Source organism: Silene latifolia, chromosome 4, assembly GCF_048544455.1.
Source record: "Silene latifolia isolate original U9 population chromosome 4, ASM4854445v1, whole genome shotgun sequence".
Classification (NCBI taxonomy): Eukaryota; Viridiplantae; Streptophyta; class Magnoliopsida; order Caryophyllales; family Caryophyllaceae; genus Silene; species Silene latifolia.
The window spans coordinates 93,341,648-93,413,736 of NC_133529.1; the positions used below are offsets into that span (position 1 = coordinate 93,341,648).

At 36.7% G+C, this 72,089-nt stretch overlaps 2 protein-coding genes across 2 annotated transcripts; one reads left to right on the forward strand and one right to left on the reverse strand.

Annotated features, from left to right (window-relative positions):
- Positions 1 to 20,900: 20,900 nt before the first annotated feature.
- Positions 20,901 to 21,765, reverse strand: LOC141652339 (serine/threonine-protein kinase VIK-like). The gene is made up of 4 exons (XM_074459826.1): positions 21,691 to 21,765; positions 21,530 to 21,615; positions 21,336 to 21,451; positions 20,901 to 21,064 (listed from the first exon to the last, which is right to left on the reverse strand). Exons 1-4 carry the CDS (start codon positions 21,710 to 21,712, stop codon positions 20,938 to 20,940), a joined length of 351 nt encoding a protein of 116 aa, XP_074315927.1. The 5' UTR covers positions 21,713 to 21,765; the 3' UTR covers positions 20,901 to 20,937.
- A 7,165-nt stretch (positions 21,766 to 28,930) lies between these two features.
- LOC141651787 (uncharacterized) lies at positions 28,931 to 29,386 on the forward strand. Its single transcript, XM_074459485.1, has one exon. The coding sequence runs from the start codon at positions 28,931 to 28,933 to the stop codon at positions 29,384 to 29,386; it is 456 nt and encodes a 151-aa protein (XP_074315586.1).
- The last annotated feature ends 42,703 nt before the right edge of the window (positions 29,387 to 72,089 follow it).

The window sequence follows — 72,089 nt, forward strand, 5'->3', positions numbered from 1 at the left end:
ATTAATTAAATAAACTCGAACTAACTTCAATAAACTCGAACTAACTTTAAATAAACTTATTAATGATTATTAAAATTAACGTATCGAATTATGATGAAATTAATTAATTAGCTAAGCATATATATATAAATCGTTAAATGATGTAATTAAATTCAAAATAGCAATTAAAAGAATTTTATCCAACTTAATAAAATACGGGGTGTTACAAAAGGGCTATCTACTACCTTAGTAAGAAGTTCCTGGAGTACGAGTGCAAATATTCACAACTCGAAAAGACATGCCTCGCTCTTGTGTGGGCAACGAAGAAGCTACGCCATTACATGCTTAGCTACTCCGTCAAAATATACTCCAAAATGGATCCAGTCAAATACCTCTTCGAGAAACCCGTCCTCAACGGACGGCTAGCAAGATGGACCCTGATGCTCTCAGAATTCGACCTCAAATACGTGCCACTGAAAGTTATTAAAGGGCGCGCCGTCGCCGAGTTCTTCGCAGAAAATCCCATCAATGACGCACAAACGATAGACACTTGGTCATTTCCAGACGAGGATATACTCCAAACTGATGTAGACTCCTGGGACCTTTACTTTGATGGAGCATCAAACTTGAGAGGATTTGGAATAGGAGTGTTGCTCATTTCTCCTGAAGGCGAGCATACGCCAATTGCTGTCAAACTCGACTTCGAGGTGACAAACAACGCTGCAGAATACGAAGCTTGTCTCATTGGACTACAAGCGGCAGTGAGCTTAGGCATTAAAAACCTCCGAGTACATGGGGATTCATCACTGATCATCAACCAAGTCACAGGATCTTGGAAAATCCGAAGCGAAAGCCTCGCACCTTATCAAGCCAGAATAGACCAAGTTGCCCAATCCTTTGATCACGTAACCTACCTACACCTACCTCGGGAAGAAAATCAATTTGCAGACGCTCTTGCGAAACTTGCATCTTTGATTAATATGCCAGATCACATGGTGGAAATGCCTTTGTGCATCGAACGACGGTCAGAGCCGGCTTATGTCCACCAAATCACCGATGAAGAAGAGATCGCGCAGGAACCCTGGTTCCAAGCAATCCTGAATTTTAAGCTCAATGGTACCTATCCACCCGATATGGACAAGAGGGGACAACGTGCTATACGCCTACTCGCTTCCCAATACGTTCTCATGCAAGGAGAATTATACAAAAAAACACCTCTTGGTGTAATCCTACGTTGCCTTGATCATTCACAGGCGCGAAAGGTGATGGAAGAAGTCCACGACGGAGAATGCGGTCCTCACATGAGTGGGCCCATGACGGCAAAGAAAATCACACGTTTGGGGTATTATTGGACCACGATAGAATCCGATTGCATCAAATACGTAAGGCATTGCCACAATTGCCAAATCTTCGGGAATGTACAACATCTCCCTCCTTCATTGCTCTATACAATGACGTCTCCCTGGCCATTTTCTGCATGGGGAATTGACATAATCGGGAAGATAATCCCAGCCGGAACAGGAGGTCATTGTTTCATTCTAGTAGCAATTGACTATTTCACCAAATGGGTAGAAGCGGCTTCCTACACTAGTCTTACAGCTAAAAATGTGGCAAAGTTCATACAAAACAACATCATCTGTCGATATGGTTGCCCACATGAGATCATTAGCGATAACGGATCACATTTCCAAGCTGAGACCGAGCAATTGCTAGCCAAATACAAGATTAGGCATCACCACTCTTCGCCCTATAGACCACAGACTAACGGCGCGGTAGAGGCGGCAAACAAGAATGTTGTCACGATTCTCAAGAAAATGATTGACAACTATAGAGATTGGCCGAGCAAGATACCCTTCGCCTTGTGGGGATATCGTACATCTGTTAGGACGCCCACCGGGGCTACTCCTTTCTATTTGACCTACGGCATGGAAGCTGTACAACCAGTCGAGCTAGAAATACCATCCTTGCGTATTTTACTCGAAAGTCAAATCCCGGAAGCCGATTGGAAGAGGGATAGATATGAAGAACTCATCCTCCTGGATGAATGTAGGCTACGCGCCTTGCATAATGTCCAAACATATAAAGCACGTATCAAACGAGCTTTCAACAAAAGGGTTAGGCCAAGAAACATCGAAGAAGGAGACTTAGTGCTCAAATCGGTTAGAGCTCTTCTACCTGTTGACCCACGGGGAAAATTCAAACCTAATTGGGCCGGACCATTTCTAGTCAAATCCATACTCCCAGGGGGTGCGGTTAGAATCACAGACCTAGATGGGAATGAGTTTTCGAACCCAACAAACCTTGACCAACTAAAACGGTACTATGCCTAGAATAGGAACAAAAACAAGCCTCGCGTAACCCCACGTGTCGCTCTTGTGGCACTAAATAAACGGCCTCTGGCCAAGCTGAAATAAGCTAATGTCACTGTGCTCTTGCATTTTGACAAATTTGTCATCCTCGTATCATCAAATAAACTAAATTTGCACCTTCAGAGTAAGCAAAAGCTCATGCTTATTTTCTAAGTTCATTACAAGCTCTTGCTTAGAACAATTATTCTTTTACATTTACTCGAACTACGCGCAAGGGTTTGATTTCATTTTTTTAAGTGAATACGTAGGCAATCCTTCACAGGATTCAACCCAGTATATCTAAAATGTAAATAGAAGGACATTTGCATTGCATTTGGAATTCGACAAGAATAATAAATAGAAAATCACAACGGTTTCATAACCATTTAACCTTTTTTATTCCATTTTCTAATAATAATAGTAAGCCACATAATAAAAATAGAATCGGCTAGGATTCTAAAAACCCCACCTTTTATTACAACAATAAATAATAATAATAATCAAATAATAAATAAAGACTCGGGCTATTCCTCCATCTTCCCCTTGCCCTTGTCATTCTTGTCATATTTCTTGTCACGACCTCGAGCCGGACGCTCTTGCGCCACTTCAGACCTAATCACCAACGGTCTTTCTCGAGGCCTAGCTTTTCCATTCTTGCCAGTCACCATTTCCGCGACACGAGTAGTCTTTGGTTTCTTCGAAGGATGAACAACTTGAAACCCGACTTCTTCTTCTCCTTCTGTCAGATGCTTCTCTTTCTCTTTCTCTACCTCGCGCACCTTGTAGTCAACGGGCTCGCGTTTCCTCAATCTCTCGCGTTCTTCAGGAGTAGTAGCTTTTCTCCATCGCAGATAAGAATCCGACACCCACAAGGCATTGGCGGAGAAATTCAAGAACCACATGTTTCTTTGGGCCCATTTAATGGCCCACTCTCTTCGGCTCTCTGTAGTAAGCGCCATAGCAGTCTGCGAGACGGTATCAAGCTTCGGGATCGTCTATTTCAGCCCAACTTGTCTCATCAGCCTTTCCGGGAAGATGCACACCATAAACTCCAATCCAGGAATGCGCACGGACCTAGTGGGATCCAAAGAAGACACTCCGGTGACGGATTTGAGGTGCCACCACGGTACGACCCACCTAATCAAGGGACCATCCTCACTCTTCAGCTTATTCTTCCAGTAATCACAGACCCGAGTGAAGTCCACCATATACAACCTCGTCCTCATCGCAATCGAGCGGGCATGATAAGAAAGAATATGAACTGGGGGCTCGATCAATCGGAGCCGTTCCATAAGCCAAACCTACCAAGAGCGGGTATTAGACATCAAAAAAAAAAACGAAAAAAAAAAAAAAAAAAAAAAAAAAAAAAAAAAAAAAAAAAAAAAAAAAAAAAAAAAAAAAAAAAAAAAAAAATGTCTTTTACCTGCAGAATGACGGGGCTTCCCAAATACGGTAAATCACGGTTGGATTTCCTATTATCCAAGCCCAAAAGAATCTCTCCTAAGCATAAGCAAGCTGGGTTCCTGCGCAGCTCCATTTGCTCAACAAGGCCCAGAAGACGGGGACCATCTCTCAAGTCTTCATCAACATGCCCTTGGAAGACATACACATGCAACAAGCAAAAGCCAAATGCCCTCCGCCTAGCAACATGAGAAACGGTGGGGTCGGCCCTGTTGATAAATCGATCAATGAAGTCCAGCATTCTCACGCCTTTCGAGGTAACTAGACGGTCCACCTCAAGTCTAGTCAACCCAAGCAAGTCTCTAAATTTGCTCTTGTACCCTTGCGAAGTAGAAGGAATGGCAGGCAAGTGTTCGGGATCCCACCCACCAATAGCGGCAATTTCTTCAGGAAATGGGCAAATATCACCTCCAGGGAACGCAAAAACATGGTAATTCGGGTCCCAAGAATCAAGACAAGCATCCAAGAACGGTTTAACAACCTTGATGAGTTTTAAACTCAACAATGATCCAAAATTATAAGAACCCATATCATGTTTCTCCATGTTCGAAAATTCGTTGGTCCATTCCTTCAAACGATTCTCCAAAGTATTCATGATGAAAAAAATTATTTTGAGAATTTTATGTAATTAGACGAAGCAGAGACGGAAGATTTGTGTGAATAAAAGCTTCATCGACGTTTCTATTTATACTAATTTCTGTTTCCAAAAATCCGTCAGAACAGAACACCTTGGGAACAGGCGCAGCACCTGCTGCGCCTCTTCAAAGAGACGCAACTCATGCTACGCCTCTTCCTCAGCTTCACTTCTGTGATTTTCCGCGTTGGATCTTTCCTAATTCCATGACGAATAATTTCCTATTCCTACGGGTTATTATTTTGGTAAATACGTGAAGATTACCATGTTTCAGGTTTCCTAATTTCGCGGGCACGCATTTCGAGGCGACATCGACATTTTCGCCATTTTACCACACTTGTATATTTTCATTTTAGGAAATAATTTTCATTTTAATTCATCGTTTTAGGAAATAATTTTCGTTTTAATTCATTTTAATTTTACATTTCTCATTTAATTCATTTATTTTAGAAAATAATTTTCAATTTACCGAATTTCAACATTTATATATTAATTTCAATTTCTTAGTTTCATTTCTACATTTCTAACTTATAGGTTTCTATTTTTTTTCTTTTTTAGGGGTAACCCTCCCTACCGTCCGGTCATTTCGGGCAAATTTTTTGCATTTTTTTTTTTGCATTTTTGCATCTTTCGAGTCATTCGTTTTGCGCTAATTAAGGCCATATGTATATACAAATGTATGTTTTGCGTGATTTTCTATGTAAATTTCGGCAGCATGACGGCGTAAACCGTCATCTACCAAACCTGTTCAAAGCTAACCTGCAGATACAAGCAACACAACCCAGCAGCAAAGGCTCTCAAGCCATCTTATATACACCAAACAAGGGAAATGTACAACAAACTGGGGGCTCTCGCCCCAAACAAAGTCCAAAATCAATGTCCAAATGTGCAAGTCTACAAAAGCTACACAAAACTACTGCTGGTCGACCTCCAACTCTGCAACTCTTGCCGCAAGAACGGCAATCTCAGCGTCCCGAACCTCGAGCTCCCTCAACAAGCGAGCTGCCTCCTCCCGAGACTGGGTCAACTCTCGCTCCAGCTCGCGGTCACCCTGTAAACAACAATAAAATGGCTCATGTCAATCGTTTCAAGCAAAGTCGGAAAATTAAAAATCAAAAATAAAACAGGCACAGGGTTCATACCTGACGGCCTCGACCGCCGACAAGTGCCTCGACGGCAGTAGCTCGCAGCCGGTTGGCCACCCTCCACAACGCCACAAACCGAGACAGCGCAACCTGCATTTTCAAAAAGAAGTTCTCAACAATCAAACAAACTCAATCAAATGTGTTCTTACGCCAAAAGCTATGCAAAGTTAGAGGCTCACCCTCCGAATCAGATGCTGCCAGTCGTCCAGACCAGCATCCGTCACAGCTACGTCAAAGTCACGCAGCTCGGAGATCGTCGTCCTCCCGGTCGCGTCAGTGTACTCGAGGGTCTCGGGGTACTCTGGGGGCTCGATGCCCGCCGCCTCGACCTCCTGCAAAGTCAAATATTTCTCATTAACCGATGATCTTTCATCGTAGTTTTGAAAATCAAGAGGAAGAGTAAAAGATGCTCACCACTACCGGCCAGTACGCCAACCTCCCGTAAAGGAACGCCGAGTAGTCCTCACCAGGAAGAAGGAAGGCGTCACCACTAGCGCCAGCCAGGTCCGCCTCCCTCTCTACCTCAGAAGGCTCCCTAAACATCGTCCTGGGAGGATCGACGGGAACCGTCAACACGTCCCGAGAGCACTGACGAGCCAAGCGCTCGCCCAAGTACCACACAGGACCCATCGACGTCCTCAACAGCAGTCGGCTCGAGCTCCTGGGTCGAAGGACCTCAGCCACAAAAGGAGGCTCTCCAGCGTACTCCGCCCAAGGTCTGGGCACCCACTGTGACAAGATAAACAAGGATCATTCCTATGATCAATTAAAAGACAATATAGAAGCAAATGTTTATAAGTAAGATACTTACGCTGTCCAGCTGAAGAGCGTTCACATCCCGCCGGTAGACACCGTGAGAAGAACGCTTGCTCTTCGTCCTGCACATCACCCAATCCCTCACCACGGGATAGGCCTTCTCCAGCGGCTCCGTCCTCTTGGGCGCGAGGCCCGGGAAGTAGGAGTACACCCACGCCTGTAAAGCAAGATAGTCAATGACGATTATTCGTGGTTTGATAAAGAGAGGAATTGATTTCGGTCTAAAGGAAGGTTCATACCTCCAGCAGTAGTCCAGGCCCGACAGCACCAGGAGAAGTCCCCTTCTCCATCAACTCCGGACGAACCATGGCCCTCATGAAGCGGATGAGGACCGCTAAACCAAGAGCGATGACCGGCCCCAACGCCCTAGGGAACTCGGGTCGAAAGGAAGGGAAGAAGCTTCGTCGTGACCTCCTCTCGCCCTTGTCTCCGAGGTAAATCGAAGACGAAACCACGAGCCACAAACGAGGCCCTCTGCTCGGTGACGGGGAGGAGGAGCCGTCTCCCTCCGTCAATCGTCACAAGCGCCGGGATCTTTCCGCAAAGTAGTCTCGAACGTAGGTGTTGGGCACCAAACCCAAGATCGCGTGACACCTTCGGCGACAAGTTCCAGCCGATCAACCTCCTCGCCTCGGCCGAGTCCATCCTCATAGCAATCTCCAGCCACTCCACCTCCTCGGACCCACACGGCAGACCAGAAATCATGCCGTAGTCCTCCAGAGTGACTCCCACCTCACCAAAAGGCATGTGAAACGTGGAAGTCGTATCCCAGAATCGGTCCAAGAAAGCGCAGACCAGGCTAAGGTTAGCCCGCAGCTTCCTCTTCGCGATATCCCTCCAGGCCTGCACCAAAGGACCGAACGCTCCACGCTCGATCATGGCCCGCTCCTCCGCCGACAACCGCTCGTAGTGCTCCATCGCTGTCGTGTAACCCGAGAACGACCTGATGTTCCCGGCCTCCTATTACGATTTGAAACAAAAGCTATCTTTAGTTTTGAATGAAAATTGAAAGAGATGTGAACAAATGAATGAAAGAAGAATGAGTAATGAGTAGTGAATTCCTATTTACCAAGCTCTTCACCGTCCTGTAGGACAGGTGACCCTCTGCAGCCCACAGCAGGTGCCTACTCTCCCAAGTCTCAGCCCACGCAGGAGCTCCTCTCAGCTGACGACCTCCTCGCCCAACGTTGGCCCGTCTCGGGGCCTCCTCCTCCTCGACAGCCTCCTCCTCGTGGACCTCGTCCCCAGCAGCCATCACCGCGGCGGTGAAGGCCTGCTCTAAAGCCTCCTCGACAGTAGCAACGTCTATCTCCATGGGAGCCCTCCCAGAAGTAGAAGCCACGTCACCTGCAACATTAAAGCAAATTTAGGCCGCGTCACGTGACGACAAGCCTTGGTTAAGGGATTTTCGAGCCTTCGAAGCCCTGAAATCGCTCTTTTCTCGCCATATTTGGCCACATTCTCGCAAACCCGATCACTCATGTGGTAATTTGGGTCAAGTCAAGCCTAATTTGAAGCCTAGTTCCGGGTTCAAGCCGAAATTTCGGCAGCATTTCCTTATAACGGCGATTATGCCCTAGGAAAGTGTCCTGAAAAAGCCGTCACAAACCAAAATTCCGAGATGGTAGAAAGTTTACCCATCATTCAAGGATCCCAAATATCAAGTTTCATCGCAAATGGGCAATCCTAAGGCTATTTTCGAAGCAATTTACGGTTTAGATGTGAAACCGTCTCAAATTTCACTCAAAGGCTCAAAACTCAACGAAAACTCAAGACAAATACATGGTTATGTTCCTAATATTACCAATTATCCATTTCTAATGTCAATTTGACAAGGCAAATGCATTTGGGGGAAAAGCCCCAAATTTTCGATCAATTGGGTCATAAACCCTAATTTTTCGATCCAAAATTCGACAAATATAGACGATTAATGCAAGAATGAGACACATACCTCGATTAGTCATGATTAATGCAAGCTTTTGGATCAAACCTTGGCGGAAATGATTGATTTTTGAGAGAGAAATTGTAGGATTTGTATTTCGAAATAATGAAATGAACTTCTGATTATCGCGTTTTTACGCAGAAAATACACTTTGGGGAATAGACGCAGCAGGCGCTGCGCCTCTTCCAAGAGATGCAGCTCTTGTTGCGCCTCTTCCTTGTGTTCCCTCCATACGGGTTTTCAAAAATTCGTTATGAGTTCGTTAGTTGTGGGCCCATCTTTGGTGCGCCTCTTCCCTGATGCTATTTTATCCTTTTGGTCCGTTTGACGATTTTCTTTCATTCCGGCCCGCATTTCCAAGCCAGCAGCAGACTGTTGCATATTATTTATTCCTTTCGAGACCTTTGCTTGTCGCAACGAGCATTTATTCCCTCACAGAGTTCGACACGCCTTCATTATTAGGAGAGTAAGCGGATACACTTTCCCTCTCACGACATGGAGATTAATTCCCAATCATGTCCCCAGCGAGAGTAAGCGGACGTACTGTCCCTCTCAAGACATGAGGATTAACTTCTACCTAAGCAGATTTCTCCTCAGCAGTTCCCGACTGTGTCCTGCTATTTATAATGCTTCTCGAAGACTACCTAAGCAGTCTTCTCCTCAGCAGTTCCCGCCTGTGTCCTGCTATTCGCGATTATTTCTCGAAGTCTACCCAAGCAGCCTTCTTTCAGCAGTTCCCGCCTGTGTCCTGCTACTCACCTTATTCAGTCCTTACGCCTGATCTTCGCTCAATAGCTCCCATGTACCTCCGGAAGCGTCTCGAGAAGAAGTCTCAGGTATGGCCTCTTCTTATGGCTGGCGAGCCTCCTTACGTAGTCTAATGGACTTTAAACGACCCTCCCCGATAGTCGACAGACTCTAAAATATTCCCGACGACAGGTCCTTGGCTCAGACCCCTTGAGCCGCCTCGCGTCGCCATAGTCGTCAGGTTGTAATCTTCGATTGACCTGATGGATATACTTTGACTTTCGCCTTGTCCAAGCCTCAGTCAAAGTGGGGGCTCAGAGATACCTCATTTTCGCACCTCTCGCAAACCACCCGGTGATGATTGGGCCGCATGTTTGCTACGCGGAACGATTTGTGACAGTTCGTAAGTTTATCGTCAAGTGATTGCTCAAATATTAATGTCTACCTCTTAGTTGTCATCTACGTGCCGATACGGTCGTTTTGACAGTAATTAGAGTACATTTGGAGTCCGGGCCTAAAACCGTCTTCATTTTCTGATAACCGTTAAATCCCGAGTCAGAATGTTCTGGAATATTCCGGATATTTCTATTCCATATTTCATAATTTTTATCTTTTGGTAAACAATTTCCCGTAATATTCGCATAAGATATTAAGGAAAACCGAATTATTTCCGTCCTACCATAACTTAAACACGGAAATCTTTCTTCCGCAGGAGGAAACCACTTGGGAACAGACGCAGCAGGTGCTGCGCCTCTTCCAAGAGACGCAGTGCCTGCTGCGCCTCTTCCCAGGTCCGTTTTTGCGTATTTTTCGTATCTTTTTCATATCTTTCCGAGATTCACTTCCAAAGAGTCTCCGAAACCCTAATTCCTTCATGTGATTAGTATAAATAGGAGCCTTCGCTCCTCATATTTCTCACGCGAGTGTCCGCCCTTCTCTTCTCCCTTTGCATTTTAGACTTTTGTTCTTACTTTTTGGCGTCTACGTGCTTGAACATTCGACCACGTAAGCTCGGATCCTTCTGAGTACCAGCCTCGTTTGCATGACCGACCAATTTGACCAACTCCACATCAATCAACTTAATCAATTTGTTTTAATTCCTCTTACGAGGGCACTTTCGTTACATTCGCGTCGAGCATCACTAATCGATATCTTAGTCCTTCTCGTTTCGTCAACATGTAAGTCTGAGGGTGTATAATCTCTTTTATTTATTGTATTTTAATTATTGTATCAAAATTGTAAGGTTTATGTCGAAAATACCAATTAAAACCGATTTCTAAAACCGTGTTCAAAACCTCTTTTTTTACGGATTTCCAGAAGATAACCGTCGAGAAAGGATGCAGCAACTGCTGCGCCTCTTCGAAGGAGCGCAGTACCTGCTGCGCCTCTTCGTTAGGCTGCCGCAGTTCCTGCTTCCTTTCTTCTTCGTTCGTCCTCTGTAATTCGTCATGTTTATTTGTTTTCGTTTGTTTGTTAATTCTTTGACATAATAGCTTATCATCTCACATGTATATCATTAATCGTCATCATTAACATGTTTAATTCATCATTAAATTCGACTTAAATCCCAAGTAATCAATATTTGCGGGTTTTCGTCATTAAACTCAATTCGGGTTTTAGAGATTCAATTCATCAATATTGAGCTTCAAGAATTCATCATTGACATATTTACATCTGTTATTTGTCATATCTATCATACATTCGTCATTAATCCGTTGTATTTAACCTAATTAATTTAGTTAGTTTCTTAATTTGTTAATTTGTTATCATTTAATCATGTAAATTAATCCGTCTTAAATCCGTCTCATCCATGTTTTATTGTTTTATGACCATTAATCATATGTAAATAACCTATTAATCACTTTCATCCGAGTAAATAATTTAATCAATCATTAAATTTACCGACGATATTAACAACACGCAATTCCGCTTCACAAACCGAATTCAAAGTCAGAACAGACGCAGCGTCTGCGCGCTTTATTCAAAGGACGCAGCTCTGCGCTTTGTTCGGTTGAATTTCGTCCCACGAACTCTGTTCTTTGCTTGACCTAGTTTAATTAGTTTACGTATAATTAACTATTAATCGTATTATCACCTTTAATTCCTGTTCATTAATTATTCTTTCTTTTATTCGTTTTCTCAAATTATCCGTTTTAAATGTATTTTCGACATAAATCGCCTAATCCGTTGTAATTATTGTAGTTTTCTTTATTGTAATTATATTTATCGTATTCATCATATTTTCTTGTATCATTTGTATGTCTTCACATGTAATTGAGCATTAAATCCTACTTCGACTTAATTGTATGCTAAATTACGTGTCAACCGACTTAGTTAATTTCTCACATGTTAGGATTAAAACTTGGATGTTGCATTGCATGCATATAATCGACGATATATCAAGTACGAATAACTTCCCTAATCATTAGTAGAGGCCTCTATCGAGGCGGGTGGGATTAGGTGTTCGATCAAAAGAGCTTCCTAATACGTACCCTCACCCCTTACCCCAGATATCTGTGAACACCCATGTTCATTGGCATCCACGAGCGTCATTCTAGACATAGAATGCTAAGGGTAACGATTGCTTAGTGTTCATGTCACTACTTTGTGTCTTGACATGACACGAGGTATTCGAACGGTTCCAATTTCCCATAAAAATTGGTGGCGACTGCATACAAAAATGCAAACGCTTGTTTCTCTTCTCTCCCAAGCGCCCCCGTGGGCCCCCGCTGTCCACACCTCATTTTCCACTTGTTCTTATATTATTTCTCTCATTTTCCTCGTACTCCTCCTCCATATCTTCACTTCTCCTCCCTATTTCGATATCCTCTTATCGTTGGCATCCCCTCTCTCTCTCTCTCTCTCTCTCTCTCTCTCTCTCTCTCTCTCTCTCTCTCTCTCTCTCTCTCTCTCTCTCTCTCTCTCTCTCTCTCCCTCTAACGTTGTCGTCTCCTTATGTTCCTCCATCTTATCATCCTCCTTCTCCTATTACTTATTCGTCTTCTCCCTTATACTTTTGTGGCTCCTTACCTTCTACTGTGACTCCTCCATCAATTACCTCATACTTCTTCTAAGATAATGACATTTTTATTAAGATTGTCTCTATTAACAGACACATTAATGCAAAAAGAAACATGATAAGGTTAATAATTTTTTTAGTCGATTCTATTTAGTTTCATTTTTCATTTTAATCGTTTCTCTTCCTATTACTACTCCAACCTCTTTCTCTAAATTCTCTTTCTCCTTATACTACTCGCCCTTCCCTCCTTACCCCTTCCTACTTCCTTCTTTCCCTAATTTCTTCCACTCTCAGCGTTTTTACTTTTTCCCTTCACCATTGTATCTTCAACATTCTCGCGTCCTCATACACCTAAGCTTCTCCTCCCTTTTCTACTCATACTATTCGCCATTCTCCCTTTACTCTTTATATTTCTCTTTCTCCTCTTTCCCTGCCTTCATCTCCCTCACTCTCTCCTTCTTCCTCGCGCTTCTATTTCTCTGTCCCTTTCTCTTTAGCGTTGTCGCATCCTAAACCACATCTCTCCTTTCATCCTCGTGTTATCCTCCTTAACTTTCCCCTTCCTCCTCCCATATTCCTTCCATGTCCCTCATCATCCTCTTATATATCCTTCGTCTCCTCTCTTCTTCCACTTGTTCTTATATTTCACCTCGTGCCAATTTTCCTCGTATTATCCTTCATATCTTCCCATTTATCCTCCCCACCTTCCTCATCCCCCACCATCTTATTGTTAGCATCTTTCCATTTACGGAAAAAACTTTTTTACAAATCTCCATCAAGTAACGTGAATGTGTCTTGCTCGACATCGGTTAGCACAGGATTCCTTGAGGATTTTGGAGCCGGGAGGCAATCCCAGAAAAGCAAGCGTTAAGCAAGTCGCTGGAGTTTTGTTTAAAATGGTTTCTCAACAACCAAGTATTATATAGTTTTGACTACTTAGTTCATTTGTACCAGCATTTTGATCTCATTTTAAGCTTGTTTTGGCTAAACGTTGCACACGGTACCCCAAGATAGTTTTGCATGTAAAATATATTCGACTTGATAAATATTTTTTAAAAAATATTTTTTAATTTGGATGGACAGGGGACATTCTCAGTTTCGTTTGACTTTGTATACCCTTTTAAGACCGATTGTTTTATAATATATTTATTTCATTATAATTACTCTTCCTCCTCCTCCCTTTCCTCATATTAATAGCTCTTCTCCTCCTCCTCCCTTTCATTATAATTACTCTTTACTCATACTCTTCTCCATCTTCCTCACTCTCTACCTCGTCCTTCTGTTTCTCTCCCTATATTCTCTCTAACGCCGCCTCATCCTAAACCACTTCCTCCTCTTCAAAACTCGTGGTCCTCCTTCTTCCTCCTCTATAACTTTTGCGTTTCCCTATTTTCTTCTTATATATCCTCTATTTCCCCTCATTTTCCACTTGTTCTTATACTACTTCTTCCATTTGCATCGTACTCCTCCTCCATATCTTCACTTCTCCTCCCTCTTTCCATATCCTCTTACAGTTCACATCCTTTCATTTCCCTTTCTCTTACCTTCTTTTCTTTCCCATTACTCACTTTCTGGATCTCCACCCCTTTCTCCTTCCCCGGATCCGTATTATCCTCTTTTCTTTTCTCCTCATACTACTTGTCCTCCTCCATTTACCCTATTCCTCATTCGCTCCCTTATCTTCTCCCCAACGTCCTCTCTCTCTCTCTCTCTCTCTCTCTCTCTCTCTAACGTTGTTGCCTCCTTATGTTCCTCCATCTTATCATCCACCTTCTCCCATTTCCTATATTTCTGCTTCCCTATATTTTCGTTGCACCATGCACGGTGCGCACTGTCCCCGAAGATATTTTAATCTCTTATCTTTTTGGTGTATGTGATATCTTTTTTTGTCCAATTGTACGTATTTTTTGGGTGGCGGTGACAATCAAACTATTGATGTTTCATGGTTTTCATGGTTTTCATGGTTGAGTCGATTACATTAAAAATTATTTATCTTTGTTGTAAGCGTGAATATCCGAAAAAAAATACGCCTTTTATCCTACTACTTGTCCTCCTCCATTTACCCTATTTCCCATTTTCTCCCTTATCTTCTCTCTCTCGTCCTTATCCGCCCCCCTCTCTCCCTCTTTCTCTCTCTCCCTCTCTCTCTCTCTAACTAACGTTATCGTCGCCTTATGTTCCTCCATCTTATCATCCTCCTTCCCTCATTTCCTAGTCGTCTTCTCCCCTATATTTTCGTGGCTATTTATATTTCTTTTGAGAAATTGTCATTTTTATTAGGATTGTCTTATAAAGTACATGTATGCAAGGGTAACAGTCGAGTATATTTCACAGCTGTGATTTGTGAACATTTCGGCTTCTTTTCATTTTGTTATAGCCATGCCCTGGACAAGCTAATTAATATCGATCTCGTATTTGAGGATAAACTATAATTCATGTTGGTACAACTTAGATCATATTGGCTTTGTTATTGCTGGAGTGTAATTTCCCAAAAACAGCTATAGTAAAATTGACCCCAAATATAAATATAATAATTTTTTAAGTTGCGTTTTTTTCTATTTATTTTAATCGTTTCTCTTCTTATTACTACTCCTACCTCTTTCTCTAAATTTTCTTTCTCCTTATACTACTCGCACTTCCCTCTTTACCCCTTTCTATTCCCCTCTTTCCCTAATTCCTCCCCCTCTCATCGTTCATACTTTTTCTCGTTACCATTTTATCTTCAACGTTCTCGCGTCCTCATACACATACGCTCCTCCTCCCTTTTCTACTCAGACTATTCGGCATTCTCCCTTTACCCTTTATATTTATCTTTATTCCGTTTTCCCGCCTTTATCTCCCTCGCTCTTTTCCTCTTCCTCGCGCTTCTATTTCTCTCTCTCTTTCTCTTTAAAGTTGTCGCATCCTTAACCAACTCTCTCCTTTTTTCCTCGTGTTCTCCTCCTTAACTTTCCAATTCCTCCTACCATATTCCTTCTATGTCCCACATCATCCTCTTATATATCCTTCGTTTCCCTTCTTAAATATATTTGACTTAAATAAATTGTTTAGGGAAGATATTCCGGTTGTATATTTACACGGACATTGTGGTATATTTGTTCCCTTTGCATGATTCCTACGGAATACCCCAAGATTTTTTAATTGTTAAATGCGTATCCTATCATATTTCTTTTTCACATTGATTGTTGTTAAACTTAAACTATTGTTATGGTACTTTATTAATAGTTAAATCGTTTTTAAACCAAATTACTGTATTATCTTGATTGTTGATGTTTCATGCGTGAACTAACATTGGATTTCTATGGCAAAGCTAGGTTTTTCTTTGGCAATCAGATTAAAGAACTTGATAAGAATAAGAGTAGGTCAAATGAACATTGATTAACGAAAACACAACACACCTAGTAATGTGAAGTCTCACGCTAAGCTGGCACACCTCTGAAACAGTTTATGAATATTTTTTTTTCGAGATTGTTTTAGATTTTTTATTTTATTATAATTACGATTCCTCCTCCTCCCTTTCCTCATACTAATAGCTCTTCTCCTCATAAACCTTTTTACTCCTCCTCCTTCTTTTTCTCCACCTTCCCACTCTCTACCTCGTCCTCATGTTTCTCTCCTTATATTTTCTTTAAAGGCGCTGCATCCTAAACCACCTCTTTCTCTTCAAAACTCGTGGTTCTCCTTCTTCCTCCCCTATAACTTTTGTGTTCCCCAATTTTCTTCTTATACATCCTCTATTTTCCCTTCTTTTCCACTTGCTCTCATACTACTTCTACCATTTCCCTCGTACTCCTCCCTATTTCCATATCCTCTTATCGTTCACATCCTTTCATTTCTCTTTCTCTTACACGCTCTTCTTTCTCATTACTTTCTTTCTGAATCTCCACCCATTTCTCCTTCCCCGCATCCGCGTTATCCTCCTTCCTTTTCTGCTTCTACTACTTATCCTCCATTATTTACCCTATTTCCCATTTTCTACTCTATCTTGTCTCTCTCGTCCTCACCCCCCCTCCTCTCTCTCTCTCTCTCTCTCTCTATTTAACGTTGTCGACTCTGGCTCTTTATATTTCTTCCGAGAAAATGACATTTTTATCAGAATTGTCTTATAAAGTACATGTATGCAAGGGTAATAGTCGAGTATATTTCATTGCTGTGATTTGTGAGCATTTAGGCTTCTTTTCATTTTGTCATAGTCATGCCCTGGGCGAGCTAATTAACATCGATCTCATATTTGAGAATAAACTATAATTCATGTTGGTACAACTTAGATCATATCGGCTTTGTTATTGTTGGAGTGAAATTTCCCAAAAACAGCTATAGTCAAATTGCCCCCAAATGTAAAGTTAATAATTTTTTAAGTCGAGTTTTTTTCTATTTATTTTAATTGTTCTCTTCCTATTACTACTCCTACCTCTTTCTCTAAATTTTCTTTCTCCTTATACCACTCGCACTTCCCTCTTTACCCTTTCCAACTCCCTTCTTTCCCTAATTCCTCCCTCTTTCATCGTTCATACTTTTTCTTGTTACCATTTTATCTTCAACGTTCTCTCGTCCTCATACACATACGTTACTCCTCCCTTTTCTACTCATACTATTCGGCATTCTCCCTTTACCTTTTATATTTATCTTTATCCTCTTTCCCCGCCTTTATCTCCCTCGCTCTCTCTTCCTTGCGCTTCTATTTCTCTCTCCCTTGCTCTTTAAAGTTGTTGCATCCTAAACCAACTCTCTTCTTTCATCCTTGTGTTCTCCTCCTTAACTTTCCCATTCCTCTTTTCATATTCCTTCCATGTCCCACATCATCCTCTTATATATCCTTCGTTTTCCTTCTTCTTCCACTTGCTCTTATGACTCTTCTTTCTCATTATACTCTTTCTTCCCTTCTTACCCTTTCTTACTCCTCTTTCTCCAATTCTTGTCGCTCTCATTATTCAGTATTTTTCTCTCTTCAACTTTTATACGCCCCCAGACACCTCATCTCCTCCTCCATCGTGATAAAAAAAAATTCTCAATGAACTTATACATTAACGAAAAGGAAGTTCGATAAGGTTAATAAATTATAATTTTTCAATCCGAGCTTTCTTAATTTGGTTTTTGAATTTTTCGTCATAACAACTTCTCATCCTATGACTACAACTCCTCCTCGTTTTCATCATATACTTGCCCCTTTTCCCCTTACCCCTTCCTACTCCTAATCATCCTCCTCTTTCCCATGTAACTTCATTTCTCCCTTGTTATCCTTTTTACTCCAACGTCCTCTCGTCCTCAACCACTTGATTAATTATGGGATAAGATGATGGTAAATAGACTTAAATGGTTTAGCCATGTGAGAAGGAAACCTATGGACGTAACAGTTAGAAGACTGGAGACATGGGGAACACAAAAGGTTGCTAGGGATAGAGAGAGACCAAAATAGACACGGCTAAGAGTTATAGAACATGATATGAGATTTCTCGGGCATAAAAAAGGAATGGTGACGGAGAGGGCACAGTGGAGGAAAACGAGACATGTGAATTTTTAGTATATGCTCTTGCTTGAAATATTTAGTGTTTTAATTTTAATTTTTAAAAAATCTTTTGTTCTTTTAAAATTTATTACACATTTTAAAAAAAAAAAGCTATACTAAGAGAATATCGAGGGATATTAAGGATTATATAGTAGTCGGTAGAGTTTACTTTAAATAGTTAGCGGCTAGTCTTTAGTAGGATGGAGCAGGCGTCTGTGTTAAACGTATTTCCCGTCTTAAATCAGAACTTGCCAAATAGTTAATATACCCGACTCGACTCTTTTTTTTTTTAAAGTAGTTTCCACGTCCCAATATATTTTACTCGTACTTAATTTTGAATGCCTCTAAAATTTAACTAAATGTTATGAGAGTAGACTATTGAAAATATTTGTAATTGATTATACGGTATTTTCTGACAATTTTAAATGAAGCTAATATATAGATCCACCATTGCTACTTCTAATTACACCATTACTCTTGCTACATTACAAGGTCTTTCCTAAATATATTAGTTATCATATTTCCTAATTCTATAATGTCGTTTAGGTTACTTTCCTAATTCTAGAATTTTGTCCAAATCATTCGGGACAACCCGACATCCTCCGTTATCATCTTTGCTGGGGCATAAACCCTTACAATCAACCGAACCTTGAGATGAGGCCTCATCTGAAGGACTATCTGGGCTACTGAAAATGCGAGCCCTTGCCTTGTCATACTCCTTTCTCTCTTCCACGGTTCATATCAGCTTCTTCCGCTCCATATCAGCTGCATCACCAGAGGACGTCCTACCAGGCCTAGTCTTGATAGCAACTTTCACTTGTTCGAGCTTGTTGTTATCCGACTGTTTAGGAGATGGATATTTGCTCTCGGCAATTTTGCTGAACATAATTTTAGAACAGATGCAATCAGTAAAGACCCTTGTACAGCTGCCATCGATCTTTTGAATCTCTACAACGATACATCAGGACCAACAAAAAAGTCATAATTAAAAATTGCTCACAGTTATGCAACTTTGTGTCAAGCTGACCCGAGTTAGACTAAACAAAATAGCCAAATATGACAGGAAATTTGTGTATCTTTTTGGATTATATCTGATCTCAAATGACTCATGGCTTCACCATGTTGCTTTAAATGACTGGTTGGAAATTGCATTGACCTATTTCTAGATAAGTCTAACAAAACTCGTAATAATTAAATCTGCTCACAGTACATTTAGTTAGGATTACCTTTCACATCTAACTGGCCGATACAGACCAATAAAAATAAACAGAAAACTACCAGATGCCAAAACACAAGCATTAAAAGCCGATAAACTTAAATTGAAGGATAAAGACTATCCAAAAAGGAAAAAGACATAATTTAGGTACACTATCTAGATGTAAGCCATAATATATTGAGAGCAACCTCGCTAATTGAAGGACATATATAGACACAAAAGGAACAAATCCTATTAATGGAAGAACATCAGCAAAGATGTAAACCATTATTTACACACAATCTCAATGGCATAACATTACTTGATTGATCACACATTCATACAAATAGAATGCTGACTATATTCTAATTCTGAATCCTAAAACATCCCATAGAAGGCAAACATTCACCTATTATAAGCTCAAAAATCGGCATTACATAAATTACTTCGTTTCTATGAACCGAACTCCTATTAAGTCACTCTTTACAAAATATAACCGATTTCTTTATACAGACAACAAATTGCTGCTTCAGGTATACATCATTTCTAACCTACATGACTTCATCTCGAGCAACCTTGCTCACACATTCTTACAAACACTACTTCTTTCCTTCCATGCAATCGATTGATTTTAATTCAATGTGCCAACCATCTCACAACAAACAAACCCACAAACTAATTTAGGCCCCGTTAAACCCAAAAGAATACTCATTTGCCCACTCAAACATCAAAATCTAGCTACTCATTACATTGTCGGGCCTCTTGATAATCTCATTATGAGACCGTCACATAACAGAATTTGTTAATAACAAAATGCTTACACTAACTCAGAACAAACGAAAACGACAGAGATGCATTCACTGATATCTCTCTTAATCTTCAAAATTAAAACCAACAACTTGCTTCAATCAGCACAAAGCTTACAAAATTATCAACTACATTCCGCTACTCATCCAACAAAACCCTAATAATCCCAAACTACTCTCACAATTTCCCCAAAATTCATGAAAATTATTTAATTAAACAACACTCACAATCACTTGCAAGGTTTCTCATTGCTTCAAAAAGTTTGGTAATTGCAGCATTCTTTATAATTTGTGCATCTTCGGACAACCTGCAGAGAAGCTCTAGTTCTTGGAACATCAAAAAGGGCTCTCAAGCTCTCAAGGTCATAAAGATGAAAACTTACTCGGTACCAATCATTTAATTACTTTTTATTCTTTGTGAAAGGTATCAAAGGTAAACAAATGAATGAGACGGGTGGACTAATTAACTAAGAACACATTAAAATTACCAAGAGCAACAACAAACAACGTCTAAATAGTTATTTACAGCAGCAGATAGCACAACAACCGCATCAAAACCCAACAGAGATTCAGCAAACACCGGACCGCAAGGGTTTTAACAATCATCAGCAGCAAATTCAACAATATTCGAACAACTCTTTAGCATAACGCCATAAAAATTCCAGAAATCACAGAGAAAATTAAGTAACTGGGACCCGTTTAAGAACAATAACCTCAATCAGCAAACATTGGTCATAAATCAACTATATTAACTTGAAATTAGCAGTAATAAAATGAGCAAAATTGTACCAGCAATTTTTTGAAGCTCAGCGGCCGCGAAGGAGATGATAAACCCGATGAAAGTTTCAAAATTTCCCTTAAAATCAAGTAAAGAAGTCCAAAATCAACCTTGAGATGTCGAAATTTGAAAATATGCAAACCCTAGAATTTGAAAGCGGGGGTTTAGAGCCAAAGCCTTCTCCAACAACTACAAATTAAGCACACACAAAGTCAAAGTAAACTAACATACAACTACAATTCGCATGAGCACGATACATTTGATGAATATATAACGTAAGCATTGCACAGAAAGTCTGCGTTGTGTACCAAATGCGAAAAAATCATTTCCTAAATGTGTGAAATAGCTATAAATAATTAAAAACTGAAATAAAAATTGAACATGGCATCATACCTGTGAAGTCGAATGATGAAATTGTTCTTGCTAAGCTGATTGCAATTCAAGCAATCTACCATATGCAATCACCTGTTTCTAAATGTACCTGCATGCAGAATCCAGAAATCAGAAACGTTGTCATTTATTTACCGTGTTTTGCAAATATCTGCGCAACTGATGCACATTTCATCCAGACAAGAAGTGCCAGTGATTATCTGTTGGAAGATGTTCCTTAATTTTCTCAAGTCTTTTTAGTATGTCTAAGAATGAAGGCCTCTGGTTCATGTCAGCAGCCCAGCACTGCTCAACTAACCTATATAGAAGAAAAAACTACAAATCAGACTCGATAAACCGCAACTCAAACAGTTACATGATGCAATGTGAAATCTTGAATGGCTTTGTTTAGTGGTTAGTTTTCTAGTCGAGTAATACGGAATTTGTAACAACATTCCAAGACTGAAGGCCTCTTCTTGTAGTATTGGCTCAAAGGCATGTAATACGGAATTTCGCTTTCTTAAGCACTACATGTAAGAGTGAGGAGTATCAAATATCTACTTGTATAAAATAGTGAACATTCAACTTACTCTCTGAGTTCAGGGATAAATCCCTTGGTCCTAAAATTAGGACGATGACCTTCTGCTACATATTTTGCTGCCTCGTAAGGTTCATAACTTGACATTGGGGGGTCTCCCTCAAGCATCTGAGAAATTACAAAACGATGAGGAATAGAATTGAACGGGACTCAGTTACCACTCCAAAATCATGAATATGAGCTTACCTCGTATAATATCATGGCAAAAGAGAAAATATCAACTTTTTTGTCATATTTCCGATGCTTAAATACTTCAGGAGCCATATAACGATCTGTAATCACAAACAATAGTGAGTACAGGTCAAGAATACAGTCCCATTCAGTTCAGAAGTAAGATAACCACTTACAGCTTCCTGTTTCGCCAGTCATTTTGTAAACATCATGAGCATGTTGAACCCTGATGAGTTTGCTCAGTCCAAAGTCATAAAGATGAAAACTTACTCGGTACCAATCATTTGCTTACTTTTTATTCTTTGTGAAAGTTATCAAAGGTAAACAAATGAATGAGACGGGTGGACTAACTAACTAAGAACACATTAAAATTACCAAGAGCAACAACAAACAATAATGTCTAAATAGTTATTCACAGCAGCAGATAGCACAACAACCGCATCAAAACCCAACAGAGACTCAGCAAACACCGGACCGCAAGGGTTTTAACAATCATCAGCAGCAAACTCAACAATATTCGAACAACTCGTTCTCATAAATGCATCATATGCAACAATATCTAAATTGGATCCTCAACTTACAACTCATTAAAAATCCTTTTCTTGATCTTTAATCAATGAAAAAAGCAAAAAAATATCACTTCCAATCCAATTCACCCTACCACAAACATTGCATCTTAGAAATAACCCTAGAATTTTTTCTATCATGAACCAAAACACCAACATCCTATGGTTGGACAATCGATTTGATTCGATCACTAATCCACTCATGTCAAACCTCAAATTTTCTCACAAACAATAACAATAGTTCCATAAAATCAACAAACAAACACATTCAACCCCTCAACCCTCAAACAGCAAGACAAAATCAGGTCAACCCTCCAAAAATTTGTTACAATACACTAACAATCAACCTAAAAACAACACTACATGTAAAAAGTTCACATCTTTAGCACAATGGGAAGATTATCATACTACCAACATAACAAAATTCAACAAACAACTTCAAATAATACAAACCCAAATCAAATATCCTAAATTTATCCAAAATCTATTAAAAAGCCGCAAACTTTATCAAAAAAATAAACCACACATCAATGTACGCGGGTATCAAACGACCCACAAACAAAAATTCAAAAAAAAAAGATCAGCTGAATACCAGACGACATTTTAAAATGATAAGAATGGTGAAGCTGGTGAGGTGAATTAACCCGCTCCATTTGAGTCCACTGATGCTGCTATACCTGAAAAAATTGGTCGGCAATTAACACATAAATCAGCGATTAATAAAAATTAGTTAGCTACATTATGAATAGCATCAATTTAATCAGAGAATCAAAGAGATGAAAGTGGATTGAAGGAAAATGAAGCAATCAAACACATCTGACAAAAAATCATACATACAGACCCGAATCATAAACTAATTGTTTTTCCCAAATCAATCTGTCACTCCCTCTGTTTGCGCCTAAACTGCAAAGAAACTACAAAAACGGAGCTCGCAGAGCCCCAACATCAATATCGTACCGCCTAACAATAATAATAACGAAATTAAAAAACAGAAAATGGGATTAGGATTTAAAAGTAAATACTGCTAGGTTTTGCCGAGGGAGTTGTATTGAGGACTGAGAACTGACAAGCAGAAGATGGGAGGAGAAGGCGAGAATGAGTGGAGTGGAATAGAGCGTTACAAACAATTGGAAAAGACGCGGGGGAAAGGAGTGATGGAGAGGAAAAGACGGAGAATGAGTGGTATGGAGGAAACGTTGGAGGAGGAAACTTGGAAAAAAAATAGGCCCAAAAGGAAGCAATGTGAGTATTGGACTGAACCCGAGATTTTTTATGAAAGAATTGAGCCCAGCACACAGACCCGCCTACCCAAGCTCCAAACCCGCCCATGTAGAGTTCAACTATTCATTGTGGCATCTACTATTCATTAGCAATTTACTATTCATTGGTGAATAGTAGCTACGCATCTACTATTCATTAGCAATTTACTATTCATTGGTGAATAGTAGCTACTCATCCTCACTTTTAGTTAAGGGGTGGATATGAGACTATAATATTCCGTATCTTATTATTTCCGATTAAAGATTTATCAGGCTGAGTTTAAATTAAATATAAGGGTTTTTTTTGTCAGGGAGTACTTAACATTTAGCCTCATTAGCACCAAGGGTATCTAACTTTTTATTTTTTTTTTCCCAAATGTACCTAAAATTTATATTTTGTTTGTTAACAAATACTAATTGAAGAATTCTGTTAAATATAGTCAAGATTCCGCTAAAATTAACATAAAAACATAAATAAAAATTGTTTAAAACTTATAAATACCATTGTTAATTCACTAACTCACTCCTCAACCTTTCTTCCTCCTCCAAATCTCCCTCCCATTACCCAACCCCATAACCACCCTCCTTACTCACCTATTTTTCCCCAACACCATCTATCTCTCAATTATCACCACAAAACTCGTAATCGTAATCGTAATCTACTTCTTCCTCTTCAAGAACTATAGCACGATTTGCAACTCATACATATAATTATTATCAATCTCCATTGTTGTTCTTCATCATCTTCTTTGTTACTCATCTTCACCGTTCTACTTTCAACTCTAATCATCTTCTCTATTATCATTTATCTTTATCTTGCATCCTTTTGAAACTCCCTTACTTCTCTCTTCTTAAACCCCTAGATATTATGGGTATTGTACTTGTTAGTTATAAGGTATTTTTTTAAGGATTATTTCATGAGAATAATCCATTATATGGGTGCCCTGCAAATAACACCCCATCCTATCAATAATTTCAATTAAATCCATCCTATCCACCATTCTTCCCATAACAAACTCACGCAAAATTATGACCGGTTACTTAAGGTAACATTCTTTCTCCTTTATTTAAGTATTTTCGACTAATTTCCTTCATTTTTGTACATCTCTATATTTCTTCAACTTTTGTGTTCTCCTTTTGTTCTCTTGCTTCTCCTTCTCCCTTGTTCTTCTGTAATTTTAAGTGAGTTGAAGTCAGACATCTCTTAATACCATGGCCCCTAATTTTGCACCTTCTTCCTTTGTTTATAACACACAGCACACAGAAACTTTTTCCCTTCATTATCATATTTATCTAAAAAAACTAAAAAATCTCTCAACTTTCATACTTTCCAACATACCCATCTCGTTTTTCACACTTATTCTCACATATCTGCACCTGGATTCATCCCAAAATTTTGATTTACAGTGTTTTGAGTTAAACTTTTGTGGAGTTTTGGTTATGTATACCAGGTGTTTGTTTAAATACCTCAGTGAAGAAAATTCAATTAAATTGTGTCTTTGTTGTTGGGTTGGTGAATTTAAAGGAAAATGGAAGGTGCGTGGGTTGGTTCAACATAAGATTGTTGGGCTTTTCTTCTCTTCTTTATTGGCTTATCAAACTTCCACCTCTGGAAAGCGCCTACACCTAATGGTTTAAGCTACGGTTTCCCCAACTCTAAAGCAAAAGACAATTCCTCAAACAACGAAATTGCTTGCCCTTGCCCGAACGGTTGTTGTTATTGCTTCGTTTGCCCCATTTTGCCTGCTCCTACCGAGGACGAAGAACGGACATTTGATAGATTGAAACTGGAAGTTCAAGAACAGGCGGCTGGGCCAAATTCTTGTTTTAAATTCAAATGTTAATACGAGTAGTAGAGTTACTAAGAAGAAAAAAGTTGTTAGGAGAAAATCATTGGTGTTATCATCTTCGTCGTTGAATAATGCAAGGAAATCAGTATCATGTGATGGAAAAAAAGGTGCGAGAGAAGGGTGCTTGGTGTATTTAAAGTGTGTCGAACACACTTCAACGCTTATAACCTAAAAATAACAAGGGTGACCTGTTGTTTAGGTTGCCGGTCTCCTGAGAGTATTATGGGAAGAATACTGAATAGGATGGATTTAATTGGAATTATGAATAGGATGAAGTGTTATTTGCGGAGTACCCATATGATGGATTATTGCCATGAAATAATCCTTTTTTTAATTTTTCTTGTTTAATTAATCTATGGTGGAGGAAATTGAATTAGATGGGGAAATGAAGAGGGTGGTTAATTAGGATTGGTTAGAGGAAATGAAGAAAGGGTTAATTTAATAAAAAATTATTTTTAGGTAAAAGATTAAAGAGAAAAAGTAAGGTCTTCATTACGTTTTCCGTTAGTTTTGACGAAAATCTGACTTTTTTTAACGACAATTAGCATTTGGTACTTCTCACAAGTTAACATAAAATTTTAGGTACCTTTGAGCAAAAAAAAAGTTAGATACCTTGGTGTCACAAAAGCCTCATCTCACTTCTCTCTACAAAAAAAACAAAAAACCCTAACTCCTTTGTGCCGCCGCCTCCACTGACCACACACCCTCCTTCTTCCTCTACCGATCGCCGGTGTTGGGTCCTTCCCATGGCCGTTCACCGGCGATCCTTCACATCTCCCCACTTTTGATTCATCATTTTGATCTCATTTTTCTTGGTTCGTCGGCTTCTTGGCGGTACTCGTTTTCAAATCCGTCTGCTTTTGGGCTCTTTGGTGGTTGTCGCTGCTTCCATGGGGCTTCTGACCCTTCGAATCCTTGTCCTGTCACCGATCTTTTTGCATGTTGCCCAGGGGTGATCCCCCTATCTCCCCCACCCCTGGTTTGTCAAGTGTCTTTCCGGCCATTTGCCGGTTGTTTATGGTTCTTCGTTTTCTGGTTTTTTAACTGGATTTGCGTTGTCGGTCGTTTGTGGTTGTTCGGTCTTGGTTTGGGCCGTTGTTGTTGAACTGGTTTTTGTTGTGTTACGGGTCGGTTAGGGATCGACTGGTGATCCCCCCATTTCCCCCACCTATCGGTCCTTAATCTTTGTTGTTTTTGTCATAGCTCATCGAGTCAGTTTGGGACTGATTGGTGATCCCCCCATTTCCCCCACCTTTCGGTCTTTTGTCCTGTGTCTCGTATGTGGTTGTGGTGGTTTGTTTGTGCATGCTTGTCGGTGGTCCTGGGAGGATTAGTTTGGTGAAATGGGTGGCCTTTGCTTGGATTTTGGTGCGACTTTCTATTTTGATGTCTGTGGAGTCCGTCTCTTTTTTTGGTTGGTGTGAGGTCTTAATGGATGGGTCTTCCTTTGTGAGATGTGACTGGTAGGGGATGAATCGGGTTGTTGGTTGTGTTGTTGGTCATGTTGGACGCGGTGGTTGTTGCTTCTAGTTGATGTTGGTCTTCGTTTCACTTTTAATGATGCTGTGGTTTTTTCCTTTCTTTATGTTAATAAAAACCTCCCTTGGGTTATGGGTGTCCTGTCCCTTAATCTTTGGGGTGGCTTGTAGTGTCGTGTCTCTAAACCATCTTAGGGTTATGGCTATTCCGCATCTGACTATGGGCATGGGTGCTCCGTCCCCGTGGCTTAGTGTTCGTGGTGGTCATCGCATGTCAGATTACCTGGTCTGTTGGTCCTATGATCAAAGAGTACGATTTCTAAGGTGTAGGAGGTTTTTCTCCATCGGTGGCGGACTTCGCCGTCTTGCTTACCACTTTGTCTTTCTACGCTCTTTTCGCAAGAGTGTAAGTATACCTCGTTATTGTCACTCTGCGGCTCGTATGTATCGATGGAATTCGGTGGTCTTCCATGTGTATGAAGTTTGTTCCATGGCCAGCGGTTTGTTATCCTGCATTCACCATCACGCCCTTAAGGCTCTTGTCCGTCTTGTGGCAGCTGTAATTTTTACTTATGTGTTTCTTATCGTTTAGGAATGACTTGGTAGCACTAGAGATGATAGTCAGTTTTCGGGTGCTACTTAGTCGAATAGCTTACTTTGTAACATTCGAAATAATGTAAGTTATTCATCGCTTGTTGTCAAAAAAAAAAAAAGAGCTTAAATGTTAGGTACTCCCTCACTAAAAACCCTAAATATAATAATATATCAAACATATATACCCTTAATCAATTTAGACTACTTTTGTGTTAATTCAATCGTCTTTAGGCCATGTTGGACCAATATTGCAAACGTCATGTGGTTATGCATACGATAAATATAAGTCATTATGAATCCTGAATTTCCGATGTATCGAATTTAAGTAACCTAAAGTCTAAACCGAATCCGATCTCTAAAATAAAAGGAAAGACTAACTTGTACTCCCCGAGTTTTTCGATTTTATGTTGTACCTTTACATTTTCAAATTCTATGGTGTGTCGAATTGTCCATAAACTCGGTACATTATTCTATATCATGACCTTATTGATTGTCTTTGCTAAATTAGTTTGTTAGTTTATCCATTAGGCCACCTCTTTACCAATTCAATTACTCGTTAACCTACTTATTCACCTATTAGTTTGCCCAATTACCCGTTCTATCGATAGTATATGAATCTAATAACAATTCTTTAAACCTCAATTAACATTTAAAGTTACTCCCTATGTCCCTTTCATTTGTTTACTTTTACTTTTTGCACAAAACCAAGAAGGAAGGATAAGTGGAAATAGTACCATTGGATGATCAAGTTATCCATTAAAAACATTCCTTACTCCCTCCGATCCACACCAAAGGCGACATGGGGAAAAATGAAGTATTTAAGAAAATGTGGAAAGAGTAAGGGTAAAGAAGGAAAAAATAGGTGGGCTATGTAATTGTGGCTTTAACTGTGGGATGGTATGTGAGGTATGTAATGACAGTTTTGTGTAAATATGAAATGGGTACAAGAACAATTTGGTAATGTTTTGGGCCAAATAAGGTATGTTACCTTTGGTGTGGATCGTCCGGTTTAGGTAAGTGTTACCTTTGGTGTGGATCGGAGGGAGTATTTAGTAAGATAAACAAATGACTGAGACATCATAAAATAGAATACGTAAACAGATGATGGGACCAAGGGAGTATTTGTGATGTTTCTCATAAAGGATTACGACACAAATGACTATAATGAAGGTCAAAGTACGATTGTTTAAGGAATAAAGTTATAAGTCGAAGGAGGTTATAACTCATGATAGAAAATAAGTAAGAAGTTCACGGTTAGAATAGAAAATTAAAAAAAATGAAAGGCAGAAACCCAAAAACTCAAAGATACAACTAGCCCTAAAATCAAAATTAGACAGAACAAAATTGGGCCACGCCATTTACATTTCACAAACACATAATCCACCTTTTCCCGATCCAAACCTTCATATCATTATTTTTCTTTGAAAATCTCTTTTATCGTTTAACAAAAAAAATGTGAGTTTAGGAAATTTATATAAATTTCAATTGTAGAGGTTCCATTGCGACATGTAAAATATTATCAGAATTATATCGGTTTTAGGTAGATCGGTCAAATTTTGACCCGGTCCGAACACCAAACCCGTCAAATTTTGACCCGGTCAAATTTTAAATTATTTTTTTAAACATTTCATTTGCGTTGTGTTTAAAGGTATTAACATTAACGAAGAACATGCGTCTACAATCTGGAAGTTCCAATTGTAATATTGATGAAATTAGAGAATTTTCAAATTGGATTTTAAAGATCGGAGACGGTATAGCAGAATGTGAAAATGATGGGGAAATTGATTTAAAACTCCCAGATGACATTCTTATTAAAAATACAACTGATCCAATGGCTATTATTGTTCATAGCACATACCCATCTTTTGACAAAAATTTTCGGGATTTAGGTTACCTCCAAGAGAGAGCGGTTGTTGCCCCTACTCATTACATCGTACATATGGTCAATGATTATGTGATGTCACTTATTCCTGCTATAGAACAAGTGTACTTAAGTTTAGAAGAAATAAGTAAAGATGAACGTAATACTGAGATACATGAGGTATATTCTACTGAATTATTGAACTCAATTAAATGTTCGGGTCTCCCGAACCATGAGTTAAAGCTAAGGTATGGGCCACATTGATGATTTTGAGAAATATTGATCAACTCCGAGGATTGTGTAATGGTACAAAATTAGTTGTCACTGATCTTGGGTCTCGAGTTATTAGTGCAACTGTCTTAACCGACAGTCATATGGGATATATAGTACATATAACTCGGATCACATTAACCCCTTCAGATATGACAAAATTTGTAACACCCGCGAATTTTCCATTTTTAGCATTTATAATTTAATTAACCATTCTATTGTTTTATTTATATTTTTAAATTATTTAATTTTATTAATTTTATTTTTAAACATGATTTTTATAAAAACTATATTTTTAAAGCTTGGTTTATATAAAACTATATATATTTAGTCGGATAGTAATAATAGCGGTAATAATAATAATAATAATAATAATAATAATAATAATAATAATAATAATAATAATAATAATAATAATAATAATAATAATAATAACTTTCCGTGTTAAATTATAGTAGATTTGAGACGTATTCCCGTCTAACAAAAGACCATCACATTTCTCATGTGAGACTAGTTTAATCTCGACCTATCACATATCGACAACACACCTACATACTTTTTACACCTCACTAAAATAATCATTTAATCCTTCACTCTCACACTCCAACCGGTCATGTCCCTCATTCCTTCTTCTCTTTCTTTTTTTTCGAACCAACTCACAGTAACAACAACAATATACAAATTCCATTAACACCTAACCTTCAACCTTAGATTTCTCCTCCAATTCTCAACTGTTTCCTTTTATTTTTTGCGCCATTCTCTTCCCCTTTCCGTCCTTCAACTTTCTAGGTAAGAAAGTCCCGCTTTTGTGGAAGTTTGTTTTCGGCCATCTTGCAAAAAGTTTCGATTTTTGGCTTCTATGTTCCGTTTCCTTGCACATGTGAAGAGTCTATCGATCCGAAATACTCAAGAGGGGGGGGGGGTGAATTGAGGATTTAAAACTTTTGAAAGCTTTTTCGATTGTATGAATATAATTGATTATTTAAAGTTTATTGATTAAACTTTAACTAATCAACTAATGAATGTAAAACAAAATAAACAAACGAACGAAAGAGAGGAGACACACGGTTTTTGAAGTGGTTGAGTTTCACAAGTCGAAACCTACGTCCACTATTCTCGATTAATAAATTTAGTACCTTTCTATGGATTACAAATTTACTAACCCAACTCGTACAACTAACTCTAGCTGTAACTCAATGAGTACCGTTAAATACTCGAGTGACTAACTTACGCTAATAAGAAAGCACTAATGATTCTTGAAAAGGTTCACGTTAATGAACAAGTAAGAAATCAAATAAGCACTATTATCTTATAACGATAACTAACAAATGAATATACGAGTTTAAAACACACGACCTTTCAAAAATAACAAAACGGTTTTCTGCTTTGAAACACACGATTTTTCTTTGTGAAAATAAGATCAATTTTTATGCTTAAGGTCTCTCTCTTAAATGTTGCAAAGAGCAAAGTATTTATAGGAAGGAAAGAATAAGGCAACTCGGTTTCTAGAAACCCTAATGGCCGAAAATAGGAGATATGTTAACAAATCATATCTTCTATTATTTCTTTCCTAAAAGCCTAAAAGATAATAAAGAATATTCCAAAAGATAGAATATAATCTATTCAATTATTATCTTTACTATAAATTCTAAGATATGATAAGATTTTCTATAACAAGAATATCTTTTATCATAAACAAATATATTAAGTAAGATATACAAGATATGTAAAGATATAAAATCTTTACCAAATATATCTTAGTTTACACGAGATGTCACGGCTCATATGCCTCGTGACTCGTGCAAACCCTAGCTCAATATATGGGTTAGAATTTAGGTTTTAAAAGAGGCTTTGTTGAAACCCTAATTAGTAGCATGCTCCAACTCATAAGTTGACCCAAAACAACTATTAGTCAACGTTCAACAAGAAACCGAACTCCGCACTACCGGGCTTTATTAAGTAAATACTTTTATTAAAACATTTAAAATAAACTTTAATCAATTTTAAAAACAATTATAAAATATTATATGTCGTGTATAGTAAACTCAGCATCTCAATGTTATAGTAAGAGAGCTATAACATTGAGCTCTTTTACTAGTAATGTTATAGCTGCAAAGCTATAACTTTACTAATTCAAGAAACTCATTCTTGGTTATCATTACGAGATAATCACCTATACTATTCTAATCTTCAGGGAGATCTTCGAGTATAGGCTACGTCATCATCCAAGCTTGATTAATCTTTAGACGGACTTCGTCTTCACATAAATCTTGAATGAATCTTCACATCGTTTGATCTTGAATTGAGGCTTGACTATTGTATACTTCCATCACAACTTCCTTTGTTACTTGTATTAGATAAATCGAATCTAAAGGACTTAGACAAACGATTACGCGCAACAAGTATATAAATTATAAAGCACCTTGACATCATCAAAACATAAACATATATACTATATGGTTCAACAACATGGGTGAAGGATTTGAAGACCCGGAGGAAGGCTTGAAGATTAGTGAGCTTTCGAGGTAACGGTGATAAGTTACTCGACAAAATATCGAAATTACTTGTTATTATGTCGTTTTGTGTGCTAAATTTGTGTGTTGGATGTTTAGTTGCGATAAAGATTCATTCATTATGAGATTTCCGCATTATTTTCGTATGAAAACGGTAATTTAGTTGTGTAAATTTCAGCTTGTTCTTGTCTTAAATGTCGTCTTAAAATGACTCGTTTTTGGGCTGCTTTAGGCGTGCAAACAGAGTGCTATTGTGCTGTTTTTGGGACGGAATTTGGGGTGATGTGAATGGTGGTTGTGGGCAGTCAAATGGTAGTCATGTGGGGGCTGGTCATGGCCTGCATTGGGGCTGTTACGGCCTGCTTTACCAGCCTTCTTTTGGTGGTGGTTGCAGCCCGTGTTAGTGGTGTTTGCAGCCTGTTTTGGTGACCTGTTTTGGCCTGCACTTTGGTCTGTTTTTGGCGTGACTTTTGAGGCCGTTTTGCCGTGTAAGGGTGGTTGGGTGGACTGTTTATGGGCTGTTGTGGGTGGTTGTTGGGGCGTGAAAGGGCTGCCCAAGTCGCCCCTTTGAGTCGCGGTCATAGCTTGTTTTGGCGCAACTTTGGGTATTTGAAATATTTAAATTTTTGACTCATGCTTTATATAACGTAATTCATTAAATATCATTCGTCTATATATTTCTCTCACATGAATTATAATTGTGGAATTCATTATTTAATTATTTCATTTATATAATACGCGTCCAATTCAATTATTTATGCTTTGTAAGTAATAAATGGTATATCTTACATTTGAGTCATTTATAATTCAATTCTTGTTTTGCTCTTTATAAATGGCTTATGTCCATTTATTTATATTTTCATTCAAGTGACAAGTATTTAAGAAATGAGTTACTAATTTATGTTTACGAGTATAAATGGGTTTGGAATGTCTTTCTTCAATTGTTATTTGTCCATTACATTTATTCTTCCCATGTATATTTGTTTTGTTGGGCTCATTAAGTTTAGTTTGTTGCGCTTTACATGATTAATTTGTTGGGTTTTACATGATTAGTTTGTTGGGCTTTACATGATTAATTTGTTGGGCTTTACATGATTTTAGTGTTGGGCTTTACATGATTAATTTGTTGGGCTTGACATGTTTCAAGTGTTGGACTCGTCATGTTTTAATTGTCGGGCCAACCTTATATTTTGAAGTGAGCTCATGAATGAGTCACATGTGCTTGTTTCCATTTTATCTCGTAATTCTACATGACGTAAATTATTCATTACCGCTTGTTATATTTTATTTAATCGGCATGTTTATTTATGAAAAGAAATGCTTATCGACCTAATACAAGTATGAAAAATTTATTATAAATAATTACTTGTAGTGAGTCGTATTCTTATGATAATGCCTTTATGCTATACCTTACTGCTTGACTTATCTTTACGCCCTACTTGTGCCGATCTGCCATGTCTAGGTTTAGCTCATATCTTCCGCCTCCTTCGGACTGTCTTGCCGATTGTGGGTTCTCGACTTCCGATCTGTCGTTGAGTCTTGGATGCGGACTGTCCTGCCGCATGTCAAATCGAAAACTGTATTGTCCCGATAGTCTGGCCAGATTTAGACTAGGACTGAGTCTTTGTGATTACCATTGTCGTCCTACCAAGGGAAATATATTGAATGAGTAGTAAAGGTCTTGCTTGGTTATAGATATTGTCATTGTTTGGATGTGAGAGTCTTGGTCCTATCGAATACTAGAGGCGAAATGCAAGCCTTTTAGTTGCGATATAATCACCGGGATTGATGTTCCCATCCGTTCTTATGGTGAGATGCAAGTCATAAGTATGAATGTGACATTAGTGGCCACGTCCCGTACAATGTTTGCTAAAAAGATTCTCAAAGTAATGGCTATGGTTTCCATTCACGTAATTTGTATTGATTGATCCCTTATTTATCTACTTCACATGATTCGGTTTCTAATCTCATATCTAGGCTATTTTTCCTTGAAAGGCATGCTTTTGCCTAAACGACCGTATTCTTGTCTTTCATATTATTAATTATTTCACATGAATAGTTGAGCCTTTATTATGCTAATATTGATCTATCTTGTTCCATCTCATTTAATTGCCATGGTTAAATATAAATTTGATGTTCATGTCATTTGTAAGTATCTTGTAGGATTCATATATCTCTTATTAGACTCTTCCTAAGTGTTTATTAGTTTAGTCATAAACTAAAAGGAACTTATGCATTCATAACAATTTAAATAAAAGAGAAGAAATTTAGACATTCTTACAAGGAGGGCCGAAATTGGTTTATACTAAATTGGTCTCCTACCAAGTTAGTCTTCCTAAGAATAATCCAAATGCCCCAAAAACTTAGATCTAGTAGCAAGATCTACACCTTAAGGATTTGTACCAAGGAAATCCTTCTTAATACAAATATTAATTTAGTTACTAGAAATTAATATTTGTGTCCTTAAAATAAGACTTAATATCATTTTAGTTAATACAACTAGTAATAATAATATTATGATTTTGTGAGTTTTCTTCTTAAGAAATTTTTATAACAAAATAGAGAGAAAAATCTTGTTCTCTAGATAATGAATTGATAAGAATGAATTAGAGAGAGGTAGGAAATACACTACTTGAGTGTATAAGGGGGGAGTGCACCGGTTTTGGCATGGGTAGAGTGCCCAATACCTTTGCAATTTTCTCTTCTCCAGAGTGTAGGTATACATACCTATGATTAGTAGGTAATCATCATGTTACCCACTAATTTATATTAATTAAGGCACAAATCCTCCTACCTCTTCCATTTACAGGGCACATACATGCCTAATATTGATCCATTTTAACTTTGTCAATATGTTAATTTGTATTATGTGACAAATTGGACATGTTACTAGACATGTCATTTAAATAATGCATTTTTAACAAATTAAAAATCATCATATAAATGAAATAAATCACATACAAAAATTTACTAGTAATTCACAATTACAATTTCTTAAAATGGGTTATAGAATTATAAATCACAACTATTTGTATTTATAATAAACAATTCATTCTTTATTATAATTGTTTCATAAACAATAAATAAATCTTAAGTAATAAAACAATTTAATTACTTAGTACGAATCTTATTTAATCGAATTACAATAAGATACGTATTATTACTCACAAAATCATTTGTTCAAATTTAAGGAATTAATTAACTTGTATCGTCATACAATTAATTAATTATCTATTAAGAACGTTTCCCTAGAGGTATGACCTTAAGGAATCAACCGATCACCACCGTCATACGATTGTAATGTCAAACTCTAGTCAGCCAATCATTACCGATTAATGTGGATCAGTTGACAATAAAATGTTACAATCCCTTATGTATTCTTAATATGAGATTTAAACATGTGATCGCATTATTGTCGAGGACACATACTCCAACAATCTCCCACTTGTCCGCGACAAGTGTGCGTCACCAATTCTCTTGTCCTATTACTATCTCCTACTCAATGCAAGGTGTCTTGCAGGTCGTACTTGCATTTGATCATATCATGAGTGGTTTCCTCGATCTGGAGAATAACTGTCTGACCGGAATTATCTACCATAGATATCTTCCGAGCATGGCCACGCATTTTCAGTTCATTACTCCTCGAGTGGCCTTGAGATATAAGATAACCCTGACTAGGATGGACAATTCCTATTGCACTCTTCCTTTCGAATAGCCACAGCTCATCATGACCCAAAACATGCCCATTAGACCCCAATTACGAAGGTCGCAGAACATAAATCAAAGTCACTCTGAAACTGTGCCATCTTAGGCGAACAGTCTTTAGTCAAAGAATTGACTCATAAGAATACCATAGTAGCTCTCGCCACGACCAGGCTATAAAAATTTCCAGAACTCTGTAAGCGGTCATAAGCCCGACAAAGTGTCCCTTACAGTCTGCCTATGTGAACGACTAGTCATCCCTTATGACTCTATGGCATTTGAACTTGCCATCAATCGCATCACACTCTAGTTGCTTCGAGATGTCACCTCATATAAGTAACTAGGGGCGAATACTATGTTAATCCAGTTCACTTTAATGGGGTTCAATATTGTCTCAATAATCCCATTTGGATATAACAAAGTACAAAATGAGTTAACGTTAACTCGAACAATAAATGTGATTATCACACATGAGTAGTCAATACCATATTACCACTCTATGTCTTATAATCATAGGTGTATTTATACACTCGTCTAATGCAATAAAAGTTTAACTTATGAACATACCATGCGTCCAAGTGTTCAAACTTTATGAATTGCGATTTCCTTCAATTTCATGTTATCCCTTATAGCATGAATTTTACTAAGTACATGTCTAGACTTCATACTAGACTTAGGTTCTTTAGCTTGAAAGAAGCTCTTTACTGTTATCATATAACTTGTGATGTAGGTTTTGGTGGACAACACTACTTGTAGTTTTAAAGTACACCACCTAATCACAACGTACTTAGGTTCACTTCGTAGAAACTTGCAATGGATGACAATAAAACACTCTTTTCAGTCATTTACTTCTTAGGTCAATAAAATCAGCCTAGGATTTTCATAAATCCTAATGAGTTCGGAAACTTGAGTTTGTGTAACCTCTTAACGCACAACTAAGTATCCTTCCAAACTCCAAAACAGACTATTAGTTCTCCTTGAGAATTCATGACGGTTCCTTGAGGCATACCAATGACTCTCATATGGGTTAACTTGTTATCGACTTATCATGATCCAAGCATTTAATTCATCTAGGACATGTGTATCATGGCATTACATGATTATACCAATGGCGGAAACAATGATTATCGAATTCATGTAGACAACAGTTCTTAGGTTTAGTAAATAACCATGACTCTATCATGGTAATTCTATATTTATCGACATGAATAACCTACTTAACTGATTGATTTCTATAAGATGAAGGATCATTATCAACATAAGATACTTATCTAAGTGCCAATCCAACATCCCATGTTTTAATAGATTCACATGCTGTCCAATATCATCCAGAATTGAAAACCTAAATACTTCTTTATAAAAGACAATATATGCTCGTCATTCCCAATGAGTAATATGTTATGCAATTCATGATTGCTCCCACTAAACTTCATGTCTAAGCATGACCGTCACAGACTCCCACATAATTCCACATGTTTCGTTTTTGACATCTCATTCGAAATATTACATGAATTGGAATGATCATTGCTCTTCTAAGTTTTAGTTAAAACCATATATGTCATTCACATATCCCTTTCAAAATTCCCATTTGGAAAGTGGTTTTAATAACTTACTTATTTCCATAATGAAGTATAGCAATGATTTTAAATCTTTAGCATAGTTAACAATTAACTTAGCTTTCGTAGACATCGACATGCCACTCTATGCAACCTTCAATCATAAATATCTATTTACCTTGGATTGGTCTCAACAATCCCAAATAGATCCATTTACTTGCATAGATACCATTTTAGTTTCATAAGGCTCTTAAGTAAAATGTCGAATTTTCAAATCTCTAGTTATATCCCTTCATAGATCAAAATATTATATTCCAAGAACATCTTCTTTTGGTCTCCTCACATGGTTCCCTTAAGAACGTCTTCTTTTGGTCTCCTCACGTGGTTCCCTTAAGAACGTCTTCTTTTGGTCTCCTCACGTAGTTCCCTCAAGAACGTCTTCTTTTGGTCTCCTCACGTAGTTCCCTCAAGAACATATTCTTTTGGTCTCCTCACGTAGATCCCATCTAGTTAAGGTTTGTGGCTAAATTCACTCACACTCTATCTTTAGGAAAAATTGCCCTTTTTCTCAAAAGATAGCTTTGAGCCACAAATAACGATGGTGAAGGAGGAAAACTTATCACATATCAACTTAATTTTGATTTAATCGAGACATATTGAAAGGATAATATGGACTAGGTGATTTAAATTTTGATAGGGTATCAAATAAGGTTGGCAACGTTCCCTTGTGTGAGTTCAACAACTCAATCATAACTTCATAATTGATCTTACATAAGTAAGTTGTGACTTTAGTCACAATGGCATGAGGAGAATCGAATTCATAGCTCATGGACATATAATGACTCAATCATTATAATTGTCTATTAGATCAATTTAAGTTGATAAAATCTTAATGTTTCTCGAAGTATATGTCATAAAATTAATTTGTCATAAAATTAAAGATGGATCTTATGCATGCAAACTAAAAAGGTAAGAGAAGAAATCATTTTCTCACCATAATAATTTCGGTCATATTGGGCACTAACAAGATCTCCATCTTGTTAGTTCTTGAGCTTTCCATTAATGGATGAACATTCTTGACTTCAAATTAGAAGCCCTCCAATTAGTTGCACCCAAGACAATCCCTTAAACCCACAAATAAACATGTACTAGATGTTTGTAATGTAGTTTACCTTAAAATCTATTACTAATACTCATATACTACTTCTAGTAATCTTAGTAATTCATATGAACAATTTGAATCAAATACTCATCTTTTTTATGAAGATTAAGGAGAGAGAAGAGAGAATATTCATGAACATTTTGCATGTTAATTGAATGGTAGTGTAAGAAAAAGAAAAAAACCAACACTACTCAATTAAGAGGGAGTGTCACGGTTGGAAGAGCCTAAATTGGCATCATTTCTTTTTCTTTTACTCTTCTCAAAAATAGTAGGTGTGTAAGATGTGTAAGACTAGTTGTAGGTAGGCATCATTATGTTTATTTTATCAAATAAAATAAAACAACCAAAACCCACTAACACACCCTCCATTTTCGGTCCATATACATAAAATGGACTACCATTTTATTTTGTCAATTTGTCATTTGTCACACAATATGTCACATGTAATATGCTACATGTTATTAATTAATTTTAATGCATATTTATCACATAAATATCATTTCATGAATTAATTAAATTACATACAACAAATTTACTAGTGATACTTGATCACATAAATAAAATGGGTCATATAGTTATAATTCACAACTTCTTGTAATTATAATTAACCATTCATTCTTATCTTTATTGTTTCTCAAACAATAGATAATTTTAGCAACAAAGCATTTTATTACTAAAATAATCTTATTTAATCCCATTACAATAAGATATCAATATTCTCTCTCTCACAAATCGAATTGTTCAATTTAAAGGTATTAATTAATCTGTATCGGTATACAACTAATTAACCTTTTCAATTAAGGGAATCGTCCTTTAGGTGTGACCTCAAGGGATCAACTGATCACCACCGTCGCACGACAGTAATGTCAAACTCTAGCCAGCCAATCATTACCGATATGTGTGGACCAATTGACTATATATGTAATGTATCATCCCTTTCGTATTCTTGGCATGAGATTTAATAATGATATTTAAATCATGTGATCGCACTATTGTTGAGGACACATTTCCCAACAATCTCCCACTTGTCCTCGACAAGTGTGCTTCACCAATTCTCTTGTCCTATTACTATCTCCCACTCAATGCAAGGTGTCTTTCGGGTCATACTTGCAAGTGATCATATCGAGAGTGGTTTCCTCGATCTGGAGAATAACTGATTGACCGGAATTTATCCACCATGGATACCTTCCGAGCGTGGCCACGCATTTCCAGTTCATTACTCCTCGAGTGGCCCTGAGATATTGTTTTAACCCTGACAAGGGGGTGGACAATTCCTATCGCACTTATTCCCTTCGACTAGCCACAGCCATCATAACCCAAAATATGCCCATTTGACCCCATTTACGAAGGTCGTAGTAACACAAATCAAAGTTAATCTGAAACTGTGCCATCTTAGGCGAATAGTCTTTAGTCAAAAGAATCGACTCATTAGAATACTATAGTAGCTCTCGCCACGACCAGGCTTTATAAATTTGCCAGAACTCTATAAGCGGTCCACCCCGACAAAGTGTTCCTAATAGTCGCCTATGTGATCGACTAGTCCTCTCACATGACTCTATGGCACTTGAACTTGCCATCAATCGCATCACACTCTAGTCACTTCGAGACGTCACCTCATACAAGTGACTATGGGCGAATACAATGCTAATCCGTGTTCACTTTAACGGGGTTCAATGTTGTCTCTACAACCCGTTTGGATGTAACAAAGTATAAAAGAAGAAGAAGAGTTTTAAAGTAAAACTCAAACGACAAATGCGATTATCACATATGAATAGTCAATGCTTGATTACTACTTCATATTCTATAATCTAATTTGATCTTGTTTGTAGTTGTTCATTACAATTTAATTGAAATGACATGACTTATTATGTTTAGCCTATGAGAAGCCTTTGGTCAGTAGGTTTTATCAACTTCTTGTACCTTACTCAACCTTACTACATACTTGTTTTCCTTTGTAATGTATACATTTGCATCACAAAACTCTCTGAGTACGTGTCGAGATTCAATCAAGACATAGGTCCTCTAGCCTAAGAATAGCTCCCACTGTTTTCACAGTGTGCGAGATTCATCCTCTTGCACATCTCATGATTGCAAGTGTACTCAATTTCCATTGTAAACATTTCATATTGTTCTTTATTGCCTAGAACGATTCTAGAAAATCTACTTCTTAATTAACATTGCCACAATGGTATCTTAACCATCCTGATGTGTTTTGATTATGGTTTTGTCGGAAACCATGCGCAATCTCAATTGTCAATTGTCACTTGTGTAACACCCTTACACAAAATTGCATCATAAACACTTTGCTTTACTTCCTTAATGCTTCTGCAAGCACTTAAGGGTAATCTTTATGGCTTACTTGGCAAAGATTACTAAAATTCGTTTTTGAAAACAATTCATCATACTCAAAGTATATGAAGTGTTATACATCATTTTCTATTTAATTGATTTGGCAGCGGAAGCAAATGAAATCAATCAAATATGTTCAACTTAATTGAACTTAGTCATGAATCTTATCAACACAAGACTTCTTATATGACGCTAATATCACGTGGATTTATCTACATAAATCTAGATATTAAAGATGTATTATATTTACTCCAAAAGTCTTAAATCATTCTTAATGATCAATATGTCATCCACATATCGGACTAATTAAAATTTCCGTAACTCCCACTAAACTTCATGTATAAACACAACTTCTCGACTTATCGAGAAACGTTTTATCACATGATCAAAATATTGATTCTTACTCATTGATGTCCTACTTAAGACCCTCTCTTAAGTTTCACATTATCTTAGGATTGCAAGAATCTAATAAACTCATGACATGTATTGAATACATTCCTTGTTTGAAGAAGTGGGTTTTAGATTCACTCGCCATGTATTTCATAACCTCATTATGAAACACAATCCCTAAGAAGATCCAAATAGACTTAAGCATTTCAATTAGTGCAAAACCCTTTGCAACCAATCTTGCTTTGAAATATTAGTGCAACACCCTTTGTCACTAATCAAGCCTTTTATTTCGGATTCTCATGGCTCTAAGCCTTGTAATGAGTTGTGACTTAAACACTCTTATGTAAGTCATATGTTCATTACTTTCTAGAAGTAATCAACTTGAATCAAACAATTTCTTTTGTAAGTTATAAGCTCTTTACTTTCTTAAAAGTAGCATGAATTCATCATTTTTAACAAGTGACGAATTTAACCTCCTAGGTTTTGAAGAAACAATGTCTTACACAAAACGTCTCATGTAGCCAAGAAAGACCAGTTTCTTGCGACATAAAATCTTTGTGGCATTCTTTGTGGATCTTGAATAATTTCTCCCACTCTGTCTTCTAGAAATAAACTTGTATTTTAGAAAGACAGCTTCACAAGCCGCAAACCCGTCGTTGTCGTGATAATTGAAAGGGAAAAATGAGAATCTGTTTCTTGTGAGAACTTACAAACATGGTACCCTTACCATTTCATATCTCATATGATTTGATTTAGTGGAAAAATAATTTAGACAAAATGATAAAATCCCCAAAAGGATCAAGTAACTCAAAGTAACTTGATTGAAGTTCAAACCATATCGAATAGCGTTTGATTTCTTATCTAATCACACATTATTCCATAATGCGTGCTAAGAGAGATTAACTTGTGATACTATATCACATTTCCTATGGCTTATATCAAAGTCTTCACTTTGATAATCCCATCACGACTAAATCGTGATTCCTTGAACTCTTTAAACTTCTTCAAAGATTTTTCTATTTACCTTATTAAGTGAACACATTAGCGTCAACTTAAATCGTTGGTAAAAGAAAATGATCAACCTATTTTGGATCAATGATTTACAACCTCGATCTCCTTTTCAACCAAAAGGCACGAGACATCTTGCTTTGAATACAAGATACGCATATACCATTAACAATATAATGGTTTCAAGAGTACTCGATAACTCTTTGCGTTCATCATTCCAAAATTTAAGGTTTAATCTTGGGTTACCAATTTGAGTCTTGCATCATCTTCATGATATATCGTTCTAGTTTGGTTTAGAATATTATCACCTTGATAATGGGCTAGCCATATATCAAATCGTGGTGTAAAGGGTCACAAAAGTGAAACCTCTTTTGTATCTTAACAAGTATGTATTCTTATTTAGAGTTTATGTACTTAATAGTCACAATTAAGTGCAACTCCAAACCCGACAACTAGATTGAGTACACAATGACTCTATCTCTCGACATCATTGATGCTAGTCGTCATATTCTGATCATTCTATGTATCAAGTACAACGATGTAAACCACCACCGGTTTCTAATATTGACGAAGTGGTACTAGCAAAATTTATGCCAATCATATAAACATTTAAAGAAGAAGATCCTATTAGATGTCCCACAACTAATTTGTTGATTCTTCAATAATTTGGGGTAGTTTCCGTTCTAGTGTCCAACATTTAAGACAATGGAAACTTTATCGGTCGGAATTGATAGGTTTAGTATCGTCATTCTCAACAACTTTACCTTTAACATTACCTTGTATCAATTCCATTATTATCTTTACTTCTTGAACCTCGTCCTCATCTTAACGATTTAAGAGAATGCTCCCACTTATTTCAATGAGTCTTTGCTTTGAGAAGCAAAATTGAATTCATGAAGATTACTCTTCATTTGTTCGTTTTAGTCTTAAAACTTTCATTGAAGTGGTTGCGATATTTTGGTCAATTTTGATTTCCAACAAATCTAGTTACCAAAATTTGAAACAATTCATTGTAAGTAGATGTGTTAGTCAAGAATCAAAAACCAGTTTGATAATGAATAACTTTTAATCTATACTCTTTACAAGAGATCCTTAACAATGGTTCATTTGAGGTTTTAGAAGAAAAATCAAATTTTGTCTTTAGTTACGATGTTTTAATGGAGATTTGAATCAAAAAACGAAATGATATCGTATATGAATTGTGGTAAAGAAATAGAACAATATGATAACGGAATAGTGGAAAACATAACATTTATCGTTTTATTAATACTTGTAAATAACAAGTAAAGCATTTACATAGTGACCTCTACCCAACTATGATAAATGATTCCAAGACCCAAATTCATATTAACTTGGGCACGGTGTGGCCGATAAAACCCTTATCAATATAACTCGGTGGATTAACGCTTTAATCGATTCTACTTTTAGAACTCTTGGTCGATAATATTACATTAACATTTATCTTTAGCCCAAAACACATTCAACAAGGGGACGGTGTGGCCGATGAAACCCTTATCGAAAAACGTTTGTTGAGTTCAATCCAAATTTCGAATAAATGTGTCCATGATCCAAACCCACATTAACTTGGGCACGGTGTGGCCGATAAAACCCTCATCAACATGAATTCGGTGGATAGACATTTATCATCCACTTCCCCTACGTAACAAGGTTTGTACCCCGGTGTGGCCGAGTGCACTCCCTCACGAAATAGGTTTTCATGGTTTCTACTATTTGGTAAGGCTAAGTCTCAATTGTTTATTTTAGCGAGAGGTCATGTCAATTTATTATCTATCACGTTTTAAGTGAACTAAAGCGGTGAACTACGATAATTTTAATTGACACGGTCGATAAACTCGATAAAATAAGGATGCATGTTTTAGTTATGGCGATTTAGCGATGCATGTGACATAAAATAAAATGCAAGCATAAAAATAAATAAATCCTAGTATGGCCTTTCCTAAAATAGAAAAACTATTTAACTATTACATATTCGGAAACCAACTCCATTGGTCCCTTGAACTTCGATTGTGGCACGCATCTCGAGGTAACACCGTCTTTATGTATCGCCATTCTTGAAGATATCCGTCTTTGGGAACTCCGGAATGAATAAAATTACATAATAAATTACATAATTTCCTATTATACATTTGTAACTAAAATAAAATAAATCTATTAAATTACAAAACGGTGATACGAGATCACAATAAAATTACAACCGAATCGATATTCCCATACATTTCGGGAAATACCAATTAAAATCTAAGGCCATACTAAGTAAAATTACATAATTCAAAATTACATAAATTAAAAATTATGACAATCATAAAGAAAAATGCAGCATTATAATATGTATGAACATGCTCCATTTTATGCTAAATCGCCTTTAATTAGCCAATATCGTATATTACTCGGTTTTTACGGATTTGCGTGATTTCAACATTTTACAATCACAAAAATTACATAAATTCATATTTATGCATAAGTTAATTACCCTAACCTCTTAGGACTCAAAATTTAGTCTTCACTAATAATTTGACCATAATTAACTCATTTTTATAAAATTGTTCATTAATGGACTAAAAAATTACAAAAATAAGCTATAAACTTCAAAATAAATCACAAAATTTCAAATAAATTCAAAATTTGAAATTTAAACTCATGAAAATTCTGGAAAAATACCATGACACTCATAATGTTCAAAAACTTAGGTTAAAAATTTCGAAATTTTTCCGGAAAAACAATGTTGCGGTTTATCGGTTTTAACTAAAATAATCATAAAAACATGGAAAAATTATATTCATTAACTTTTCAATTTTAGATCTGAAAAAGATAATAAAATGCAACATTGCACGTTTTTCCTTAGTCATAGATTATGTTTTATTAATTTTTCACTAATAATGTCACTATTTATGCTATTTTTCTTCAAAAATCCATAAATCATGCAAAAAGACTTCTTTATAGCCAATTATTTGATACACATCTTGTAAAATTGCATGTGACAACATATTAAATTTCTATGACCAGATTCGAAATTTAACTCATATTAACCTATTTTTCACCTAAATCCGAATTTAATAATGAAAAATCCATTTTTCAAGCATAACAAGTCCAAAAATTATGAAAATTTACAGGTTATCTCAAAATAATATATGTGACAACATATCCAAAAATCACTAGAAAATTCGAAGTATAGCTAATTTTAGACCGAAAATGACATTTTTACTCATAAAATCATATTTAAATGTCATTATTGTATAATATGAACAATAAAAATCCGTAAAATTAACCAAAATATCCTAAAACATTTTAGGACCAGAAATATTAACATGCATGAATTTATTTCGTGATATATCATAATAACACAAATTTTTACAAGTTTTATATGTTAATCTTTATAACTCGGAAAAACTTTTAACCGATTTGCATGCAAACAACCATGGCTCTGATACCAATTGAAGGAAAAGTAGATCTATATATACTAACATACTCATATATGTCATAAAATTAATTTGTCATAAAATTAAAGATGGATCTTATGCATGCAAACTAAAAAGGTAAGAGAAGAAATCATTTTCTCACCATAATAATTTCAGTCATATTGGGCACTAACAAGATCTCCTTCTTGTTAGTTCTTGAGCTTTCCATTAATGGATGAACATTCTTGACTTCAAATTAGAAGCCCTCCAATTAGTTGCACCCAAGACAATCCCTTAAACCCACAAATAAACATGTACTAGATGTTTGTAATGTAGTTTACCTTAAAATCTATTACTAATACTCATATACTACTTCTAGTAATCTTAGTAATTCATATGAACAATTTGAATCAAATACTCATCTTTTTGATGAAGATTAAGGAGAGAGAAGAGAGAATATTCATGAACATTTTGCATGTTAATTGAATGGTAGTGTAAGAAAAAGAAAAGAACCAACACTACTCAATTAAGAGGGAGTGTCACGGTTGGAAGAGCCTAAATTGGCATCATTTCTTTTTCTTTTACTCTTCTCAAAAATAGTAGGTGTGTAAGATGTGTAAGACTAGTTGTAGGTAGGCATCATTATGTTTATTTTATCAAATAAAATAAAACAACCAAAACCCACTAACACACCCTCCATTTTCGGTCCATATACATAAAATGGACTACCATTTTATTTTGTCAATTTGTCATTTGTCACACAATATGTCACATGTAGTATGCTACATGTTATTAATTAATTTTAATGCATATTTATCAGATAAATATCATTTCATGAATTAATTAAATTACATACAACAAATTTACTAGTGATACTTGATCACATAAATAAAATGGGTCATATAGTTATAATTCACAACTTCTTGTAATTATAATTAACCATTCATTCTTATCTTTATTGTTTCTCAAACAATAGATAATTTTAGCAACAAAGCATTTTATTACTAAAATAATCTTATTTAATCCCATTACAATAAGATATCAATATTCTCTCTCTCACAAATCGAATTGTTCAATTTTAAGGTATTAATTAATCTGTATCGGTATACAACTAATTAACCTTTTCAATTAAGGGAATCGTCCTTTAGGTGTGACCTCAAGGGATCAACTGATCACCACCGTCGCACGACAGTAATGTCAAACTCTAGCCAGCCAATCATTACCGATATGTGTGGACCAGTTGACTATATATGTAATGTATCATCCCTTCCGTATTCTTGGCATGAGATTTAATAATGATATTTAAATCATGTGATCGCACTATTGTGGAGGACACATTTCCCAACAGTCCCTCTCGGCTTGCACACGCATTTTGTGCAATTCATCGAGGGATACTTTCAAGTTTTGCATATTAAAATTCACCCTGAATTGAACATATGCCTTAACCTTGTTTAAGGAATGAAGAATTCGATCAATGATGAGTTCCTCGGGAATCTCTACCTTTTGCAATTTTAAGGTCTCAACATGCTCCATCAACTTGAGCACATGAGGGCTAACTTTTTGGCCCTCCTTAATGTTGAGATTAAAGAATGCGGATGCCGCTTCATGTTGAATGATCCTCGGAGCTTGTGAAAACATGGTCACAAGCTTCGTATAGATCTCATAGGTGGTGCTAATCTTTATAGCACTCCTTTGGAGTTCGGCCTCCATTGAGAAGATCAACACATTTTTGATCGCGGCCGACTCCATTTGGTAAGTCTCATAGGCTTGCCTAGCGGCGGGAGTAGATATAGCGGTGGGCGCGGAGGGAGAGGCCTCGGTAATGTAACGAAGCTTGTCGTCACCCTCCGCGGCCAAGCGAAGTTGTGCGTCCCAATCGGCGAAATTGGACCCATTCTTTTCTAATTTACAACGATCCATGAAGGATCGGAGCCGTGAAACATTGGTGAGAAAACAATTTCGACTACAAAATAAGAAGTGAAGGAATTAATAAACATCTATTGTTTTAATAATACTTGTAAACATTTTAAACAAGTTTTTAAGCATTTATATAGTAACCTCTACCCAACTATTATAAATGATCCCGAGATCCAAATTCATATTAACTCGGGCACGGTGAGCCGATTCATCCCTTATCAATATAACTCGGTGGATTAACTCTTTAATCGATTCTACTTCTAGAACTCTCGGTCGATAAAAATTACTTTAATATTTATCTTTAGCCCGGAACACATGCGACTACGGTCACGAATACTTCCGTTGAGCTCAATCCAAATTTCGATGTAATAACATTTTACTACCCACTTACCCAACGTAACAAGTTTAGCACCACGGTGAGCCGAGCCTACTTCCTTATGAAATTGGGACTCATGGTTCTACTATTTGGTAAGGCTAATTCTCAATTATTTATAAGTGAGAGGTCTTGTCAATTTATTATCTATCTCGTTTTAAGTGAACTAAAGCGGTGAACTACGATAATTATAATTGACACGGTTGATGACTCGATAAAGTAAAATGCATGTGTAGTGATGGCGATTTGGCTATGCATGCAAACATATAAAACAAATGCAAAGCAAAAACAATAAAAACCTAGTATGACCTTCCTAAAATAGTAAATCAAAAAAAAAAACTATTTACAAATTCGGAAACCAACTCTTTTGGTCCCTTGAACTTCAATTGGCACGCACTTCAAGGTAACACCGTCTTTGTCGGACCACCTTCTCGGATTGCACCGTCTTCAAGGAACTCCGAAATAAATAAATTACATAGCTTTTCTACTTTATACATTATAAAAAGAAAAACAAAACTAAATAAAATAAAAGTGATACGAGATCATAATAATTACAACCAAATCGATATCCCCATTCATTTCGGGAAATACCAATTAAAAACTAAGGCCATACTAAGTACAAATTACATAATTCAAAATTCTATAAAATAAAATATGACAATCATACTAAAAATGCAGCATTAATATATGTATAAAACATGCCATGTTATGTGCCAAATTGCCCTATTTAAGCTAATATCGTATATATGGTCCGGTTCTATGGATTATTGTGACAATTAACCTATTAAAATCACAAAATATTACATAAATCACATCTATGTCCAAGTTAATTACCCCAACCATCTTAGGACTCAAAAATTTAGTCTTCACTAAACATTTGACAATAATTCAACTTGATATTTTATTATTGCTCTTTAAACATCTATTATTCATAATAATAAAGAAATAATTCTCAACTAAGTCATAAAAATTTCAAAATCATAATTTTGTATATTCTGGAAAATTCCCAACATTCCAAAACTTTAATAAAATTTTCCCTTAGATTATCTTAATTTATTTCACAAATAAATCGTATAAAATATAATTTTGACCCTTTAATTCAAAATTAAACATAAAATTATGCAATAAATCAAAATTAAAATTTTTGAATATTCTTAACAAGTTCCTGGAACCTGTAAATGACAAATTTTAAGCCAAAATCGAATTTTTATATTCTTGACTATTAAAGTTGCTATTTATCAATTTATATCCCATAAAAATAAATAACCATTAAAATCATATGAAAATTAACATACAACTTTAGATCTGATGTTCATATCATATATACAACATTGGGAAAAAATTTCATGCCATAAAATTTAATTTAGCTATTTTTGCCAAAATTAGTCACTATATATTCGATTTTTACATCTAAAAATCATAAATCATGCAAAATTAAACCATTTGATCTAAAAATTTACATACAGTGTGTAAATATTACATGTGACAACATACTAAATTTTCATGGGCAGGAAAAAAGTCTAACCATTTTTAACATAAATACCTCTATTTAATCGACTTTTAACATGTAAAAGTCATAAATCATGCAATATAAAACCATTTTATATGAAATTTTACATACAATTTGTAAAATATGCATGTGAGGTCGTGTAAACATTTCAAGGTCAGAATCATAGTCTAACTTTTTTTAGCATTTTAATTGTCATTTTACTAAATAAAATGTAATACAAATACAAATAATTATTTTAAAGAGCAATAAATTACCATAAATAATCAAAATGACCTAAAATAAATTTAGGACCAAAATGTTTAACATGCAAAATTTTTGTGGCATTTATCTTCATGAATCACAAATTTTAAGTTTTATATGTTAACATATTAACTCGGAAAAACAAAACCGGTTATGCATGCAACAACTCTTGCTCTGATACCAATTGTAGGATTCATATATCTCTTATTAAACTCTTCTAATAACTAAGTGTTTTTTAGTTTAGTCATAAACTAAAAGGAACTTATGCATGCATAACAATTTAAATAAAAGAGAAGAAATTTAGACATTCTTACAAGGAGGGCCGAAATTGGTTTATACTAAATTGGTCTCCTACCAAGTTAGTCTTCCTAAGAATAATCCAAATGCCCCAAAAACTTAGATCTAGTAGCAAGATCTACACCGTAAGGATTTGTACCAAGGAAATCCTTCTTAATACAAATATTAATTTAGTTACTAGAAATTAATATTTGTGTCCTTAAAATAAGACTTAATATTATTTTAGTTACTACAACTAGTAATAATAATATTTTGATTTTGTGAGTTTTCTTCTTAAGAAAGTTTTACAACAAAATAGAGAGAAAAATATTGTTCTCTAGATAATGAATTGATAAGAATGAATTAGAGAGAGGTAGAAAATACACTACTTGAGTGTATAGGGGGGGAGTGCACCGGTTTTAGCATGGGTAGAGTGTCCAATACCTTTGCAATTTTCTCTTCTCCAGAGTGTAGGTATGCATACCTATGATTAGTAGGTAATCATCATGTTACCCACTAATTTATATTAATTAAGGCACAAATCCTCCTACCTCGTCCATTTACACGGCACATACATGCCTAATATTGATCCATTTTAACTTTGTCAATATGTTAATTTGTATTATCTGACAAATTGGACATGTTACTAGACATGTCATTTAAATAATGCATTTTTAACAAATTAAAAATCATCATATAAATGAAATAAATCACATACAAAAATTAACTAGTAATTCACAATTACAATTTCTTAAAATGGGTTATAGAATTATAAATCACAACTATTTGTATTTATAATAAACAATTCATTCTTTATTATAATTGTTTCATAAACAATAAATAAATCTTAAGTAATAAAACAATTTAATTACTTAGTACGAATCTTATTTAATCGAATTACAATAAGATACGTATTATTACTCACAAAATAATTTGTTCAAATTTAAGGAATTAATTAACTTGTATCGTCATACAATTAATTAATTATCTATTAAGAACGTTTCCCTAGAGGTATGACCTTAAGGAATCAACCGATCACCACCGTCATACGACAGTAATGTCAAACTCTAGTCAGCCAATCATTACCGATTAATGTGGATCAGTTGACAATAAAATGTTACAATCCCTTATGTATTCTTAATATGAGATTTAAACATGTGATCGCATTATTGTCGAGGACACATACTCCAACATATCTTACATGATTTACTTAATTGAGTTCTTTGTTATGTTCATTTTGACAATTTGTGGCTGGGAGAACCTTGAGTTACTCCCCACTGATTGTGGCTTTGATGTTTACATGAATGACAGGTTTGTGAAGGTGCATTTGTGGGGTTAGACGTGTAAGCTAGCGAGCACCTTGGACTAGTAGTCGGTTTATTAGGATTGCTTAGACTCACCTTTTATCATATTATCATTCGAGGGATATATTTTCCCTCATCTTTGACTATCACGTTTGTATAAACTTAATTTTATTTCCGCATACTTTATCTTGTTGTAAGTTTTATTGAACACGCGCTTTAATATTTTAAAAGTTTCAAAAATTTCCTAAAATTCCGCATTTTCTTATCGTATTTTCTTAGCTTTATTGCGGGGGTTCACAAAATTTCCTGTTAGGTTTGAGAGGAGGCAGTTCCCAGTGGTAGTATGTTTCGCGATGATAATAAACAAAAGTCAGGGCCAATCCTTATCGCACATTGGTTTATATCTTCCGAGACCTATCTTCAGCCATGATCAACTTTATGTGACTATTTCAAGGGTAACCGGTAAAAAGGGACTGAAAATTCTAATTTGGAATAACGAAACTGGTTGTATGTAATACCACCACCTATATAGTATACCATGAAGTATTTCAATATTTGTAATGTTATTACGGAAATTTCCCATGGTACCCTCTAACTTTGACAGATTACACATGGTACCCCTCATTTTAAGTTTCTACATATGGTACCCTTGTATTTACCTTTTTCTTTCCCAAAATACCCTTAACTGACTTTCCGTCAAAACACCGTTAGTTTTCCATCTTCTAAACAGTTCACCTCTTGCTTTTACCCAAAATACTTCTTCTAATGTCTAATCTTCATCTTCTTGCTCTACATCTTCAAGCCTAATCTCACTCATCCCCTCTACCACCACCACCACTACCACCACACCGCACCACCACCAGACTCCAAAATCCATCAAGATTGTTGTTGAAAAGTCAACTGTTCCTGTCAAAACAGCCGAGGATATTGAGAAGATTCAGACCCAAAATAACAAAGGCATTGTGGTAAACGAGATAACACAAAAGTGCCCTTTGGATCATTGAAGAATATGGTTCATGGAAACTGACGATGTTTCCTATTCCAAGATCTATAGAATGGTAGTATGATATTATTGGTGGTTCAAAGGAAGGATGACAATGTTTACTGCTTTACAAATATTATTCTCTTTTGGTATGATAAACTAGATAACATAAACGTGCCTTCAAACTAGAGGCATCACCATGCTTTGAATCAAGCAAATTTTGTATTGCAAGTCTGATTGCGATTCCAGCTTGTTCCTCGACAAAATTGCAAGAAATTAAAGATTAAGAATCCCTAATTAAGCTTCTATCTGGCAATTACTCCGTATATAGCAACGGACTTCATTGTTATGATCTGTCTCAGATTTTTTCAGATTGTACTAAAAGATGGAACTAGAGATGGAGTTTAGATATCATCAAATTATCAACGTGCGAGTGTACCTGGTTACTTGTGTCTTTTTTGCCTGAACATTCGATCTTAAGGTAGATTTGGTGGGTATTGCTTCCAAAGGATATTTTGAACTTGGTTTACATCTAACTGTGAATGCAATGGACTTCCTGAGGTGGCACATTACTGGAAACAGGTTATCCTGATGAACAATTACGGCTTGTTGCTTCCATGACCCATGGGTTAATTGAGATTTGAGTGGAGATTAAATTGGTGAAATGTTGATAATTGACATTGGGATTTGTGTGGAGATTAAATTGGTTAAATGGGTTTGATTATTTCACAATTATGAACCCAGAATTAGGAGGAAACACCGATGATGGTAGTATGGTGCTGGATTAGGTGATGGTACGGGCCCCGCTAATGGTGGAGATAATGGTGGTAAGTCCCACTGATGGTGATTGATTGATAGGGTATTGTCAGTAATGGTGGTGGTGCGGTGTGGTGGTAGTGGTGGTGGTGGTAGAGGGGATAAGTGAGATTAGGCTTGATGTAAAGTAAGAAGATGAAGATTAGAGATTAGAAGATATGTTTTGGGTAAAAGCAAGAGGTGAAGTGAAACTAACGGTGTTATGACGGAAAATTAGTTAAGGGTATTTTGGGAAAGAAATAGGTAAATACAGGGGTACCATAGGTAGAAACTTAAAATGAGGGGTACCATGTGTAATCTGCCAAAGTTCGAGGGTACCATGGGAAATTTCCGATGTTATTATGTAGGGTAAATTGATAACTTATACCTACAATAACACGAGTTTTCAAAACTTATACCTAGAATAAATTTTTTTCCAAACATATACCTAAAATCTCATTTTCTCCCGAACTTAATACCATATCTCAAAAAAAGACATAAATAGACCGTTTTGCCCTTCCTAATTAACCCATATTCCTTTCTTCCAGCAAATTAACCCTATTAACCCCGCATCCACCGTATACATACCACCACCATCCCGTGAACCACCTCCACCCCCACCAACACCATCACCGATGCCGCCGCTCCACATGATATTCTATCGCCCTCCTTATGCCGCTTCAAGTCTGGTCAATAATAGTAGGTGCTAAACATAATTGCTAAATCTTGTCTTCATAGGTAAATCCGGTGCAATTTTTGCTCAACTCTCTATTCTTTGCCTTTGATACAATACACATCATAGCTTCCCGTCGAACCACTTTTCTTTCTTAATCAGATTGATGATTTTTTTTAATATTTGAGAGTTGTAGTTTAGAAGAACCCAACTATGAAGACGAGGTTTAGCAATTAAGTTTACCTCATGCTATTATTGACCAGATTTGGAGTGGCATAAGGAGGGCTTATTAATAGGATGTCATGTGGAGCGGCGGCATCCGTGATGGTGTTGGTGGGGTAGAGGTGGTTCACGGGGTGGTGGTGGTATGTATATTGTAGATGCGGGGTTAATAGGCTAGGGTAATTTGCTGGAAAAAAAGATGGGTTAATTAGGAAGAGCAAAGCTGTCTATTCATGTCTTTTTTTGAGATATGGTATTAAGTTCTGGAGAAAATCAGATTTTAGGTATAAGTTTTAAAAAAAAGTTATTCTAGGTATAAGTTTTAAAAACTCTTGTTATTGTAGGTATAAGTTATCAATTTACCCTATTATGTATGAAACTTACGTAACATTTTAATTTTATATTATGTAGTTGAAATTTAGTATTAATTAGCATTAATTTATGTAGCTTATAATTTTTTTTAATGTTGTCTATGAAAAATTAATTAAAAAAATAACCATATAGCTAAACATTCACGTTGAGTTATATGAGTTCGATAAAATGAAGTACGAATTAATATATTTGTTAAACGATTAGTCACCAACTTATATTTAAACTTTTATTATTCCCGTGAATTGTTGCACGGGTTACACACTAGTTTCCCTATAATCAAAACTAGTGTAGATCCCCGTGCTATAACATGGTATTTTCTAGTTTTGTTTTACAAAGAGACATTCTCATTAAATTAATTGCATAAGTTAATTGTACATTTAATGTTATAATGTAATAATATAATCTTAGTAAGAGGTAGAAAAGGAAAGTTTATTACCATCAAAAGACACTTTAAGTTAAGTTATTTTTGTCTTAAACCATTTTTACTTTACTATAAAAATTAACTCTATATTGCTATATCATTGCATGAAACTAATTTATGACGTTAAATTACAATTAAGTGATGTAAAAATGTAAAATCTAATTAAAACGCGTATAAACCTTATAACAAAGACAGGTAAATACAGTATAACACGCACTTAAAAACATGATTTACGAATAATTTGACTAGTATTTTTTTTATTTTTAATTAAAAAAATACATAAAAATGGTTACGTCCTTTAAAATATACACCATATTTCGAGTGTAACTGATGATGATAACATAAGAAACAAATTTACGTAATTTTAGGGTGTAAACGATGTCAATAATTATGTTAATGATTGCTTAAGAAGCAGGTTTGCGTAATTTTAGAGTGAAACAGATGAAGAATAATATCTATAGAAATGGAAATGGAAATGATTGCATAATAAATTATGGATTTTAATGAAAAAGTCATAAATATGAATTTTAATTAAAAAGATTAGAGTTTAATTATAAGAATATACTTTATTAATTGAAAAGATAATAATGTGATGAATTTTTTTACTTGTTACCTTATTTAGCTAGATGCCTTTTGGAGGGAAAATTAAGAGAATTTTTATTCTCTTAGTAGTAGGGGGGATTAGACAGCACAAAATTGGGCCACGTCATTTACGTTTTACATAATCCACCTTTTCCCGATCCAAAATTTCATATCATTATTTTTCTTTGAAAATCTCTTTTATCGCTTAACAAATAAAAATGTGAGTTTAGGAAATTTACATGAATTTCAATTGCAGAAGTTTCATTGCGACATGTAAAATATTATCATAATCATATCGGTTTTAGATAGACCAGACAAATTCTGACCCGGTTCGAAAACCAAACCCGTCTGTTTTTCCAGGGTCAAAACCTGAAAATTGTGACCCGGCGACCCGTTCGACTCGAACCCAAAATAACCCGTTATTTTGACCCGCTTTTGACTCGTGAGTGGTATAACTCGACCTGTTTTTACTCATATTCGATCCGATCTGATCTATATAACCCACCCAAGGACCCGTTTGACAGGTCTAGTTTCAGGCATGAAAGAAACTCTGTAAACACTAAAATTGAGTCGGAACTTTTGCATCAAAACGAATAGGTCTCGATCCGATGTATAAAATTGTCGTTCTTTTACAATTCCTGCATTACTAAAGTATCATTTCTCTTCTCACAATAGACTAATGAAGAGTCTATCGATCCAAAATACTCAAGAGGGGGGGTGAATTGAGGATTTAAAACTTTTGAAAGCTTTTTCAATTGTATGAATATAATTGATTATTTAGCGTTTATTGATTAAACTTTAACTAATCAACTAATATTTGTTTTGAACACGTTTCATAAGACAATCAAATTCATCAAATGTTTCATCTTTTGAATGAAGAAAGATAGGCCATACGTACCTCGAGTAATCATCTACAAGAACAAAGACGTACCTGGATCCTCCTCTACTCCTTACCTTCATAGGCCCACATAAATCCATGTGTACTAATTCCAAGGCTTGATTTGTGCTTACTACTCTTTTAGGTTTGAATGACGATCTTACTTGTTTGCACCTAGCACACGTGTCACACATCTTTTCTTGGTCGAACTTGATCTTAGGTAACCCTTCAACCAAGTCCCACTTCTTGAGTTTGTTCAAGGTTAGAGAGCTAATATGACCAAACCGTTTATGCCATAAACAGGGATCATCAAGTGTAACTTTCATACATGAGAAAGAGTTAGTAGGCACAGTATTTAAATCTACCATATATACATTCCTTTTCCTGTGGCCTTCAAGAATAACATTGCTAGTTCCTTCAATAATAATGCGACAACTATTAGTATGGAAAACAACTTTGTTACCTTTGTCGCACAGTTGAGATATGCTTAGCAAGTTATGCTTAAGACCATCCACTAGATAGACATCACTGATAGCATGTGACTTAGAAATTCCAATTTTGCCAACGCCGATTACTTTTCCCTTTTTGTTGTCCCCGAACGTCACTTTTCCTCCGTTGAAGGGCTTGAGTGAAAGAAATAGATTCTTATCTCCGGCCATGTGCCTTGAACATCCACTGTCAAGATACCATTGATTAGTTACTCTATATACTAAATCCTTTCGTACCCAAACTTGTCTAATGGTCGTTTTTCTAAAACTTGGGTGATTTTGCTTAGGAGGTGTTCTAGGTCTAGGGTTTTCTCTTGGTCTAGGGGTTTCCCTAGGTCTAGGAATTTCTTTAGGTTTATCATGACTATTTTCCTTGTGAACAGGTTTACTAGGTTTAGGTCGACAAGGGTTTTGTGAAGTGCTAGGTTTCTTGGTGTAGTCAAAAGCCATGTCATAGAACCAACGAAAGTTATTGTTCCTTTCTTCGTTAGGTTCATTTATGGGGGATTTATCATCCTCGACAGTTGTGTCAACAGTTTTAGCATGGTCGGCATTTTTTCGTATATCATGAGCCTTTTTGACACAATTGTTTTGGATGTGACCCGTACGACCACAGTAATTGCAAATCAGATATTCAGGAAGATCATCATACTTCCTTTTTCTAAAATCAAAGTCTGAAGGTGTTGATTTGCACTTAACGTGATCTTTACGGCTGTAGCACTCATGTCCTAACCCCATCTTCATATTATTGTCAGATTGTTCGGTTAGGAAGTTTAGGACTTTTGTCTACCCTCCCATTTATCATGGACTTTCCTAGCATGTAAGAGTAGATCCTTTAGGGTTTTGATCTCTTCTTGACATTTCGTGTGATCTACATCATTATCCTTCTTAAAGTTATCACGAAAGTCTTGGAATCGTTTGTTAAGAATGAATATAACTTCAGAATGTTGTTTCTTAACATTGATCATGTCGGTCTTAGATTCCTTTAATTGCTTTGTGAGGGAATCTATCTCTTTCTTTTGGTCTAAGATCACTGCTTCATTAGATGTGACCTTAGTTTCCAAAAGTTCTCTGGCCTTTCTAAGTTCTAAAGTTATAGCTTCATTAGCTATAACTTTGTCTTGAAGATGCTTAATATTAAGCTTTAGGTCTGAAGTTATAGCTTCATTAGCTATAACTTTGGACTCTAATTCCTTCTTTTCAGCCATAGTAGAATCTAATGTTGTTGCTTTCTCAGCTATAACTTTAGATTTTAACTTCTTAGCTTTAGCCTTCAGAGTATGATTTTCTTCTGCAATATCAAGAATCTGTTCCTTTAGATCTTTTAACTCCAAGTTCTGTTGTGACACCCCCATACTCCAAGTGCCTTACCAGGACCACCCAGGTATAAAGATGTCACCATCTCGGTTTCCCGAGGCAATGATAATCAAAAGACAATAAAGAAACAACATTTAAATAGTATAAAGTTTAGTGAATACAATCCAAAACCAACTGATAAAATACGGTTACATGTTCTTAAACCAAATATCTAACAACTAAACAAAACGTTTGACCACTACTCAAACTACAGCGGAAGACTCTATCATCTCGTGGTGACACATCCCAGCTAGCCCATATGTCTCGACTCATACCTGCTCAACAACTGCTCACCATCCCCGAATGGATCACCACAGTTTTTCAAAACAAAGACGGGGTCAGTACTAATCACACAATTATATAATTACAAAAAGACAGAAACCAACACAGCTCAATCGTCACATAACCCAAACTCCGTATTCAACTCCTCATCACTGACTACACACTAAAGTGTGTAGCCCTGCCAGAGTACCCATCGCAACAGGTAACTCCACTCCGCCAGGGGGGACCGCAACCATTCCCACCTAAGCCCCGCTCATCTCCATTGAGCGAATAACCCAAATCCATGAATGTGCACATCCCTTCTGTGGCGGGTTCCACAGAAGACGAATAATGGGCGTGAAGCCACTCCCGCAAGTGACCCCACTCAGCCAGGGACGCACCCCGAAGAACACAGACAGATACAATCAATCACAACCATCAACAGTAACCAATTCCAACAACCGTCACAATACGAATATGATACTATGCAACAATCACAACCAACAATCAACACATTATGTGACTAATACTGAGTAGGAAAACCCTACCTGGAATGCAACACACGCAGACGATCTCAACAGCTGTATCAAATAGCCTCTTCTACGAATCCTCCTCCTAACACATCATCACATAATCACTAACCATACAAAAACTAACACAAATCCCCAATCCCCCAAATTAGGGTTTGAACAAACTTAACTAAAAATTATAAAATTGGTATGTAGATCTTACCCTCGACGCAAGGATCACAAGGATGTAAAGAACGATGAAATCTGACCTCTCAAGCCCCGGGATTTGTCAATAACACGGATGAATGCGAAGAACGTAACTTGAATCTCTTTTCAATGTGATTAGGTTTGTAAAAGTGTATTATGATTATGAAGATGACGAAAAGATTTATATACTAATACGTGTTATTAACAAAACCCGACAAAACATTACCCGAAAACCGAGCTACTCGATCGAGTAACTGACGTACTCGATCGAGTGCCACTTACTCGATCGAGTACCCAGGCTACTCGATCGAGTACCCTACAGAAAGAATACTGTTTTAAAAACCAACACACCCTTACTCGACAGAGTAAGGCCCACTCGATAGAGTACCCAGAGACTCATAAAACCGTAGTATCACACCTGTTCGTGACACTTATCAAGGGATTGTTCAAAGAATTTAATCAAGGCACTTTTAGACAATTTCTTAACACGTTTTTTGAGTTCAAGATAAATTACCTCTTCATCGTCATCTTCGTCTGATTCTCCAAGAAAGTAATAGTTTGAATGAGAGTTGGTGCTTTCATCGTCGTTGTCGGAGATTAGGTCAAGACTAACGCTGCTGAGACAAAGGTTGGCTACTTCGTCGTCTTCAAATCCCTCGTCATCTTCTGAATCAAGGTCTCCCCAGCACGAAGCCATCATCACTTGTTTGAACTCTCTCTTTGTCTTCTCGCGTTTTGTCTTGTCTTTGATTTTCTCCCATGTTGGACAATCCTTGATCATGTGATCGGATTCTCCACACTTTAAGCAACCTCTATTTGCGAAAGATGACTTTGATTCTGTAACTTTCTTGTTGGATGACTTGTTGTTGTTGTTATAAGTTGATTTTGCTTGTTTGTTACGAAAGATTCTATTTTTGAAACGGCGTGCAAACAAGACAGTTTCATCTTCTATGTCGGAGTCGACATCTTCACTTTTTAAGGCAATACTCTTATTTCTGCTAGGTTCAGCATCATCTTTGTTAAGAGTAATTTCATGGGCCATGAGAGCACCAATGAGTTCTTGGTAGGAAAGGTTTCAAGATCTCGTGATTCCTCCATTGCTGTGACTTTGGCACGCCACTTTTTAGTCAGGCTCCTAAGGACCTTTCTAGCAATGTCCTCAGTACTGAACTTCCTACCTAGGTTTTTCAGTTCATTTATAATGCTTGAGAACCTTGCGGACATACTATCCAAGGACTCATTAGGCTCCATGATGAATAGCTCATATTTTTGCATTAGCAAATCTATTCGGTGCTTCCTAACAATTGAAGTACCTTCATAAGCTAGTTCAAGCCCATCCCATATCTCCTTGGCCGTTGAACACGAAGAAAACCGATCAAACTCTGTAGAGGTCATGCCGTTTTGCAATAGACTTATTGCTTTAGAGTTCTTTTCGGCTTTCTTGCAGTCGGCCTCGACATAGTCGTCTTCCTTCTTCTCATAGGTAGTGCCTTCTTCGGATGCGACTAGAATTTTGTGCGGTCCGTTTTGGATAATCCTCCAGCACTGCCAATCATGACCTTTCACATAGTGAGTCATCATGTTTTTCCATAACCCATAATTCTTCCTATCAAAGACGGGACACTTAAGGTATTTGGAATCCATTTATCACGTGATAGGCAGCGGAATATAAAACGATAAAATAAATAAGAACAAGATAGATCAGCCTCTTTGCGGTTAGGCAATCAAGAGCACGAGGCTCTGATACCAATTGAAGAGTCTATCGATCCAAAATACTCAAGAGGGGGGGTGAATTGAGGATTTAAAATTTTTGAAAGCTTTTTCGATTGTATGAATATAATTGATTATTTAAAGTTTATTGTTTAAACTTTAACAAATCAACTAATGAACCAATAAAACAAAGTAAACGAACGAATGAAAGAAAGAAAGGAGACACACGGTTTTTGAAGTGGTTCAGTTTCACAAGTCGAAACCTACATCCACTATTCTCGATTAATAAATTTTACCTTTCTACGGATTTCAAATTTACTAACCCAACTCGTACAACTAACTCTAGCTGTAACTCAATGAGTACCGTTAAATACTCGAGTGACTAACTTACGTTAATAAGAAAGCACTAATGATTCTTGCAAAGGTTCACGTTAATGAACAAGTAAGAAATCTATTGAGCATTATTATCTTATAATGATAACTTAACAAATGAATATACGAGGTTAAAACACACGACCTTTCAAAAATAGCAAATCGGTTTTCTGCTTTGAAATACACGGTTTTGCTTTGTAAAAATAAAATCAATTTTATGCTTAAGGTCAATTTTAAATGTCACGACAGTAGAGTATTTATAGGAAGGAAAGAGCAAGGCACACTTGGTTTCGTGAAACCCTAATGGCCTAAATAGGAGATAAATCAACAAATCATATCTTCTATTATTTCTTTCCTTAAAGCCTAAAAGATAATAAAGAATATTCCAAAAGATAGAATATAACTTATTCAATTATTATCTTTAGCATAAATTCTAAGATTATGATAAGATTTTCTATAACAAGAATATCTTTTATCATAAACAAATATATTAAGTAAGATATACAAGATATGTAAAGATATTCTTTACAGAATAAAATCTTTACAAAATATACCCTAGGTTACACGAGATGTCACGGCTCATATGCCTCGTGACTCGTGCAAACCCTAGCTCAATATATAGGTTAGAATTTAGGTTTTAAGAGAGGCTATGTTGAAACCCTAATTAGTAGCATGGTCCAACTCATAAGTTGACCCAAAACAACTACTAACCAACGTTTAACATAAAATCGAACTCCGCACTAAATCGGGCTTTATTAAATAAATACTCTTATTAAAACATTTAAAATAAACTTTAAACAATTTTCAAAACAATTTTGAAACAATATATGTCGTGTATAATAAACTCAGCATCTCAATGTTATAGTAGGAGAGCTATAACATTGAGCTCTTTTACTAGTAATGTTATAGCTGCAAAGCTATAACTTTACCAATTCAGGAAATTCATTCTTAGTTACCATTACGAGATAATCACCTATACTATTCTAATCTTCATAGGAGATCTTCGAGTATAGGCTACTTCATCATCCAAGCTTGATTAATCTTTAGACGGACTTCATCTTCACATAATACTTGAATGAATCTTCAGATAGTTGAATCTCTAATTGAGGCTTGACTATCACATACTTCCATCACAATTCTCTTTGTTGCTTGTAGTAGATAAGTCTAATCTAAAAGACTTAACAAACGATTACGCGCAACGAGTATATACAATATTAAAATACCTTGACATCATCAAAACATAAACATATATACTATATGATTCAACAACTAATCTACGCAACATTCCCATTGGCTAATTGTATTCTAGAGTATGTCCAACACATAGTCAACACCAAATTCATACCTTGAGTCAATTGCTTCACCTCCAATCCATCAAAACCAATGGAATTCTTCAATAGAACAGAGATGTTCCGGCTCAAAGCCGGGCATCAAAGCAAGTACCTAGCCGTAAACGAACACGAACAATCCATCGAACTAACCAACGAACGAGACTCAGCAACATCGCGTTGGGCAATTGAGTTAGTAGAGGGAAAGTCAAATAAGATTCGACTTCGAAGCTGTAATTGTGAACCCCCGCAATAATGCGGACAATATAACTTATAAAATTCAAGCGGAAATTTGAAAATTTTTGAAACTTTTAAAATTTAAAGCGCGGGTTCATAAAAATCTAAAACACTAATAAAGAATGAGGAAATAAAGATTAAATTATACAAACGTGATAGTCGAAGGTGAGGGAAAATATATCCCTCGAATGACAAAACAATAAAACGGTGAGTCTAAGCAATCCTAATAAACCGACTACAAGGCCAAAGTGCTCGCTAGCTCACACATATCTTCACCCCATGAACGCACCAACTAATACCTGTCATTCATGTAAACATGAACGCCACAGTCAGTGGCGAGTAACTCAAGGTTCTCTCAGCCACAAAATGTCAAAATGAACATAACCAAGAACTAAAAACAGGTAAGTCATGTAAGATACTTGCAAAAGATATGAATATCAAGTTTATATTTAAACATGGCAATTAAATGAGATGGAACAAGATAGATAACATTAGCATAACAAAGCTTCAACTATTCATGTGAGACAATTAGATAATATGAAAGACAGGAATACGGTTATTTATACAATAGCACGCATTTCAAGGAAATACAACATAGATATGAGATTAGAATCCGAATTAAGTGAAGGAGTTAAGTAAGGGATCAACCAATGCAAATTACAAGAATAGAAACCGTAGCCATTACTTGGAAAACCACTTAGCAAACATTGCACGGGACGTGGCTACTAATGTCACATTCATACTTATGTCTTGCATCTCACCATAAGAACGGATGAGAACATCAATCCCGGCGATCATATAGCAACTAGGAGGCTTGCATCTCACCTCTAGTATCCGATAGGACCAAGACTCTTACATCCAAACAATTGACAATATCTATAACTAAGCAAGACCTTTACTACTCATTAAATATAATTTCCCTGGTAGGACAACACTAAAAAAACTCACTTGCCAGAACAGCACAAGTGACCAAAAACCTCACTTGCCAGAACATCACAAGTGATCAAAAATCGCACTTGCCAGAACAGCACAAGTGATCAAAAACCGCACTTGCCAGAACAGCACAAGTGATCCAGAACAGCACAAGTGATCAAAAACCGCACTTGCCAGAATAGCACAAGTGACCAAAAACCGCACTTGCCAGAACAGCACAAGTGATCAAAAACCGCACTTGCCAGAACAGCATAAGTGACCAAAAACCGCACTAGCCAAAACAGCACAAGTGATCAAAAACCGCACTTGCCAGAACAACACAAGTGATCAAAAACCGCAATTGCCAGAACAACACAAGTGATCAAAAACCGCACTTGCCAGAACAACACAAGTGATCAAAAACTGCACTTGCCAGAACAGCACAAGTGACCAAAATGTAATAAATTCAATTGGACCTTCTATTAACATTTTATAACATTTCTTTTCATTCTCATAAAGTACTTGAAAATAAATATAATGAACGGGCATGAATTATTTACGTCATGATCGATATGAGGCGGAAATGTAAATAATTCAATCACCAATATTCATGAGCATACAATAACTAAATTGAACTCATTTTATAAGGAAAACATGTCATTTCATAAATAAATGAGACAATTAAATAATGAATTCCACAAATATAAACCAGGTGAGAAAAAGGTATATAAATGAATGATAAATAATGAATTGCATTTAATGAAACACAAGACAAAAATTTAAGTAATTCATATAAACCAAACTTGGCGTCAAAGCACCATGACCACGACTCAAAGCATATGATATACAATGACACGGATACTCTACGCAATCGTCACTCTCCAACCTAATTAATTTCACCACACATAACAGGGCACCAACCGTCTAAAAACTGAGTTTTTCAAGCGGAAAAATATCGAGTATACATGTGACAATATTAGCGTAAAGACACAAGCAAGAAAAACAAATCCGAGGGACCATTCAATCCGTCCCAAAACAGAGCTCAGAGACAGCAAAGTCACGGTCTGGGGCTGCACTTAGTAGCTCTCTTTGGCACCAATATAAGACAGAAATAAATCTGGGTTGGGAACGGGGATGAGCGAACATAGAACATGAATAAACACCACCATTTTCAGCATAGGCAACGCCAGAAAGATAACCAACAGGATGTACATCCACTCGAAAAGGAAGAAAATCAAGCAGCACCCTATACTCGAAGTACATAACCGGCTGTGTTACGAAAGCTAAGCCATGAGGACTCACAACAACCATGAAAATTAACCACAAGCATTACAAAATCGACTTTATACATGAGGAACACAGTAAAGACTTAAACTTTACGATAAAAAAAGGCAAAGCCGAGTAGGAAGGTTGAAATATCGACATTTTGTCGAGTAACCTATCACCGTTACCTTAACTCCTCGAATTTCCGAGTAAAAACGTCAAAAATGGCACGAGCTACTCTCCGGGCTTCAAGCTTGACAACTAGAAGGAAGAAAAACGGGTTATTTGAGTCAAAAACCGAGTTGTCTTTAAGATGACATTTTCGAAACCTTAACCAAAACCGAAACTTTCTTACCTAGAAAGGAGGAGGAAGAAAAGAGGAAGAGAATGGTGTAAAAATTAGAGGAAAAGGTGGAGAGACGAGGGAGAAATCTGGGATTGAAGCTTGCGAAAATGGAGTTTGTACGGAGAGCTGTGTTTGTTGTCGTTGCTGCTTGTTTCGAAAGAAGAATAAGAAGAAAGAAAGAGGAAATGCAGGGGTTGGGGTTTGCGGGTAAAAACAACGACAATAATAATATCTAATAATAATAATATAATAGTAATAATAGATAATAATAATATATAAGAGATATTTAAAAGTAGAGTGTAAGAGGGTAGGCGAGCGTATTGTCGATTTTCGATTGGTCTGTGTTTAGATAAGATTCTCAATTGAAATGTGAAGGTCTAATGTTAGACGGAAATTAAGATAGAAATTATTATTATTACGGTCATTATTATTATCCGACCAAAAATATACATACATATACTCTTATATAAATTATGCCATAAGAATATAGTTTAATAATACGTATTTTTATATAAATGAGCTTTTATATATTACTTTCATAAAAATCGTGTTTGACATAAAATTAATTAAATTGAATAATTCAAAAATATATAATAAAGTAATTAAACGGTTTAATAAATTTTAAATGTCAAAATGGGAAATTCGCGGGTGTTACAGTAATAGCCGGAAGTACTTGGTTTCCAAAAACACGCCCTTTTTGTTAGGCATGACAGGAAAAAAAGTTGGTCAGAGACTTAGGCTTGATGCTACCGTCGAGTGGGAGCCCATTAAAGAAGGCGGTTACGTCAAACTCAAGAGCAGTAGTGGTAGTTTCCTGAGGGCTAATCAAGGTCCGCCTCCATGGAGGAATTCAGTGACTCATGACACACTTTGTAATTGGATCGGTAAGGAGGACATTGTAGCGAATCAGAGTGTATTTTATACGGAAGCGTAATGAAAAATATTATGTAGTAAGACGATAATAATAATTTTCACTCTTACAATAATTTTATTATCTCTTATTATAATTAGAAACACACCAATCATAATTAAACACACACTCACTCTTAATCTCACAAATATTTCTACGGACTCACTAAAGCTTACAAACACTTATTGTTTGCTTTGTTTGTGAATACATTTCACTGGCAAAATGCTAGCCTATTTATACCAAAATAAACTACTGTATAAATTACTCCTTTTCCACCTACAATCAACTTTGTCAAATACTCTATTACCAACATGCTGTAATAGGAGTGTAGGACGGTGAAGACTAAAGCTTGTTGAAATGAGGTAAGCAATGACATCAAGAGTAGTTGGTGAATTTTAACACTCCCCCTCAACGACTACTCTCTCTCAGAGTTAGCCTAGAGATTACACCAAGCTGCTTGCGAAAATTTTCGAACTTTGGTCCACCAAGTCCCTTGGTAAAAATGTCTGCAACTTGATCATCGGTCTTAACATAGTCAAGATGAATCTCACCTCTTAGAACCTTCTCTCGTACAAAATGGTAATGTACTTCAACATGTTTCATCCTAGCATGAAAAATTAGATTTTCGGCTAATCTCATTGCTGACATGTTGTCACAATAAACTTTCACTCCAGAATCAACTGGTTGATATAGATCCTTCAAGAGTTGTGTTAGCCATACACACTCTTGTGCTGCCATCGCTGCTGCTCTATACTCTGCCTCTGTACTCAACAATGATACAGTAGGTTGCCTCTTACTACACCATGAAACAACACCGGAACCAAGACTAAACATATACCTCGTAGTGGATCGACGTGTGTCATGATCACCGGTATAATCAGCATCACAGTACCCTTGAATTTTAGACAACTCACCACTTGGGTACAATATTCCATAGTCAATTGTTCCTTTAATATACCTCAGTATACGTCGTATTGCTTCCAAATAAGACTTCTTTGGATTTTGCATGAAACGACTAGCCACACTTACCGCATAAGCGACATCAGGTCGAGTCAATGTGAGATATATAAGACTTCCCACGAGTTGTCTATACATCGTCACATCCTCTAAATCTTTTCCCTCTGTTGAACACAGTCTAACATTAATCTCGGTTGGATTCGACACTGGTTTGCAATCGAGCATCCTGTACTTCTCCAAAATATCCTGGGCGTATTTATGTTGACAAAGAAATATCCCACCTTTGGTTCTGTCTACCTCTAGACCAAGAAAATGCTTTAGCTCTCCAAGCTCTTTCATATGAAACCTTATTGAGATATTTGATCTTATTTGATGAATCTCTCTATCATCATCTCCAGTGATGATAAGATCATCCACATAAACAAGGACCACTGATAACTTTCCATCTCGAGCTTTCACAAACAAGCTCGAATCTGCAGGAGCAACTGAATAATCGCTTTGTAGTAAGAATTCAGCTATCTTACCATACCATGCTCGTGGCGCCTGCTTCAATCCATAAAGAGCTTTCTTCAACTTACATACATAATGTTGATCAGAACTCTCAAACCCTTTTGGTTGATCCATGTATATGTCTCTATCAAGCTCGCCATGAAGAAATGCGTTCTTCACGTCCATCCGCCACAATTTCCATGAGTTAATAGCTACAAGTGCTAGTAAAACACGTACAGTCGTAATCTTTGCAACTGGACTAAATGTTTTATCATAATCTAGCCCATATTGCTGAGAGAATCCTTGAGCTACTAGTCGTGCCTTGTACCTTTCAATAGAACCATCTGGCTTGGTCTTCACTTTATACACCCACTTGCATGAAATGGGTTTAACATCACTTGGCTTTGGCACTAACTCCCAAGTTTTATTTTGAGGAAGTGCTTGGATTTCCTCTTCCATAGCCTTCATCCAGTCTTTTCTACGAGCGGCCTCATCGTAACTACTTGGCTCTTTCACGGTGTTCTCCACCATTGCTGCATTTGCATATTTAGGATTGGGCTTGTGTGGCCGGCTAGTTCTCCTCACTTGTGGCTGACTATCCTTATCTTGGATAATGACATCTTCACCCTGACTCGGTCTTACTTCCTCAGGAGTTCTATGGTGTACTCCTGTTCTCCAAGGACTTTTCTCTTTTGCCGGTGAAGGTTGAGATTCTTCACTTTCTGATTCACCATCACTCTCGTTTAACTGATCATTTTCCTCATCTATCTTATCCTTGAGTTTTTCCTCAATCTCCTTTGAGTCTGGCAGTAACACGGCTTGTGGTGACCACCAAGATGATGCTTCATCAAACACAACATTTCTTGACACATGATATTTGTCAGTAGTTGGATCACAACATTTCCAACCTTTCCTTTGATCATCGTACCCAAGAAAGATGCAGCGAATTGCATTCTTATCAAACTTGGTACGAAGATGATCAGGAACGAAAAAAAAAACATACACATCCGAAAACTCGGAAATGACTCACAGCAGGTTTTAGCTTCCACAGCTTCTGAAATGGAGAGACATATTCTAATCTCGCTTGTGGTAGCCTATTTGTCACATGTGCAGCTGTCTTCATGCATTCAGCCCAGTAACGTGGGGGTACATTTTTGGCATGTACCATACTTCTGCATGTCTCGGCCAAATGCCGATTCTTCCTCTCCGCCACTCCATTCTGTTGTAGAGTGTTCGGACACGTCAACTGACGTTTGATCTTGCAATCTTGTAGATATCGTGTGAATTCTATGGATGTGAACTCTCCCCCATTGTCTGTACGTAGACACTGAATCTTGATGCCAACTTCTTTTTCCACTTTTTCTTTGAAAGTTTTGAACTTGTCAAAAGCTTATGATTTCTCCTTTAAAAAATCAACCCACACATATCTTGAGAAATCATCAATGAAAGTGATCATGTAACGATAACCACTAACTGATGGTTGCTTCACGGGACCAAATAGGTCAGAGTGAACTAACTCCAGAGGTGCCTCCGCCTTGAACTTTGACTCCTCATATGGTAGTTGTTGTGCTTTGCCAAACTGACACCCAACACAAACTACATCTTCCTTCACATCAAGTTGAGGAAGACCATTGAGCATTGATTTACTCATCATGACTTTCAGCTTGGTGTAGCTTACATGCTTCAGGCGTGCATGCCACAAATCAGCCGTCTCATTTTTTCTAGCTTTGTCTACATATGCCGTTTGAGCAGACATTACGTAGACAGATTCCAAACATCGCCCTTCCATGATAGGAGATGAATTTCCCTCCAAACTTGGATAAAATTTCACATCATTAGGCCCAAAAATCACATGATTTCCCGAAGCTGCTAGTTGTGACACCGATATTAAATTCTTCGTCATACCTGATACACGATAGACATTATCAAGATGAACTTGCTTGTTACTATATCTTGGGATAACCATGGCCTTGCCAATATGAGTGATTGGCAACTCCGAGTTATTTGCAGTTACTACAACTCGTCCATGCTTGTACTCTGACATGCTAAGAAACTTCTCTTCGTCTCCCGTCATGTGATTCGAACAATCTGAATCAATTATCCAATCATCTTTATAATTTATTAAGTTGTCACTTTCCGCGACTAATGCCATTGATTCGTGCACTGTCGACTTCTTGCTTGAACATTCTTGTTCAACTGAATATGAAGCTTGAACATCCCATTCAACTTCATTATTTTTGTGCTCGTTTGATGTTGCGACATTTCCTTCTGCTGGTTTTGACCAACAATCTCGAGCATAATGTCCCTTTTTACTATAATTGTAGCAAACAACATCTGGGCGCACCTGACCTCTTTGTCGGTCTGGTTCTAGATCTTGAAAATTTCCCCCTAGTTGGAAGCCTCCTCTTCCTTGGCCTTTTCTGAATCCTCCTGGCTTTCTATTTGAACCGCCTTGAGAACTCGACCCAGAATTTCTCTTGTCACCTCCTTGGTATGACTTTTTATTACCAAAGAGAGCCTTTTCTTCTTCCTTGATGGATGCTCCAGACATTTGCTTATCTAGAGCTTCTTGGTTGGCTAACATATTTTCAAACTCAATAAGAGTTAGTTGTGTAGCCCAACCTCGAATTGCTGCAACAAGAGTACTAAAACCCGGCCTTAAACCGAAAATAATAATTCTTCGCATCCTGGTATCTGTGATTGGATTTTCAGGATCCAACTTTGTGATTTGCTCACACAAAGTTTTGATTTTGGTAAACCACTCGTTTACCGACATGTTATTATGTCGAACCGACATTAGCTCATTCTCGAGCAACTGGAGTTGAGAATCATTCTTCTTTGAGAAAAATTCTTTTAAATTAAAGTGTCTCATGCCTCCTTTGGTGTTTTTGCATCTTTGATGCGGTGCAACATATCGTCCCCGACGGTTGCTGTTAACACGTACATAGCCTTCCGGCTTTGACCTTCCACTTCTTCAGCTCTTCTCCTCTAGCTGGTTTGGCGGTTTCACCACCGCCTACGATGCTCCAAAGATCTTGTCCTAACAGATAGAATTGCATACGTGTGCTCCACGTACTGTAATTTCCACTGTTTAACTTCTCAATACCACTAGTTGAAAAGTTGATATCTCCCATGGTGACTTGATGACGCCCGGCTCAATCAAGTAAGCTTGATCCCCGACCAATTTGCTTCACAGTCCCGGACTGTGCACACTAAGATAATATTGATCCCGGATCAATATTTGGACAAGATAAATAATACTCCGCCTTACTGGCTCTGATGCCAAATGTAGGGAATCAGAGTGTATTTTATACGGAAGCGTAATGAAAAATATTATGTGATAAGAGTAAGACGATAATAACAATTTGCACTCTTACAATAATTTTATTCTCTTAATATAATTAGAAACACACCAATTATAATTAAACACACACTCACTCTTAATCTCACAAATATTTCTACGGACTCACTAAAGCTTACAAACACTTCTTATTGTTTGCTTTGTTTGTGAATATATTTCACTGGCAAAATGCTAGCCTATTTATACTAAAATAAACTACTGTATAAATTACTCCTTTCCCACCTACAATCAACTTTGTCAAATAACCAACATGCTATAATAGGAGTGTAGGACGGTGAAGACTAAAGCTTGTTGAAATGAGGTAAGCAATGACATCAAGAGTAGTTGGTGAATTTTAACACTCCCCCTCAACGACTACTCTCTCTCAGAGTTCGTAGTTGTGTTATTTGTAGTGGCCGTTGGTTGCAAGTGATGGTTCAAGGGGAGTGAATTGACCCACAAAAAAAATCCTACTTTGACATACTTCAACCCCATGTGAGCAGCCTTACTTTATACACCAATATACACCACATTATGCCATCTTTGACCATCGTGTTAACAACTGCTAGAAAACTTGTAACCTTTTCAACGAGTTCAAGAACACCTCAAACCGACGTCGTTTGCTATCTTAAATATCAACTGAAAGTCACCCCAATTACAAGTGCTCAAACTTTGGCCAAAATGTCGTGTTTGACAAAAAAAAAATTATTAAAGGTTGTGTTTGACAAACTTTTTTTTTAAAGGTGGTGTTTGGAAAAAAAAGTTTTTTAAAGGTTGTATTTGACAAAAACCCAAAATGGAACAATAACCGATGAATTGGAGTGTATAAATGGTTTTGACATATCTTATTATTATTTTTTCAAATTTTGAGTATTGTGTATGTGTTAGTATGTATATAAATGTAACATTCTGAATTGTTAGTCATTGTTATTGTATATCAGATTCTCTTTTTAAATAAAATTTATGATTGTCTCATTGAGGCGTGTATCTCATTTCAAATTACAGAAAGAAAGATATCTTGCATTTTAATTGTATGTGGTTCAAATTCACTGGCTAGTGTCCAGAGACGCAAAGGGTCATTTCCTCAAGTTTAATATTTGAGGCTTCATATGAAGCATCAAAGTGATTTTGTGTCATATCAAATTGTTGGGAAATTAGCACCAATCTCCCACGCGCAACGGAAGCAACCAATCGACAAGTAAACCGTAAAAGTAAATAAATGTAAGCAATAATAAGATGAGACAATATTTAGGGTCAAACCCAGGGCAAAACCTTCCAAACCGGAAGTAAAACCCACTAGCCAAATCGACTAGAATCCACTATAATAATATAGTACCAGTACAACGTAACCGTCCCGAATTAATATCAATCC

What these genes read in the sequence shown, in the direction of transcription:
- LOC141651787 (XM_074459485.1), top strand. Translation starts at nt 28,931, where the DNA reads ATGCGTCTACAATCTGGAAGTTCCAATTGTAATATTGATGAAATTAGA.
- LOC141652339 (XM_074459826.1), bottom strand. Translation starts at nt 21,712, where the DNA reads ATGACTGGCGAAACAGGAAGCT. An exon ending in TTGCCATGATATTATACGAG is followed by an intron (nt 21,452 to 21,529) that starts GTAAGCTCATAT and finishes GTAATTTCTCAG; the next exon opens with ATGCTTGAGGGAGACCCCCC. An exon ending in TTTATCCCTGAACTCAGAGA is followed by an intron (nt 21,065 to 21,335) that starts GTAAGTTGAATG and finishes TCTTCTATATAG; the next exon opens with GTTAGTTGAGCAGTGCTGGG.